The sequence below is a fragment of the Rosa rugosa genome, chromosome 5 (assembly GCF_958449725.1).
Source record: "Rosa rugosa chromosome 5, drRosRugo1.1, whole genome shotgun sequence".
Taxonomy (NCBI): Eukaryota; Viridiplantae; Streptophyta; class Magnoliopsida; order Rosales; family Rosaceae; genus Rosa; species Rosa rugosa.
Genome location: NC_084824.1, coordinates 26,324,759 through 26,396,847, shown reverse-complemented (window position 1 = coordinate 26,396,847; position 72,089 = coordinate 26,324,759). Strand labels below are relative to the sequence as shown.

General features: G+C 39.9%; 2 protein-coding genes, 2 long non-coding RNA genes and 1 pseudogene across 6 annotated transcripts; 2 read left to right on the top strand and 3 right to left on the bottom strand.

Moving 5' to 3' along the window:
• LOC133711450 (phloretin 4'-O-glucosyltransferase-like) overlaps window positions 1-14,100 on the bottom strand; it is a 16,038-nt pseudogene extending 1,938 nt beyond the window's left edge.
• Window positions 2,137-3,297, top strand: LOC133712304 (uncharacterized). The gene is made up of 3 exons (XR_009847285.1): window positions 2,137-2,195; window positions 2,265-2,315; window positions 3,058-3,297. It is a non-coding gene; the product is annotated as an uncharacterized LOC133712304 (long non-coding RNA).
• A 24,382-nt stretch (window positions 14,101-38,482) lies between the features above and the next one.
• LOC133711449 (protein PUTATIVE RECOMBINATION INITIATION DEFECT 1-like) lies at window positions 38,483-42,598 on the bottom strand. Its single transcript, XM_062137573.1, has 8 exons — window positions 42,562-42,598; window positions 42,095-42,162; window positions 41,865-41,974; window positions 41,597-41,764; window positions 40,798-41,512; window positions 40,441-40,718; window positions 39,675-40,344; window positions 38,483-38,946 (listed from the first exon to the last, which is right to left on the bottom strand). The coding sequence occupies exons 1-8, from the start codon at window positions 42,596-42,598 to the stop codon at window positions 38,713-38,715; spliced, it is 2,280 nt and encodes a 759-aa protein (XP_061993557.1). The 3' UTR covers window positions 38,483-38,712.
• LOC133708484 (phloretin 4'-O-glucosyltransferase-like) lies at window positions 42,477-45,175 on the bottom strand. The gene has a single exon (XM_062133952.1). The coding sequence runs from the start codon at window positions 44,411-44,413 to the stop codon at window positions 42,992-42,994; it is 1,422 nt and encodes a 473-aa protein (XP_061989936.1). The 5' UTR covers window positions 44,414-45,175; the 3' UTR covers window positions 42,477-42,991.
• Window positions 45,176-62,093: 16,918 nt separating this feature from the next.
• Window positions 62,094-65,793, top strand: LOC133712521 (uncharacterized). Of its 3 annotated transcripts, none has more exons than XR_009847450.1 (7): window positions 62,094-62,397; window positions 62,486-62,577; window positions 62,664-62,737; window positions 64,115-64,257; window positions 64,685-64,844; window positions 65,108-65,173; window positions 65,452-65,793. It is a non-coding gene; the product is annotated as an uncharacterized LOC133712521 (long non-coding RNA). The 3 variants fall into 3 exon arrangements; XR_009847449.1 differs by adding an exon at window positions 64,354-64,429 and having other exon boundaries at window positions 62,486-62,737; XR_009847448.1 differs by having other exon boundaries at window positions 62,486-62,737.
• Window positions 65,794-72,089: the final 6,296 nt, after the last annotated feature.

The following is a 72,089-nucleotide window of genomic DNA, read 5'->3' as shown; positions in this document are numbered from 1 at the left end:
TAACTATTGCAAGGAAGTTGGCCATTTCAAGAATCAATGTCCTAAGCTGCGAAGGTTTAATTACAACAACTCTGGTTGGAGAGGAGGCAATAATACTGGAGGACGTGGAGGACGTGGTGGTGGTCAAAGAGGCAAAGCGGCAGTCCAATTGGTGCCAGAACCTGACTTCTACGGCATTGCAGGGCAAGATCCCTCACAGGGTAATGTTTCCTTGACTAAGGAAACTCGAGGTAAAATTGGTGTTGTTTTACATGTTTCTGACTTTACTGGTAGTGATACATGGATAATTGATTCTGGTGCGTCTGACCATATGACCTATGATAAGTCCTTCTTTATGTCTATGTCATCCCCTTCTATATCCCATGTTTCTAATGTGAATGGTGCGTCTTTTCCAGTCTTAGGTATTGGGTCTGTTCAAGTTACACCATCCATTGTATTGCATGATGTGCTTTATGTACCCTCATTGTCTCATCATCTTTTGTCTGTATCCCAGTTGGGGTCACAAAATAAATGCTCTATCCCAGTTGTTTCTGGGAGTTAGTGAGTCTAGCCTGCATTGTGAAACTTGTGCTTTGGCTAAGAGTCATAGGTCTAGTTATCCTTCTAGTTTTCATTATAGTACTATGCCTTTTGAGTTAATTCATTCAGATGTATGGGGTCCTTCTAAACATTCTACCCTTTCTGGAATGCGATATTTTGTGTTATTCATTGATGACTTTACTCGATTATCTTGGGTGGTTTTACTTAAGTCCAAAGATTTTGTTTTCTCTGCTTTTACAGCATTCCATAAGCTTGTTCGTACTCAATATGATGCTCATGTTAAGGTATTTCGTTCCGATAATGGGGGTGAGTTTGTCAATCATTCTTTTCATGAATATTTCCAACACCATGACATAATACATCAAACTTCATGCCCACAGACACCTGAGCAAAATGGGGTGTCTGAACGGAAAAATCGTCATCTTCTAGACATGGCTCGGTCTCTTCTACTTAGTGCTAACATGCCTAAGTATCTTTGGGGAGAGGCCATATTGTGTGCTTCTCATCTAATCAATCGTCTTCTGTCTGTCCCTCTTCAAGGTCGTGTCCCACTTGAGGTCCTATCTAACTATGTTTCTATTCCATCTTCTAATACTCTTCCTGCTCGTGTCTTTGGTTGTATTGCTTATGTTCATCTATATAAGAATTAGAGGTCAAAGTTGGATGCTAGAGCCTTTAAGTGTGTGTTTGTGGGGTATGGTTCTCATCAGAAAGGTTACAAATGTTATCATCCTCAATCCCAGAAGTTTTATGTCACTATGGATGTTACATTCAGTGAAGATGCATGTTATTTTTTGCTTCCTGTGACTCCTCGTTAGGGGGAGATGTAGACCCCCGTACTTTTTCTTATTTATTTTAATTTGTCGTATAACGTATGAAACTACGTATTCGTAAGGTACACAAGTATTTGCGCTTAGGTTAAGATTTTGAGGCCATTTTAAAGGATTAAGAATTTAGAGAAAATCCAATTTGGGTCTAGGAAACTATTTTTAAAGTATCGAGGCTTAGGACAAGCCCGGAAAATTTTCCCGAAAGGATTCGGTGAAGTGTCGGAGAAATAAGGATGTTTGAAGTGTATTTTCGGAGTACGCTTAAGGAAAATTAAAAGGAAAAAGAAAATAGGAGCAGCCTAAGCCCATTGGCCCAAAAGGAGGGGCAGATTCGACTTTTCGCATTCATTAAAGGGGAGAGGTATTTAAGGAACACACTCTCTCAAAACCCTAGCCTCTTCCTCATTTTCTCACTTCTCCCTCTCTCTCTTCAGTTCTCCCTCTCTCTCATCCGACTCTCTCCCTCTCCCTAGCGTCGCCGGCCGCCGCCCCACGCCGCCGCCGCCGGTGCTCCAATCTCAACCAAAATTTCCAGATTTTCTTCTTAATTTCCCCTCTTTCCATTTTTCCAACCAAAATCATGAAATTTAGCCATTTAACCCTCCAAAAACCCTAGAACCCGAAGCTAAAATTGGGGCTTTTGTGATTTCTTCTTTCCAAGTTCAAATCAAGGTATTATCCATCCTAAACTAGCCTCTATTCCTTTGATCTATACATCTTTCTTACCAAATTCGAGTTTTTGATTTCCATTTTGATTTTTGATTGCATGAACCCGATTTCTCCTTAAACCATGAAGCTAGGCTATGGGTTTGGCAAGGATTTGTGGTAAGGATCTATCCATGCAACCTTGTTTTCGAGTTTTGGTTGTGATATTGATGTTGGACGGATTTGTAGGTGAAGAAGGCCAAGGAGGAGGAATAGACCGTGAGTTTTGAAGAAGAAAGGGTAAGGAATGGGTTTTGGACAAACCCTAGAATTTTTGGAATTTATTTGGTTGATTGTGATTTTGTTGAGCCATTGTTGTTGTTGGAAAAATTGTGAAAATTAGATCTTTGAGAAGAATTTAATTAGTAGGATTTTATTAGTCTAGTTTTCAAAGTGTTGGAATTTTGGTGTTGAAGATTTAGTGATTGTTGTTGTGTTATTTTGGCCAAAAGAAAAAGAAAAGGAAGAAGAAAAGAAATGTGTTTGATTTGGAAGAAAAGAGTAAAAGTTGGATTAAATGAGTTTTACCTTGGTAAGGTGGTAAAAAGTGAAGAAGGTGAAAGTAAAGGTAAATTCGGTAAAAAGGTAAAAGTGAAAAGGTGAAAAAGGAGGAGTAAAAGGGTAAAAGTGAAAATAAAACTTTATTTATAATTATTTACTTATTTATTTTTAATAAATAAGAAATAATGGTAAATAAAGGAATACTTGGTCAAAAGTCAACTCCGAGAGTTGATCAAGGTTGACCGACCTCATAAAACGTGGGGATCGACTCGACTTTGGTCACTCGGATTGGCGAAAGTTTAGTGGAGCGATAAGGACGTTTTTCCTTTTTTAAAAAAAGGAGTTAGTTTCCCAAATTGGTAAAGGTTGAAAGAAATAATTAATGGCCTCATTGAAATAAAAAGGATTAGTATGCGCGATTACTTAAAGTTGATCATGATGTTTACCTGGATAATTACTTACAAACTAAGTAATGGTTTAGGAAGCACGATCGTTAAGGAAGCTTAAGCGGAAAGCATCAGAGTGTGGAATACGCCGGCATTTTCCAGGTAGGGTGAGCTGTCCCTTCCTTGTTAGAGGCTTTTCGATATATGTGGAATGCTCTAGTATAATATTATGTTGCCTGCAAGTATATTTTTGGTTGTTCATTAGTCGATGCCTCGTGATACTTGTGTTTTCATAACTGATAATTTTTGATTGCGAAAACCGAGGCTAGACTTGCATGTTGAGATACTGTACCCCTTGTATGTTTGTGTTTGTGACCTGAAAGTGAATGGGACCTAGACGCGTAAATTCCTAGGGATCCCACGGTGTCGATAACCGTGAACCTCCGGAGGGGGTTGTGCTCCTATGTTTGTCGAGAAAAGGTGAATACAGACAGTGAACCAGTCATAGGAGACTCAGAGCCAGGAAATGGACACTTTCACTACTTGTAGTCATAAGGTCTACAGAGTAGTTGGCTGGTTCTCGAAGGATGACGAACCAGGTCGGTCACCGATTTATTTTACTTTAGCCGGCAGGTAAGTATCTCGGAGCTCCAAGTTGTGTGAAGCATGCTGCATATGATTTCCTGAAACGAAACAACTATGATTGTTTTTGTTTGCATTTGTTTCACTTGATTTTACAAATGCGCGCGATCTATATTCTAGTAGCTATGTTTTACCTATTAGTTTTCAAACCTAACTAAGGTTGGGTCGGCCCCTATTGGGCTAGCGAGGACGAAATGCTCACCCCTACATTTAAGGTTACAACGAGGTCGTTCCGGACGATTTGGATTAGAAGTGGGTCGTTGGCCGAGTCCGTGTGTTGCTGTTCCTGTTGCTTGAAGTTCTTCCCATTTGGTACTGTTTGGCTCCAATTTTGCTGCCGCTGGTCAACAGTCTCTTTTCTGCGCGGGCGTGCTAGCACCGTTCGGGTGCGGTCGTCGGGGGTGTCCCTTGACCTGACTTCTATCAAGCGATTGTAGACGAGGAGAGCACCAACCTCGTCGTGGGATTCTTTCTGCCTCGTGGTGAGGACTTTGTTGAAGTTTCTTCTTGTTAACACAATCGATACTCAATGTTGTAGATCGAGCAGAGCGACATCACCGGGAATTGTTGAGATCTTGCTAAAGCGTGACTTTAGCTTGGCTGGGTTGCTAGGGCGTTACCCTTGCTTGGCTGGTTCTGTAACCGTTGTGGTCGCGGCACTACCGTCGGCTCCCGAGGAGACTAGGACCGAAGCACGTTGACAGAGGGTTTGGTGGCACTGAAAGTCGGCTTCTGAGAAGACTAGGACTAGGAGTGAGATCACCGCTAAGAGAAAGAGAAAGAGAGGGAGAGGAGTTGCTCTTAGAGAGGTTTGCTCTAGAGAGAACTTAGATCATCTTAGAGATGTTGTTGTTGAATGTGAATGTGTCTGTGTATGTTGTTGCTAGGGCGTTACCCTTGCGTGGCTGGTTCTGTAACCGTTGTGGTCGAGGCACTACCGTCGGCTCCCGAGGAGACTAGGACCGAAGCACGTTGACAGAGGGTTTGGTGGCACTGAAAGTCGGCTTCTGAGAAGACTAGGACTAGGAGTGAGATCACCGCTAAGAGAAAGAGAAGGAGAGGGAGAGGAGTTGCTCTTAGAGAGGTTTGCTCTAGAGAGAACTTAGATCATCTTAGAGATGTTGTTGTTGTGTTGTGAATGTGTCTTTTAGAATGAGAGGAGAAGGTGTTTATATAGGGAAGAAAAAGAAGAGTGAAATGATGAGTGGAAGAAAAATAATGAAAGTGGAATATGAAAGTGATTTGTAAAATATGGAAAAGATAGAGAAATGATGAAATGAAAGCAAGGCATGAAGGTGCAACAACATGGAAGTGATGATGATCTATTAAAGAGATTGTCTTGAAAAATATATCCAAGGAAAAGAAGAAAAGCATCTAGCTTTCTTCATGTGGGTAGGAAACATGAACATGTGAATATTGAGCTGTTTTTAGGTCAGTTTCTGCCCCTTTATTCCTTCAATTATTTCTCCAACAAGACTTCATTATATTCCTTCGACTTCTTCATATGAAATGTTCCACTATGACTGTAGATCATCCTGACAAATTTTCATATTTTTATTCCATGTGGTTGGGCCGAAAATGCTGCTGGACCTCTTACAGGTCCAGTTTTCCAGTTTTGCTTCTGTAGAAAATTGGGCTGATTGTTTGAAGGCCTTCCACTCAAAAAAAACTCTTGCACTCTTCATAAGAAATTATCCTTGGGCTGTCTAGAATGGATCTGGAAAGTTTAAGCACATTTCGATTTCATTTGGTTAGTCTACCACCCCTCCTTCCTTGTCTAGCTCGGTTTTTTCCTAGCCGAAGTAGGAAAATGTGCTAAAGTTGACTTTTCATGTTTCCATGCTTCCATGCTTCCATAGTAGGCTTTATTTAGCCTCTAAATATATATTTTGAACTTGTCGACAATATATAGCTTGAGCCACTGACATTGGCTCAATTTCTCCAAGACACGCCTTGTCAGGCCAAAATGCTTATTTTGGGTCCAAACAGGTACTCTATCGATTTACTAGCTTTTCTTTCAATGTTGAACTCTGTGAGGTCCGCCTACCTGGGAGCGCGCCTCACCCCGTTGTCTTATTGTTGTTGTTGAACTTCCCTTTCATTTCGGTTATGATGTAAGCCCTAAGGGATCATAATGCACTTGCTCACTTTATTTTGTTGCATTTCCAGATTTGTTAATTTGAATGTTGGGTTGTTGATTTAAAGTCTTTTCTTAAAAAAATTTCTTGGTCTCCTATTTTCTAAAATTTCCATTTTCAACAGACCTTGTAGTATTAAGTTGGTAGGTCTACGGTATGTCTACGACGTATCGAGCTCCTATTGGCTTAATATTACGGCGCTGTGGTATACCCATTCGGGTCGCCATAGGAGAAGTCTTGTTATTATGAAGATTTGTTTAGTGGGCAAGATGGGAGACTGGCATCCGAGTTCTCAAGGCTGGAGTGTTTGGGAACGGAACTTGAAAAAGAGGACAGCAGCCCACCGAACGGAGAAGAGAATTTGGGTAGTCAGCCACTGACCAGTCTATCAGATCAGTTTGACCGGCCGGTAGGAGAGGAAGTTCCTAATCCTGTTTCCGATGAAATTCACGATGTCGCCAATGCCGTTTTGAACAGTTCTTCTGTCTCTCCCTCTCCTTCAGTGGTCTCACCTACTCAATCATCACCCAAGGTATGTTCTAATCCTTCTTTATCTAATATTCGTTCTGTGTTAGCTAGTGTTCCTTCTTCTGTGTCAGATATTGTTCCCACCAAAACTCTGCCTAGTCCTTCTGTGTCACCTAGTGTTCCTTCTTCTGTGTCAGATATTGTTCCCACCAAAACTCTGCCTAGTCGTTCCACCCGTGGTCAACCCCCGAAGCACTATGAACCTACTCTAAGTGCAAAAGCTAAATACCCCATTGCTAATTATGTGTCGACCCATAGGCTGTCTAAACCGTATGTAGCATTTGTGAATCAATTATCTTCTGTGTCTCTCCCTAGTAAAGTGCAGGATGCAATGAGGGATGAGAAGTGGATGCAAGCAATGACAGTCGAAATGGATGCTCTTGAGAAGAATTGTACGTGGGAGCTAGTATCATTACCACCCGGGAAGAAGACAGTTGGTTGTCGGTGGGTGTATACCGTGAAACACAATTCAGATGAATCGGTGGACAGATACAAGGCAAGACTAGTGGCTAAAGGCTATACTCAGAAGTATGGAGTGGATTATGATGAAACATTTGCACTAGTGTCCAAAATTAACACAATTCGGGTACTTCTTTCGTTAGCTGCTAATCTTGATTGGCCTTTACAACAGTTTGATGTTTAGAATGCATTCTTGGATGGTGATTTGCATGAAGAGGTTTATATGGATTTTCCTCCTGGATATGGTACTTCTATTGGAGAGAAAGTGGTGTGCAGATTGAAAAAATCTCTTTATGGTTTGAAGCAATCTCCCAGAGCTTGGTTTGGCAGGTTCACCAAGTTCATGAAGAAAATTGGGTACCGGCAGAGCAATTCAGATCACACCTTGTTCCTTAAACATCGGTGTGGTAAAGTGACTGCCTTGATTATTTATGTTGATGACATGGTTCTGACAGGTGATGATTTTGAGGAGATTCAAAGGTTACAAGGTCAGTTATCTTTAGAATTTGAGATGAAAGATTTGGGTAATTTGAAATATTTCTTGGGAATTGAAGTTGCTCGTGGGAAGGATTGTATTGTGTTGAGTTAGAGGAAGTATGTTCTCGACTTGCTGGCAGAAATAGATATGCTTGACTGTCAACCTGTTGATACTCCTATTGAGCAAAACCATCGGTTAGCAGAGTACTTGGATCAAGTACCTACGAATAAAGCAAGATACCAGAGGTTAGTTGGCCGATTGATTTATTTATCCCACACTAGACTAGATTTAGCCTATGCAGTTAGTGTGGTGAGTCAGTTTATGCATAATCCCAGTAAGACTCATATGGATGCTGTATTTCGTATTTTGCGGTATTTAAAGTCTGCTCCAGGGAAGGGATTACTCTTTTCAAAACACAGTCACTTGGATGTTTCCTGGTACACAGACGCGGATTGGGCAGGTAATATTACAGATCGCAGTTCTACTTCGGGATACTTCACATGTAATACCCCGAAAAATCCAAATTAAATTCCGTTGATTTTTTAGAAATGATTTCACGATAGTGGGAGCGAGTACGAGTCTCGGAGAAGTTGTGGAATTAGTTTGAACGATTAATTTTCGAAATCGAACGTTATTTAGGGGCTCGTGGAAATTGACTTTTTATACATACGGAATTTGGGAAAACTTCCTGCATGAAAGTTGTAGGGCTCGTCGATACGATCTCGTGCATGTGTGGAACGCAATATTCGGAGTTCGTATGAATAAGTTATGAATATTTGAAATTTGGGAATTTTCTATAAATATGAAAAATTTCTGATTTTTTCATTAAGGACGAAAAAATCTAATTTTTGCTAAACAATCCCCGAAACCCTCCGTTCTCTCTCCTCTCCCACGCGGCCGAACCGCTCGACCTGACCCGGCCGAACGGCCCTCCTCCGGCGTCCTCCAGCCCCGGACCCGGACACCACCGTGATCGCCGCTCCACGCCCAGACGCCCTCCGGTGTGGTCTTGGCCGGCCGCTGCCCCGAAAGCTGGATCGAAGACACCCAGACGAGCGAAACCGACCCGGCCGGAAAACGTCGACGCCGGCGTTGCACGGGCCGATCCTTCCCATTTTCGTGATCTCCTCTTCCCCCTGATCATCCCCATGTAAGTCTTTCATCACGATTTTGAGTGTAGACCGCTAGATCAAGGTTTGACTTTTTGAACGCCTCTGATTCAATCTAGGATCCGATCGTGCGGCCGAGATTAATCCAACTTCAACGCTTGATCTAGGACGATCTAGGCCGAACCAGGCTTAGCTCCAGGTATGAAAGTTGATCACCCTTTCATTTTGAAGAAGTTTGTAGTTGACGACTTTTGCATCAGAGGTGGTTGACCTTCGTTGACCGCCGCGTTGACCGCCGTCTGTCCTCCGCATGTGGCGGTGCGTCGGACCATATTTTGAGTTTATATTATCTGGGCGATGATCTATGCATCCATACGAGCGTTTTGATATATTACAAGGTTATGTTAGAAAAAGTTGGTAAATAGTGGATTTACGTTTTTACGTTACTATTTACGGTTTTTACGTTTTATCTTCGGTTTACGATCTACGAAGATCAGACCATCGGTTTTACTTCAAATTTTAATATGTTGATCGTATGACTGTCCCGGTGACTTTGTGAGGTCACGGGCGAAGATCCGACCGTTGGATCTTCGTATATTTGAGAAATAGTGATTCGGAAGGCGATTCGTGAGAATCCGACCGTCGGGTTTTCATATAATTTTGTGGAGATGTTAGTAAGGGCGATTCAGGAAGATCTGACCGTTGGATCTTCGTGATAATTTTGGAGGATGATCCTAAGGGCGATCCGTGAGGATCCGACCGTTGGATCATCATATAAATTTGATCTGACCGTTGGATCATCATTAAATTAGAATCCGACCGTTGGATTTCTGTATATGTGTGGTCTATGAATGATTTCTAAGTTAAGATCGTGTTTGACTAGGTGGTTGATGGATTGATTGGTGAACGATTTCGGATCGTTGTTTTTGAGCTGTTAAGAAGACGCAGCGGGAATTTAGAGGTGAGTAAACCTCACGTGGTTCATATTACGAACCGAATAAATTTAATTACCTTATTTTGTCGTAATTGCGTGAAAATATTTATGGAATAAATATTTGTTTTAAAATCATATGGACTTGATCAACTACGGTCCATGGGTAAGTAAAATGATTTTTACTATACAAATGAATTTCTCGGTTTTATTACATGTGAACTATAGTTGGTATTAGTGATTATCCCTGAGCGGATAATTACGTATATATATACTTACGTGATTATATGTGAATGGTGTGACATTGAAGAGTGTGGAATTGGGATGATTAAATTATTATGAATTGACATGTGACTTACCATAATTATATGTGATGAACATGATTGATGAGTTCTTGTTAATATTCATGATTTACATTGGAGGATGTATAGAGTTAGAGAATGTAGGGTTCTGAGGATGAGGTGTCTGAAGTTCGACGGTTAAGGATAACCGGAGTGTTTGTGTGCTGAGGACGGGGATGTCCAAGGTGCGACGGTTTATTATTAACCGAAGTTGTGTGCTGAGGACGGGGATGTCCAAAGCGTGACGGTTTATTATTAACCGAAGTATATGGTGCTGAGGACGGGGATGTCCAAAGCGCGACGGTTTATTATTAACCGAAGTATGTCGCATTACTTGCACCTAGGCCAAGGTGACTGGTAGCGATGTGGTTAGAGCTCTAACGTGCTGTTGGGATGGACCAAAATGGTGTTATGTGGGTTGGGTTTTTGCAGGACCAGTGTGGTGTATTGTGATTTGAGGATTGTGAAAATGTATTCCTTGTGGTTTTACATGAGTGGTTTGATGTCTCTTTGCAGACGTAATACTGTTGAATTTTACTTGAACTGAAATTTAATAAATCAACAGTTCTTTCTTTTTACTCATACGGGCTGTCAAAAGCTTACCGGGTTTTGTGTTGTTGCAATCCCGGTACACTATTCAAACGGTGTAGCGGATAACCCTGCAGGTCAGGAGAACCAGGACGGTGATCGGGCAGCTTAGAGTAGTGTTATGTGAATTACAGCATTATATTGTGAGGTTTGTTATGCTCATTTAGAGCTTTACAATTTTACTTTGTAAGAGTGAATTGTAATAATTAACTCGAGGTTTTCGAGTTTTGTGTTGAGTGGCGAGTGGTGTGTTAGTTTCTGAGAAAAAAATTCAGAACGTTATTTGTATTAATTGTTTATTCATGTTTCGGATTTGAATTGGTTATTCAAAATTCGGGGCGTGACATCACATTTGTGGGTGGTAACTTGGTTACTTAGAAGAGCAAGAAACAGAAGGTGGTGGCTCGTTCTAGTGCAGAAGCAGAGTATAGAGGAATGGCCCGAGGACTTTGTGAGGTGTTGTGGTTGAGAAATTTGTTGAGGGATTTGGGGTTCAAGCAGAAAAAGGCTATGCCGCTTTATTGTGATAATAAGGTGGCAATTGAAATTGCTCACAATCCTGTTCAGCATGATCGCATGAAGCATGTGGAGGTAGATCGACACTTTATTAAAGAGAAGCTGGATGGACAAATCATTATGTTTCCCTTCGTTCCTACTGAAGAACAGTTGGCGGATATCCTTACAAAGGCTCTCTCGAGTAAAGCCTTCTATGACTTACTTGACAAGTTGGGCATCTGTGATCTGTACGCACCAACTTGAGGGGGAGTGTTGGCGTGAGTCATGCCATGTAATTAGGATTGTGAATATTGTGAATTATTAGGATTCTTCTGTTGTAATTAGTTTCCTAATAGGTCTTGATGTATCTTGTATATATACTCCGTTCTTGGAGAAGGTAAATAACACATCAGAAAAATCCCAAATCTCTTGTTCCTTTGTTCTCTTTGACTACTGGTACCCTAGAAACCACAGTGTGTTACAAAACAACCTCCACTTGACTACACCACGGGACTATCATCACAAGCTCTTCTAGTTCCTCTCTACAACTCAGTTTGTCTTCTTCTTTCTCTTCCTTACCTTCTCCGTTCTTTTGGTTTTCACAAATCACCCACAGAAATGGACGACCAGAATTCAACAACCCTTTTGCAATTTCCTCCATTTGAATCTTGGACAACACGGAAATGCTCCCAAACGAAACGTAGATGACAGATTCTTTCGGCTTCGAGTTCAACCATTCTAGGTACGCTGAGGTCTTTGAATTCTCGAATAGATCACCAAATGATTTATCGGATGGATCCTTGCCGTCCAAGAAAGCAGATGGCATTAATGGCTCGATTCCGATCAAGTTGAACTTGTCAATTGCTTTTAATGCCTCCGGCTCAAGTGCATCGAATGTGTTCACCAGGATGGTTGGCTTACTTTCTTTTCGTAGCAGCTCGAACTATTCTTCGATCAATCGGAGAGCGAAATTGTAAGGATTCGAATCCACCATGAAGGAGGGAAGGTTGCGGCTCTTCAGCGCTAGTGGCAGTCCTAGTAATTTTACTGCATGGGACGGGTCACTATTACTAGACGTGGCACTATTTCTCATGAGATCTTTGTAGCCGTTAAGATAATAGTAGTATATGTCAAACACTATAGAGGGATGAATCCAAACGAGCGCGGCCGGGAGGTGAAGTTCACTCGCCACTTCCGCCACCCAAGGGAGTCCTACTTGATCGAGAGAGAGGCAGAATCCCGCCTCAATAGGCTGCCTAGCGCCCAGCCACCAGACCTCCTAGACGCCTAGGCGGCCGCCCAATCCCAACCCGCCTAATCCCGTCTATTTGTCATTACTCTAGTCGGAGACCCGCTGCCTAGCTCCTAGGCAGCCTGGGTGGTCGAGTTTTAGAACACTGTTTATATATTGAAATTGTAAAAAAGCTCATGAGCAATGAGAATATTATCAATAATCAGGGCTGGCCCTGTGAGTTAAGAGGCTCAAGGCAAAAAAAAATTCAAGGCCCCAAAACAAATGCTCAAAACATTACAAAAAAAAAAACAATATCCCAATTTCAAAATATCACTGAAATATGACTCGTTTTGCATTTTTAGATGCAAAGGTACTAATCAAACTTACATAATCAAGTTTTCCAACAATATCTTTTTCAATAGATATCATAGCCAAACCACACTCAATCTCTCTTGTGACATAGTAGACCGAATGTAAGATTTGATCAATTTTAACTTCGAAAAGCTTATTTCTAGAGAGGCAACTGTGACTAGTATAGTTAGCAGAATCCTATAAGCATCCAAGTGTGAGCCCAGTGAAATAGTTCGATAAACTTTTCCGGGGCTCACTCCAAGCATTTGGATAACAGCCATCAACTTCTTTTATATAATTCAACACATCAATAGCTCGTTTTGTATCATTGGGTAAATCTTGACTCAACATTCGTAAGTCATGGTATAGATCATCTTCATTAAGATCAGAAATCTCGCCATGCTTCAATAAATTTGTAAGGTTAGCACAAAAACTCTTCAAACTATCTCGATCTGCAGACCTTAAATGAACCATATCAGACAACACAAGATTTAGAGAATGACAAGCACAAGGTGTGTAAAATGCTCTTGGATTTATTTCAAGCTGTCTACTTTGCACACCTTTATTTTTTCCTTTCATGTTGGATCCATTGTCATACCCCTGGCCTCTTATATCATTGACATCAAGTCCAAGAGTCTTCAATGCAGTTAGAAGTTCATTAAGCAGTCCAAGACCGGATGTGTCAGCAACCTTCAAGAATTCTAAAAAATATTCTTCAACCACAATTGGAGTAGCCGAAACATTCTTAATACAAGAGACATTTGTTCCTCATTACTTGCATCTGGAGTACAGTCAAGTATAACTGAAAAATATTTGGCTTATTTGATTCTACTAATAATTGAGATTTTCACCACATATGCCAACAATTGAATCATTTCATTCTGAATTTTGTGACTCAAATAATGATATTGAATCTCATGTTTATTAATACGTCGAACATGTTCTTGCATAGTCGAATCAAATTCAGCAAGGAGTTCTATCATCTGTAAGAAAAGACCATTGTTCTCCTCATATAGCTTTTCACTATCTCCACGAAAAGCCAAATTATTTTTCCAAGTCTTTTCACAACTACAAGAATTCTTTCTAATACTTGCTTCCAGTGTTCTTTTTCTTGATTGATTTGTTCTTGCAGACTTGCATCAATAGTCAACTTCAATTTCAGTCTTTTTTGCCAACTCCATCCAACTTATCATTGAGGCAATGTGATACCTACTTCTTTCATGACTTTTCAGTCAGTCAGAAATATTGTGCCAATCATTTACACCTTCATCAGCTAATTTCCCCACATGATGCTTCTTTGCAAACAATTTACAACAAAAGCAAAAAACTTTGTCCAAAGAAACCGAATATACCAGCCACTTTCTATCTTGCTTCTCTCCATTTGGTAATTCTCTGAAGTAATGCTTTGAAGAAAAACATTTGTCACATTTATCTTTCGGAGAGATGACATTATTGTCTCTCTTCGGGTCTCTTTCAACCAAAAAATCTGTAATATTTTGGTCTGTTCTATTCCAATTCCCTGGATCATCCATGTCGAAAAGAATTTCCTCCCTTGAACTTGTAGTGTGAACATCTTCATTGATAATGTCATTAATTTCCTCATTCTCTAACTGATTTGGCTCTATAATGTGAACATCTTCATTGAGAATTTCATTATTTTCCTCATTCTCTGATTGATTTAGCTCTTCTGCCTCTTCAGTATCATTCACAGCTTGACATGCTTCTTCTTTGTTGCTACTAAAATATTTTTTAAGAGAACCAACTTGAGTTTTATGTAAAGCTTCTCTCCTCTCTTTCTCTTTTCTTTTCTGAGCCCCAGACTTAAATTTTCTAGTAGGAGCCATGATAACAACTTCAAAGTTCAAACCATCCAACAAATTCAATAATTGAATGATTTGATTGATTTCAATCCCTAAAGAATATCATATAGAAAGCCTCAGGGCCCAGGCATATACTCATATAGCATTTTTTTCAACAGAGAATGAATGAAACAAAGAAGAAAGAAACACAACAGTGAAGTAAAGCACCAAACTTTCTTCAAAACTGAAAAGAAATAGCTTAAAGAGTTAAAGATCATACCTTTTTGACTTTTTGGAAGATAAAATTAACTCTCATAGTCTCCTATTCTCCTTCTCCTTTTGCTTTTCGGCTTTTCTTCTTCAGCCACAGTTGAGAAACATTTTGGGTTGTTCAATCACAATTGGACTTTTTTTCTTCAGCCACAGTTGAGAAACAAATTGTGAGAGACTGAGCGTCAATGTTTGTGTCTTCATAGACGCTAACCCACTTAGATTTTTTTTTTTATCTACAGGCCAACTTAAAAAAAAAATTTGAGGCCCCTAAAAGCTTAGGCTCTAGGCCCAAGGCCGGCCCTGCATAGATGCTAACCCGCTCAGATTATTTTTTTATTATTATTATTTTTTTTATGAGTGCTTCTATTCATACCTCCAAATTTAGCATTTGGACCTCCCTCTTTTTTCAAGTAATGATTAATTGTGTTAGTACATATAAAATGACTAATTCAGACATGTACAAATAAATGGAATATTCTTCATCAAAATTCCCAGCTTATTTCTTAAGAACATATCTCAATACCTTTTTTTTTTTTTTTATTTAAGTCCAAGAATATTGTAATATGGTTTTGCATCTCTTTGCTCTGCTAGGGTTTTACCTAGCCATCAAACTGATCGTGCATGGGTTTGGGACTGCCGGCCTTGTGGGTCGCCTTGTCCGTCGTCGCCTCTTCTTAGCGTCATGGGTTGGCTTTGCCTTCCTCCTTTCTATCGTTTTTCTGTCCGGCCAAGGTGCTGTGGTTTACGGCGACAAGGATGGGTTGGACGACAGTGGTGACTTGGTGCGGACTGTACGTGCCAGTGGCTTCTCCCTCTCACTCGAGTCGGGGTGGTCTAATCCGTTCTTGATTGGGAGGAAGTCGTCTGATGCTGGTTGTGCTGCTTGGGTCGTAGGCGGCACGACGATTGTGCTTGGCAGTGATGGATCTGAGGCGGGTATGGATCTATTGCTCATGGTGTTGGGTTCTGATGGTGGCTATCTTGGCGGTGCTCCTCATGGCGGTGGCGGAGGCGGAGGCCTACGAGCCAGTTTTGACGACTTTGCAGGCTGCTCAAAGATTGGTGAAGGTGGTAGTGCTACCACGTCGGGATTACAGAATGGTGGATCCGCAGTTTTTGCGGACATCAGCAATGGTGCAGTTGATCCCACTTCGGGGAAGGGCGGTGGTGTTGCCGCAACTCTTGATCTAAGCAATGTTGGGACTGGTTCGGGTCTAGCTCCTTCTGGTGGATCTGGGCGTAGGGCTATAGTATTTGGTGTTCGGTTTTGGGCCTTGGGGTTTGGCTGTAAGCTTTGGTTTTCAGCTCTTGGTGGTATAAGAGCTTTGGCAATGGTGGAGTTTATGGCAGTGATTGAGGCTGCAATGGAGGAGGACACCTCATTGTGTCTAGTTACTGTGGACCCTGGGGATGCCCCCTCTGCGTAGGGAGGTCCTGGGTTCCGTTGAATAAGTTATTAAGGTTTTTTTATTTTCTTTTCTTGCCCTAACATTATCTAGGTTTTGGTTCTTGGTCCTATTACCATAGTGATTTCATTTGGTTGCTCTAGGGTAGCCTACATGGCTTGATATTGACTTGGCCCTTTCGGGGTAAGTCATGTTCTGTAATCACTTATATTTGATATATGAAAGGCTTGACGTCCTATTTCAAAAAAAAAAATACCTATTTTTTTTGTTATCATCGGTGTTGAAGAAACTCTACCAACAAAACCCCCATTATTTCATAAACTTTAGTAATGTATACAATGAAGTTTGCATGCATTTTAGTGCTCACTAAGCCTCATACTTCCAGTTCAAAATTTTTCTTTTTATATATCAAAGCACTTTATATGCAATAGAACAGAACTAAACAAGATAAATTATTTCAGAGATCTCAAAGATTAAGTCATAAAGATCGATCCCAACTTCTCGTAATAAAAAAACAAACAAAAATTGTCAAAGCATATCCTAATTTTATGGTCTTCCCTTTCTTTCTTTTTTTGATGAACTATGGTCTTCCCACATTGCTCTACATCTATCTGGGTAAAATTGATTATATCTTAGTCTTTTGATAATGGAATGGGTGGGGGAGGGAGGGGAGAGATGTTACACTGCAACTATGTCTTTGCTTAAACGTTATTTCAGAGATCTCAAAGATTAAGTCATAAAGATTTGATGAACTTTTTTTGAAGACCAATTGTAGTTGCTTGGTATTCAAACTTTGTCGAAAGCCCTAAGCGTGGTTAGATAATAAGTCCAAGAGCATTTTGGGAAAATCATAGGAGGTGTAGTTAGCATATTATATATTCAAAAAAGCAAATTGGAGGTCTAATAAGAAAAGATGTCCAAATGCTAATTTTGGAGGTTTGAATAGAAGCTCCCTTTTTTTATCTACAGGCCAACTTAAAAAAAAAAATTGAGGCCCCTAAAATCTAAGGCCCTAGGCCTAAGGCCGGCCCTGTCAATAATAGACCTTTCATAGCAAAAGCACTCATGTTTTTAGAAATGCATTTTTTCAAAAACATTTTTAATCTAAAAAAAAAAAAAAATCTTTGAGATAATTTCATAAAATAAATTGCAGAGACTAATAGGTCTGAGGTGATGAACATACTCATGATTTTAAATTTTTGGAATCAGGCCATTATTGGTGTGATTTATCAAGTTAAGAGAAGAACATTTATCAATAAAATCAATAACTAGAGAAATGATACTCCTTAGATCTCTAGCGCCTCTGGCGTAGTACCAATATATGGAGGGTCCCTGCTACCTCTACGTATTTGAATGTATAATGAGTAGGCCTATTTCTATGTATCACTGTGAGTACTACAACTATCTTCTTGTCTGTCTATGTCCTTAAATGACAGCGGAAGGGTTACACACGACCTATTCTAGTTTGTGATGAATATATTATTTCCGTTCAGGGGCTTGATTCAAAAAAAAAAAAAAACTTCCTTAATTTGATTATATCTCAGTTCTTCTGATAAAAGATAGCATTTAATCCATATGGCCCCTGGGCTTTAGGGACCCCAATAAATCTGTCAAGCTACTCAATTGAAACCGGCTTTAGAAGCAGGGTATTGTCCAAATCCGATATGACAAATTTAATAATATTTATAAAATCCATATCAGCAGCAGGATTTTTTTTTTTTTTTGAATAAACCCAAAAAGGGAGACTGTCATTCATCGAAAGCCAGAAAGGGCCATTACATATCCTCCCTCTACCAACATGGGGTAGATAAAGAGTTTGTGGTAGTAGCACAGTGATACATAGATTAGGTCCAATCATTTGACGATTCCATGCTCAGAAAAGGAGCCTATAGACTATTGACTACTACATAGTAAATAGGCAGAGTAAACGAGACTCGATGACGCTACTAAAAACCTAGAAGCATAGCTTCCTAAACCAAAAGGAAATTATTAGAAAGTAAAAACTAACTATTAGAAAAGCCCAACAAAACAGACCCCAGGAAAGTCACCATCTCAGCCCAATAAGCATGGTCTGACCCAAGCCCAGAAACCAAACTCCTCTGCACAACGATTGGACGCACAGCTGCCTCATCACTTCCGATCGATCAAGGCCCCACGACCATGCCGGCACGACCGTGCCACCACTCTTGCGCCGCAATTTGCACCGTCATGCTCATCGTCTTCACGACCTGCCAGATCCAAATCTCATCGCCAACGAGTCTTGGATACCAGCGCCGAAGCTCCACCACCGTACACCACAACCCCACGCATCAGAGATTAGGTGTCAAGAACTCCGCCCCAACCACCATGCCGAGAGATAGAGTAGCAACCTTCCCACGAAAACCTGCCGAGCCATAGCCTCAAGAGAAGCCCCGTCCGATTGCACTCACCATACCTCGACAAGGCCAGAGGCTTGCCTCGGACGGGAGCCGCCGGACGAGACGCAGAGATGGAAAACTGGAAAAAAAACCCTAGGTCTCCTCTTCCACGAGAGAGAGGCGGCGTAGCTTTTGCTTCTTTTTATCAACAACAGGATTTTGATGACCAAAAGCATGAAATCTTTTTTTAAAACTCTGCACAAAGACATCAGTTACATCACCAATATCAGATTGTCAGTAATACAAATATTAAGATCATTCTTAATTCTAGTAATTATATTCTTTTTTGTTCTAAGAGTAGCCTGAGTATGAAAAAACATAGTGTTCTTCTCCCCTAGCAGTTAGCTTTGGGTCTCTGAGCCCAGTACAATTCTTCATCCTTCTAAACACCCAAAAGCTCCTTAGAAAGACACCAAACTTCATCTTTTTGGAAATCAGAAAGGGGAAGTGTATAAGTTGACTATGGTAAAAGGCCAAATCTTTTTGAGTGCTAGAACATCTAGTTAGGAAGTTCCTAAAAACCTCTCTACTCCAATGAGAAATATTTTGTGAGAAAGCATTAGATAAACAAAGTTTTTGAAGGGTTAACATCAAGAGACTGGTTCCAAAAATTCTCAACTATTTTTGAAAAATTTGTATGAGTTAGCCAAATATTTGAAAACACTAGGACGCACAACCTTAGAGGGAAAAGTAGTCACAACAATAGGACTACAGTCAGAGCCTACCATTGAAAGATTCTCAAGAGTTGGTATGGGAAACAACCTTAACCAGTCGTTGGCAACAACACTGTCTAATCTTTAAAAAATGACTGTTTATTGGACCAAGTAAGAGGAAGGCCTTCTGCAGGAAGGCTAGGAACATTGATATGGTTCAGCTAGTTGACAAAATTATGCATATAAATAGAGAGATTATTTCCTCCAATTTTTTCCTCTGAGTTAATCACATTGTTAAAGTCTCCAATAAGTAGCCAATGTTCATTCTAGAAGGTCTTAAACGTTCAATATCATTCTAGAGACCAAGTTGTAGTCTCTTATTAGGGTAAGCATTAAACAAAAGTTGTAATCAAATTCTTGTCTGAAAAAGGATCAAATATTTTGCGGTGGAAATATTTGTCATGCTTATGGATCAGATCAACAGCAAAAGAATTCCAACACAGTAAAATACCACCACATTGACCAACAGAATTGATAAACTCTGTTTAAGGAAAATATGATTTGCAGAGAGATTGATGAGAGAATTGTGTGTTCTATTATTGATAATAGGAGCCCTTTATATAGGGATTTACAAAGTACATAATCTTGTCATACAAGGAAATAGAATCCGAATAATTAGGAAATCTAGAACCTTCTCTCCTATTACAACTCTAGAACTAAACCTTAGTTTGAAGAGGCACACATGATGTCGACTTCCTTCAACACTCCCCCTTGTGCCGCTCAAACTTGGTGATGACGCTTTGATCGTTGCCTCACTAAAAACCTTGCCAAGCAACAAAAACCCTATGGGACAAAAGTAACCCTGGTCGAAGGACAAAAAGAGCACAACACGTCCTTTACTCTTCGAGATCGAACATGTAGACATCATACCTCTCCCTGATGTCAATATCTCCCCCTGATTGCTACAATCATGGGAGTTCATATAACTTTCTCAATCCGATGCTCTTCACATGTGTCTCGAAGGTGGATTTAGGTAACGACTTAGTAAATAAGTCCGCTACATTATCCTCAGATCAGATTTGATTCACTTCAATCTTTAGAAGTGATTAATGTTGTTGCTGATTGTAAAAGAACTTAGGCGATATATGCTTGGTGTTGTTGCCCTTGATGAAACCTAATTTCATTTGCTCAATTCATAAATGCATGTAGGTTCATCTGTGGTAGACTTCAAACCACAAGCTCCTCGAATATGTCTAATTACAGACCTTAGCCATATGCATTCACGCACGGCTTTATGTAGAGCAATAATCTCTGCATGATTTGAGGAAGTAGCAACAAGGGTCTACTTTGTAGACCTCCAAGATATCGCGGTGCTTCCCATGGTAAAGACATAACCGATCTGGGAACAACATTTGTGAGGATCAGAGAGATACCCTACATCAGCAAAATCCATCAAAACATCATCATCGTTTTGATCTAAGGGAGGAAGATGGGTGGCCGGCGGTTTTTGCCGATCACAGCGTCTTGGACGGTGCCACTTGGGCTAATGAGATCCGTTCTCATTCTTTTCTCTCTGCAGGGATAAAACAAGCCAATATCTATCGTACATTTTAAGTAACGAAATATTGTCTTTATACCAGTCCAATGGCGTTGTGTTGGCGCAGGGTTACATCTAGCCAACAAGTTTATAACAAATGAGGTGTCCGGTCTTGTATTGTGTTAAGTACAATAATGCGCCTATTGCACTTAGGTAAGACACTTCTGCCAATTAACACGTCTTCGTCATCATCCCTGGGACGAAACGTATCCCTCTTAGGGTCAAGACTACGGACGACCATGGGAGTGCATCTATGACTTTATCAAAATGCAAAGCATTTATTGACACGGTATACAAGTTCTAAATCTAGACAAAACCGTGTTCTCCCAAGGTCCTTCATCTCAAACTCGGATTTCAGGTGTTCAGCGGTTTCCCTTAACTCTCAAGGGTTCCAATTATGTTTATCAACATAAACCGTGACAATTGAAAATCTAGAACTTGTCATGAAAACGCAGGGGCATAGTTCATCATATCCCTTCCCAATTAAGTAGTCACTTTAGTGAGTGTTCCACCCTCATTGCAAACGCGCTCCGTGGTCAAGAGCCACTTGATTTGGGTAAATGAAGTACACAAGACCCTTCATTATATTCCGTATCTAGATCCCCATAGATATACGTAGTGACCACATTCGTAAGCTGCATGTTCAGTTATTCGGAAACTACCAAACTGACAAGGTAGTGGAGTGCAATGACATCCATTACGAGAGAATATGTCTTCTAGTAGTCTATTCCAGGGCGTTTAATTTGTGAGAAGCCTTGCGCCATAAGGCGAGATTATCATCTCTTTTTCTCATCACGCTATCTAACGAAGACCTATTAATGTCAACAGGTTTTATGTTAGGAGGTGTTGGCATCTTAGACCCGAAATCCTTCCTCTTCATTAGTGAATCCAATTCAACCTGGATCGCATCTTTCCATTTAGGCCAATTTTCTCTACGTTGGCATTCTTCAACGGAGTAAGGTTCGATGTCATTGGTCTCAATAATTCCACGTCTTCGTGTACACTAGTGTAATTCGTAGAGATCTCTATATTCTCATGAATTGGTTCTAACATTGAGGCGTCCCCCAACGATGTCTCTTGGACATAACCACAATCTAGAATATTCTCATGAGACGGATTTTGAGTATCAATGATCAATAGATCAAGTTATGCCAAACTCGCTCTCTTCCTAGGGCGAGAATCCAGCAAACCTATGGGTCTCCTACTCTCTCTAGCGGAACCCAAAGCCTACGACGCCATTATGCCACCTTTGTGGCATCACCATACCACCATCCATGGTAGTGGTGTCGTACCCATCTCCTCTGGGTGGCACCATGTCCTCCTGTGGGGACATCAATCCTTGCAGACATGTTTGCAGCAGATATATGTGATCTCGTCACTTTTAGGGGATCAAGATGAGACATAGTGGGGACAGACCACGACAATTCCTGACGTTCCTATTGAACGTTGACGTTCTAATCTCCCCCTAACGACGGGAAGACTGTCTCATCAAAGTGACAATCCGCAAATCCAGCAAAAAAAGAGATCGCCTGTCAAGGCTTCTACATAGCGGACTTATAGTTGAAGACTCATGTCCAACACAAATATATATATGCATTCGTTGCAATGACTCATGTTGATGCGCTGTGGCGGCGCAATTGGCACATAAACCGCACACTCAAATATGCATAAGTACGAGATATTAGACTCAAACCCAGTCACTGGCTGTAACGAAAATAAAAGTTGAGTGGCTGCTATGAGTCGTAGACGAATTAGCATAGCTGCATGCGATATTGCATAACCCGCGCGGAAATATTGGTGCGCATTACCAATGTCCGGGTTACCATTGTAGTCGTTTAATGGTGGCTTTTCCGCGAGACCAATATGGTGTATACATGGGAATATGATACTTGATATCAATACCCAATGATATGCAACAGTCATCGAAAATTTTCCATGTAAACTCTCTATCATTTTCAAGTCGAATTGATTGAACGGGATGATCTGGGTAGTGAGCCTGTAGCCATATGATTTGGGCTAGGAGTTCATCTTAAGCAGCATTACGAGTGGGTGATAGCGCGACATGTGACCAGCGTGTCTGCATATCAACCAAAAACATAAAACATCTAAGCAGTCCGCAAGTTGGTTAAGTCAATCCATAGAATCCCCTTGGATTCTTTGTAAGAATGAAATTATTTCTTTAGTGTCCTTTGCATAGGATGGTCGTGATCCCTTTAAAAAACAGGCTTTACAGAACGAAAGATTGGCCTTATAATCAACCAATGAAGGTTTTGGTTGAGCCACAATGTCACAATTTACTTTGAGAAGTAGAGAGAGGAGCCAAGTCTCCATACATGGCGTCAAAGCCATGATTTTCCGCAGGGGGATCACGGCGCCGACGTTGGCCGGCCGGTGGTGCATGGCGGAGGCGCTCCAAGGCGAGGCGGCGGTGCAATGCTCTCTTTGAATCGACTTTTGATTGTTACTTCTCTTCTTTCTGAAGAAGAGATGTCCGTGTGAAGTCTTTAGTATCACGGATCATCATATCATGACCTGGGTGTCCCAAACGGTCGTGCCAAAGCCTATATGTGTCAGAATCCCATAAGTCATCTCTCATGACATGGTTGGATTCAATAACTCGAATAGTGGTTGCAGACAACCCACTAGAGCGACACATAAGTTTCTCTAATACTCGTTTATGTCCGTAGTCATTAGAGGTGATGCAAATGAACTCTTGTCCATTCTCACAATGTGTTTCCACATGAAAACCATTGGCTTTTATATCTTTCAAATAATAAAGTTTGAATTAAGGTATGTCCAGGACATTAAGTAAAAGAATCGACACTTTATTAATAGTCAATGATTACATCAAAGTTTCTTAACCAAAGTCTAATCCAAAATAAAAATCAAACTTAGACAAATCGTAGTCACTCAATCCGTTTGGTAACTCCAATCAAATATGACCAGGGAAGTAGAGAGAGATGTCGGTGGAGCGAGGCTCTCTTAAGTACCACTAATCTCAATCACTTTCCTAGACATCATACTTCATTGGATGCGCCACTTGAGAAAGAGTTAATACAAAATTGTCATTTATTGATTAAGGCATTACATAATTCTTGGAAAAATAAAAGACTATTTGAAATAAAAATCTGCGACATTTTGTCTTCATCGCCAGATTTAAAGTCTTTTTGAACTCGATGTCTTGATCACCATGATGCGGCTACCTTCTTAGGTACATTCCAAATTCATGAGGTCCATTGATCAGACGTTCCATATCAGAAATAGACACCATGAAGAGGATTCTCCCTTGATTGAGGCGCATTGGCGCAATGTGCATGGTCCCTAGGAATAGAGGCGTTGGAAAATTATGACCATGGCCAACGTTGGCTCTATGGTTTCCAACCCTTCGTCCCTCAAAGTCACGGCTCCTACGGTGGCGTGATTGTCGCCTTTGGCGACTACCTTCATGAGCATTTCGATCATATGGATCATGACATCTATGGCGACTTTCTCTGGCCATGGGACGATGCTCTGGATAGCTATCTCGAAGCCTATCAATTTCTCTTCTCACAAGCTCGTTGCCTTGCCTTTCAGCAATTTGCCATAACTTCAATAACTTGTTGAAAGCTTGTGATCCGTCTTGCATTTATATGAGTCCGAAATAAATCACAGGACCTCATAGCATAGACAGGGAAGGTATTGAGGATTTTCTCAATCAAATGTTCTTCTGTGATCGTCTTGCCACAGAAGAGCATTGACTTGGATACACATTTACGCAAGCGTACGTATCGTTGTCAAGATAGGGAAATATTATGCCCAAAGTTTATCGTACCACGGGGATTAGTGGCTAACTCACAATCCTTGGGTGGTCGGAACTAAAGTCACTAAGCAAATAAAGGAAATAAAACAAATAAAATAACACTAATCTAAGGCACCAAGCCTTAGCAATGCTCGGCTTTGATTTTCACCAAAGCCTAATCAAAACTAAGAGCCTAGTGGTGGATATGCACAAATGAGTGGAAGAGTTTAATGTTTGGGGGTTGATTCTAACTTAACAAATAAGAATGAAATGTAAAGCAATAAAAAATAAAAATGAAATGTAAACCAAATAAATGGGAATGTCGGGTGCTAGGGAGGTTCCTTCACCCAAATTCTTTGTGTCGGAAGCTAATATAATGTAGATGCAAATCTCCTACTTTGGCGGTAGGCGTATCCAAGGCGGTTCAAGGCTCAAGGACCGAAATTCCCTTTCATGGTATTCCTACTCCGGTTCAAGGGCCGTAGGAACTCACTTGACATGAATTAGAGCCGGTTCAAGGGTCACTAATTCACATCAAGAGGCCTAGAGTTCGAGGAATTAGACTACTAAGCGACCCGCCCGCGCAATCACGCAACGGGTGTAAATCACCATGCTTATAACCTCTCGAATACGAAATTGAAGGTTTCTAGCTTAGAAATTAGAGGGGGTCAAGCCTCTAACTCCGTCCTAGACATGCTCAAAATACACACCCTAGAGTTGACTAGGCTCCTAGACATGCATTTTAACCCAGCAAAAATAGATATAAGCATCCAACATATGAAAATTGCATCATTACATTAAAATAAGCATCTTTTACACAAAATTTGGGTTAGGGACACAACCCTAACCCCCAACAAGAAAATTACTCACAACCCATAATCATAGACATCAAGATTACAAAATTCAAAGAGAAAAGAGTATAGAAGTGTAGGAGAAAACAAAGGTAGCCACAATTAGCTAGGAAACTAATATGACTTCCCTTGAATTACAACTCCCACAAATACCTAAAGCTTGAATCTTGTAGCTCTTGATGAATCCTTGAAGCTTGTGTGAGAAATTCTACCAAAACCCAAAAGAAAACTAACTAGAATATGGTAAATGAGGAGGAGGAGAGGAGGAGGAGAAAGAGAGCAGCCCAAAGGGGCTGCCTCTGTTTTTTTTTTGTGTTGCGGCACTGTTGGGGAGAGGGGATATATATAGGTGTGTAGCTGTAGGGTATAAAAGGGAGGAATGGCTCTCATTTATTTTGTGGTCAAGAAGAGGAAACGAGATAAGGGTGGCATGTGAGTGAAGGATAAGGGGCACGTGATGGTTATTCTCCTTGGCTGAGAGACAATGCCAGGATGAAACAATGAAAGGAAATGATGCTAAGGAGGACACGTGGCGAAACCAAATTGGTCTGGGAGGTAGAATGATTAACTAATTCATAGTTTAATTGATTAATTAAACCATTAATTGATGGTTTGATTACCCCACGTGCTGCAGCTCAAAGGCTTAATGAACCAATTAGGCTTAATTGAGTAATTAAGCTTAATTAAGCAATTAACAAATCTCCAATTTCGTCTTTTTGCCGAAAACTCAAATATTCACCATTTTCGCGACATTTTATCTCGTTTCCGCAACTCTGCTTATTTTCTACAAAATAAATAAAAATGGATTAATTACATAATAATTAACTTGAGGATTAACTAATTTATCGTATTTTAGATACAATTACATGGATAGAAATGCGTGTAATCACACCCCCACACTTGAACTTTGCTTGTCCTCGAGCAAACTAAATGAAATATAATCCGAAAATCTACTAACTCACAAACATAAGTAAAATGTGGTATTAGCATTTCCAACCATAACCCTCGGAGAACTAATTATGTATATGACCATGAAGTAGACGTAAGCACAAAATAAAATTTTTGAATTTGTAAGGCAATTAAGATGCACATGTGATAGATGCTCAAGTATATGCATGTGATATCCACGTGTCAAATCAATCCACCATAATCAAATAGGCACATAGAAGACCCGATATAACCCACTAAACTCACATAGGTTCACTAAATATTACCGCTCAAGTGTTTAGGGGCTATATGTGTTTCACTCAAAAGCAATTTCACAACACACGCCGCCATATGCTTGCTCTTCGATCTCATCTCCGCTAGGTAATCCACAACATTCAAGATCAAGAGGTCTTTTATTTGGTTGTAATGGCGCTAAGGGTAAGTGGCTATAAGAAATGAAGGATAAGGAAATACAAAGTCCATAGAAATCGATGAAGCAACTCTCTCTTGTAGAGATTTAAGACTTTTGCTTTCAAATGCTAACTCACTCACTCTAAACCCAATATACAACCCACACTACACTATACTATAAGCAAAAATAATACTAGCTATTATTATTATTTTATTTTTTTTTTGAACTTTCTTTTTATTTTCACAATTTCTTCTTTCCTTTTTTTTTTGTTCCTACGTAATACCTTTTTTTTTTTTTTTTTGAGAACTTTCTTTTCTATACAACTCACTCACCCCCACACTTATTCTTTTGTAACCTCACACTTTTGACTTTTTTTTCTTTCTTTTGAAGCACTCAAACATAAAGTCATTCTCTCGAATCGCTTCACCAACTACCATGGAAGGGTAGGATAAAAGTGTTTAGGCTAGGTAGGGATTTGTGGTGCAAATGAACAAAAAGGCTAAGAATATAAATAGGCTCAAAGTGGCAATCTAGTGGTAAATATTTTTGGGCACATGCTTCTTTGGCCATGGTGGTATATATAGTCCTAATGCCTCCATCCTTTCTATCATGTCGCAAGCTACAAGTAGCCTCGAGAGGTCTCAAGCAAGTTCTAGATACGCAATGTCATGAAATTGTACACACATGAAAGAATAAGTGAATGAACGATGCATACACTATAGATATTAGGCTCAAAAGCTCACAAATAAGGCATGCAAGTTAATTGAATAATCTATATGCTTCTCTAACTATGATGAATGAACCTAACATAGGCTATGTGCACACATATAATCAAGCATAGATCACATATGCACTCAATTACAAAACAAATTCAAAATCCTAGATCATGCTCAATCTATCCACAATCATAACAAGTTAAGTCCATGGCTCGTCATTGGGGTTGGAAAAAGGCATTAACCACTCAAATATAATTACAAAAAGCTAATTTAATTTTTTTTTTTTTCATAGGCGTCCGAGCCCTCACCCCCACACTTAAAACCAACATTGTCCTCAATGTTGCAAAGTGAGCTCGAAAGCTAAAATCCGTGTTGAATTTAGGCATGAGAGTGAAGTTCGGGCGAATGCACAAAAATTAACTATGAAAATGAAAATCTAAATGCAGAGAAAAGATACGGAAAACCCCCTTTGTAGACCTCCATTGCTCACGACCTTCGGAGAAGACCAATATGAGACACCAACCTCAAGGCACAAGGCCTTGACTTCCTTAACGTATGCTCCAAGCTAGCTCTAGGTGCTCATGAAAAGATCGACTCCATTTAGAACATAAATGTCCTTGAGCAATGCGTCACACAATAGGCAAGGATTAAGGACAAGGGTCCTCCATTAAGCTCATAGCCTTGATCGCATCCAACACACCTCACAACTGCCCATATATTACTCTCCATTGAAGAATTGAAGTGCAAGAAGTTCAACCAACCCGAGTGAACAAAAAACTAGTGAGTGCAGAAAACTTCCAGCAATGACCTTTCTGTCTTCAAATACCCATATCTCATACTCAGAAAGAGACAAAGAAGTGAGACCACTTGGAATGGAAAGTAGACTCAGAGAGCTTTCTATCCATATAAAGGAAGCCACCTATCTCCAACTGAGATGAAAACTATAGCTGGTCAAAGTTGCTGATCTGTTATGAAATCTGCTGCTGACCCTCAGTCACCAAAACTGTAATATCTAAAGCTCCAGAGGTGAAAAGAGGGTGAGACCAACTGGAAATGAAAATAGACTCATGAAGATATCTTCGATTAAAATTTCACTGGAAAATCAATTCTGAGTCAAAAATAGTGGCCTCCAAACTCACTGATCTGTTCTGCAGTTTCTGCTGTGCCCTGTTTCTGGCCCCTGTCACTTGGAACACTATATCTGAAGCTTGGAAGGTTCAAATTAAAAACTGTTTTTCCAGCATGTAGAGGACATATGAAGATAAATCTCTGAAAAATTGTAGCTCCAAATTGCTTAATATGTAGAGGTTGTAGCTTCCCAAAGTCACTCTACAGTAGCTGTCTCTGTTCTGACCTCCTTGCATTGACCATTAAGTAACTTGAGTTCCAGTGACTGAAAGTGGCTCAAATTTTGGCACAAGATAGTAGACATATAGGAGAATAGTGCCAAAAAATTTTAGCTCAAAATAGCATGTATAATGGAAGCTATAGTCACCCAAAGTCAACCAAATATTCTGTACAGAAACTGCTCACTACCAAAATCATTCTCCTTCACATTTTCAACTCCGGACACCTCCCATCCTCCCAAAAAGATGGCTAAATAGCCTTATTGATGCAAAATAAACCAGGAAATTTCAAAACCACCTAGGGTTGCCTCCCTAGAAGCGCTTGTTTTTAAAGACCCCAAGCCGGTCTATAGAACATGATCTTTGTCAAGGTGGATACTTCTCAAGTACGACCACCCTATTGTTTGGGGCTAAGGGACTCCTTGACATATCATAGAGGCAAGACCAAGAGCTACATAAGAATACTCCAATTGGTGGCCAAAAGGGTAGCTTCTTAATCTTCCCCTTCTTCTCGATTTTTCTTCTAGGAATCAATATCCTTGCCTTCTCCTTCTCAAGTGGTGTAGAATTGATGCTCGTAGGAACAATAGGTGGTAGAAGCTCTTGAGAGTGATGGGAAAGGGTGAGTGCAAGTGCTTCATTTCCTTTCCAATCCATCACCTCATTGTAGAAACATTGACCACTTAATGGTGGATTGGGAGGTAAAAGTACCTTGATCCCAATCCTCTCATTAAGAACATAAGTGCTCAGTATTCTACTCTCCACCTTGGGAAGCTCATGATGGATCTCCTTGGATGTAGGAGGAGAGAAAGCCCTTGACTCTTCAATTTCTTCACCATCACAAAGTATTGAAGGACTCTCTTCCTCCATGAGAATATCGACCTCAATGAATAAGAGATTATGGTATATGGCTTGAAGCTCCGCATCCTCCTCAATGAATAAGGGATTATGGTGTATGACTTTAAACTCCACATCCTCCTCACTAGACAAGCTATCATCTTCTTCGGAATCATTTTCAAGTATATCCCCTCCATTAGGAAGCTTAGATTTCCAATATTGCACCCATTCCTCCGAAGTGTAGTCTCTCACCTCACTTGCATTGAAACTTTCATAACCAAGCTCACTTTCTTGTTCATGAACATCACCATCTCGATCTTGAATAGGCAACTCTTGCTCATGATGCTCATAATATACTTCTTCTCTTGAATTAGGCTCCATTTGGTCAAAGAAAGATTCATGCTCATGAAAAATTGGGAATGGTGGCTCTTGTGCAAAACTTGCTTCAAGTTGCTCATTGGAATGTGCAAGCATTTCTTGAGAAGCTTGCAATTGGGCTAGGGAAGCTTGAAATTGAGCTAGCAATTCTTCAAGAGAATGCCTCCTAGACTCATATGCTTGCTCATGAGGATATGCTTCCGGCACCATGGTCTCTTGTGAAATCCTAACTTGAGAGGCTTGTAAAAGATCTCGGGAGGCTTGCAATTGAGCTAGTAGTCCTTCAACGAATTCCTTCCTAGGCTCATAAGCTTCATCTTGTGGATATGCATCGGGTACAAATGTCTCTTGATACATGTACTCACACTCTTGCATAAAATTTGGGCATTCAAATCTCAAAGAGCACTCAAAACGTGAATGCCATAGAGAATTACACAAAGCACAAGTTTCATTGCAAGAGGACATAGAACCGACCGCATGAGAATTCCACACTTGATGACCTCCACCATAGAAACTTTCTTGCTCATATCCCCTCGAGTCATCCCATCCATAGCTCCATCGATCCATAGCTCAATGTGAGAAAAATATAAGCCTATGAGTTTCCACAAGTGAGATTAGTAACCAAAAATTACAAAGAAAATAAAAAAATAAGCACACAAAATATAATAAACTATTTAGATCAACATTTTTTTTTTTTTAATAACAAAGAAATAAAAATATGCTAAAGTGACCTAAAGAACCGATTTACCAAGGGATTAAGGCTATTAAACCCTAATCCCCGGCAACGGCGCCATTTGATTTGTGTGCTTAAATGCAACTTACGCGCAATAAGGGCACGGTCATCAACGAAGTGGGAAATATTTGAACCCGAAATTATCGTACCACGGGGATTGAAAAGCTAACTACAATCCTTGGTTATGCCGATCACTAAGTCACCAACAATTTAACAAACAAAACCTAAAAATAGCACCAAGCTATTTACATGCCGGGCGGAAAAACCAAGCCTAGAATTGGTCAAGAGAACCACAAGTGAATGCGGAAACTCACAACCGAGTGGTATTGACAATGAAAGTGGTTTGTGAAATTTGATTTTGATTGTGAAAAATAAAATTGACAATTGAAAATTAAAATTGCAACTAAAGATAATAGAAACTAACCAAGAAGTGGAAATTAGGTCACTAGGGTATCCTCCTAGCCAAATTTAATGCACAAATATGCTCCGACAATGGTCATTCAATTTATAATGGCATCAAGAACCATACCCAAGGCTTTTCAAGGCTCATGGGTCATTAGATTCCTTAAAGGGTATTCCTACTCCGGATCAAGGGTCGTAGAAACTCAATTGAGACAATCTAGAGCCTTGTTAGGGCCTCTAGTTGCACCAAAAGGCGAAGAGTCCTAGAATCAAGGTTCCCAAGCTAGCCAATACGGCAATCGAAATTGGTATTGTAACTAACCATGTTCTAAACAAGTGTCCTAGCCATAAATTAGAGAAATGATTAGGTCCCCTAATTTGTTCTAGACATGCTCATCTACACATTCAAGAGTTAATCAAGCTCCTAGCATGCATCTAAGCCAAATATTATAGAATAGAACATATGCCAAACACGAAATTGAAAACCATTAAATCAAAACATATTTATTACATTAAATCCATGCTAGGGCTCAAACCCTAGCTTCCTAAATAGACTACTCACAACTCATCCACAAATCAACAACAAAATACATCAATTAAAGAGGTAAAGGTGAAGAGGAGTGAGAAGTGACAAGAACAAGTCACAAATTACTATGGAGCAATTATGACAAGCCTTGATTTATGGCTTCCCACTATACCCAATCTCAAGTCTTGATGTAGATGAGATCCCTTGAAGCTCCTTGAAATCCCTTTGAGAAATTGATGAGGATTTGATGAGAATATGAAATCTTAGTGAGGTAGATCTTGGTGAGGTGAAGAAGAAATCTTAGTGAGGTGAACAAATCTTGGTGAGGTGAAGGGAATTGGTGAGGAAAAGGGAGTAAGTTTTGCTGGTGTGTGTTGCGGCACTGTTGGGGAGAGGGGATATATATAGGTGTGTAGATGTAGGGTATAAAAGGGAGGAATGGCTCTCATTTATTTTGTGGTCAAGAAGAGGAAACGAGATAAGGGTGGCATGTGAGTGAAGGATAAGGGGCACGTGATGGTTATTCTCCTTGGCTGAGAGACAATGCCAGGATGAAACAATGAAAGGAAATGATGCTAAGGAGGACACGTGGCGAAACCAAATTGGTCTGGGAGGTAGAATGATTAACTAATTCATAGTTTAATTGATTAATTAAACCATTAATTGATGGTTTGATTACACCACGTGCTGCAGCTCAAAGGCTTAATGAACCAATTAGGCTTAATTGAGTAATTAAGCTTAATTAAGCAATTAACAAATCTCCAATTTCGTCTTTTTGCCGAAAACTCAAATATTCACCATTTTCGCGACATTTTATCTCGTTTCCACAACTATGCTTATTTTCTACAAAATAAATAAAAATGGATTAATTACATAATAATTAACTTGAGGATTAACTAATTTATCGTATTTTAGATACAATTACATGCATAGAAATGCGTGTCATCAAACATCATTCCTGTGATGCGGAGAGCTTCCGAATAAAATTGTATGACTATATCAAAGTCAGAGAAGCGAAGATCATTCCATTCTGCTTCTAAATTCGAAGGTATGGAGTCACGAACGTTGCCATAACGTTCACGAAGCGCTTGCCATAGCTTTATAGCGCTATCCTCATTCATGAACTCAAACCTGAGGTCCCTATCCATGTGACGCATCATTAGGGCAAGTACCCTAGAATTGTCGATCTCAGTTTGAGGGTCTGGAGCAGTTCCTTTATGACAAAGCTCTTGGATTGTATGCAATAAGTCACGGGCAATAAGGTGGAGCTCAACATCCTGAGCCCACATTAGGTATCTTTTGCCTGCATAATCCAATGGAACAAAATCGAGTATGTTCGAGTTTGACATCTTGAAAAAGGTTGAAACAATAACGAATTAGTTTCGGAGCTAAACTTCCACGAAAACTAATAATAATAAGATTTTCGAGCTATGCTACCAAGAAATCGATTTCCAAGAATATTTGGATTAGACCGAAACATTGATGTTTAATATGGTCAAAGATTGATGCTTGCGGACGCTCTTAGTCCGAAGATTATGAACACTCTTAGTTCATTGATTACGAACGCTCTTAGTCCGTTTATTATGAACACTCTTAGTTCATTGATTACAAACGCTCTTAGTTCGTTTAGCGTGAATCCCCACAATTCCGCTTATTAAATAATCGAACCCATGTTCGTATATTGCAAATCTTGCAGCTAGGGCTGGGATCGGGCCGAGCCCGTGTAAAATTTGATGGGCCCGAGTTGTTATTTTTTTTTGCGGGTCGGGCCTAATTAATGATTTTTTATTTTTGGGACCAAGTTGGGCTCGGACTGATTTTTACGGGCCGGGTTTTCCGGGCTTTCGGGCTCAAAAACCTGATTAGGGGGGAAGAAAAAAAAAATAACAGATCACTGATAAAATCATTAAAATGAAACCAAATGAACAACAAAACAAGTTACAGACTTCCAGTTTTTCACATTCCAACAGTTGAAGTCCAACTGAACAAGATCCACATTCCAACAGAACAAATTCCAGATTCTAATAATCAAATCTTCCAAGTTCCAGATAAACAAGTTCATAATCAAACAGTCCCAACTCCCAAATAAATTTAAAATCTTCAGTGGCTTCACTTTTTACTTCTCTGCCATCTTTCTCTTGATATTCGGTGAAGTTGGAGGCTGGGTAATTTCTTCTTTTCCTTCTTTTTCAGAAGCTGGAAGTCTGGAACAATTTCTTTCTCCATTGTCAAATCATCACCAGTGGCCATATTCAGAGTATGAGATAATGAGACTATGCGGCAGCGTGATTGACTGAAGCTGAGGAAAAGAAAAAAGAATCAAAACAGAGGTGGTTTCGAACCGCCGATGGGTCAGAGACCAACATCCCAACAATGAACTGATGAAGTATAAACTATAAAGAGAAGGTTTTACTTACAGTGGGTCGGAGAGATCGAACCGGCGAAGACTCGAAGCAAAGTGGAGGTAGAACTTCGAACGACGACAAGGTGGGTCGGCGGCGGTTGAGCAAAAAGCCGAAAATGGTGGCCGACTAGCCGAGACTCCGAGAGAGAGAGTCGAAGTGTCGATTGTTGAAGAGACGAGAGAGAGAGACAGTCGAAGTGTCGGCGGTTCAGCGAAAATGGTGGCTGAGACTCCAAGAGAGAGAGAGACGAGAGGCTGCGTGCCTGTGGCTGCTGAGTTGCTAAAGAGTAAAGAGAGAGAACTGAGAGAGTGAGGCAGTGAGAGGCTAGGGACTTAGGGTTAGGTCTTTAGTTGCGTTCGTAATCTCCTGTGGCACACCTATTGTAAGCTTGTATATTATTACCAATAATATACAAACATGTAGGCCTGGGATCGGGTCGGTTCCTGTGAAAAAGTTGTGGAACCGTGAAAGAATAATAACTCTTATAATCGGTTCGGTTGTGTTGACAAATTTCTTGGAACCGTTTTGAAATCGAACCGACTCTAAACGGTTCGGTTCCTGCCTTTTTTCGGTTCCTTAAGAACCTGTTCTTGTGCCTGGAACCGTTTCTAAATAACACAAATGAGTGGCTGCAAAAAAACTTTCATAGTGCAAAGACATCAGAAATACAAATTTGTTCACTTTTAAGCTAAGTTACAGCCATTTCAAACATCAAACTTCAAACTTACAAATTGAAAAGTTACAATTAAGTGAATTAACCAACAGATCCAATTATCCAAACTTCCAATGTAGTGGAAGTACTGAACCAAAGCAGCCTTCATCATCACTTTCTAAACACAAAAATCAACAACTCCAGAACCAAAGCAGCAACCGATTTCAGGACCAAACCCAATTCAATTCTTGCACTGCCCACTACACAAAATTACACTTCCCATGATTCACCATATTGAAAACCCAATAAGAATCACCAAACTCACTCACCGACAAAACCCAAAACAGCAAAGTCTCTAGCTTTGCACATATATATAATAAAGCAGAAAGTCAAGAAAAAACTTTACCTCAAAGTCATGTATGCCTGGCTTTGTCGACCACCGCAAATTGCTGACACAAAAGGCCAGAGGTAAGTGAAGGGTTGTGTCTGTATGTGAATTTTGGAAGTGGATATGGCTAGAATTGAAGCAAGTGAAGACAAATGAAACCGAAATTGAGGATCAAACTTCAGATCTCCCAATTGAAAAAGGGAAATTGCAGATCGATGAGAGATGGAGAGTACAGCGAGCTTACCAGATTCTGGGTTCCAGACTTTGAGAGAAGCGAGACGCTCGTCTAGGTTTTGATCAATGCAATTGGGGTTTCATGTTTCGTGTTCATGAGGCGGGTTTGAGAGAATTCGAGAGTGTGAGAGAGGAGATAGTTTTTGAGGGTTTTGATCAAAGGGATAGGAGATGAGATGGGAATTTCTGATCGCATTTGGAACTAAGTTGGTGCCAGATCACATGGGAAGGGGTTTATTTTAGAGGAATAAGCTCGGCCCTATTATTCAATTATACTTTGACATCTGTAATTCGGTTCTAAGTAAGTTTTAAAAACAAGCACCGGAACCGAACCGAGAAGGCATTATAAGGAACCGAACCGATAAACATGTAAGCACATATGTCATAAAACCGAACCGAACCGGGTTTTTCGGTGCGGTTCCTCCTGTTTTACGGTTCCAGATCCCAGCCCTACAAACATGTGTCAAATGCACAAATCTTCGGGCCTTCGGGCTTTTTTTTTTTGGATTTCTTAGGCCCGGGCTCGGACCGTTTTATATTTATTTCGGGCCGGGCCTTGAAAAACAGGTAAAAAAATTTTAAAGCCCGGACCGTTCGGGCCGGTCCCGGGTCGGGTTTCGGGTTTCCGGGCTAAAATCACAGCCCTACCTGCAACAAATAAAGAAATTTAAAAGACAAGAAAGCAGGAACTTTAATCACAAAAACTTACTTGTTGAAATTCGGAGCAGATTCGCTTCTGAACAGTTCCTACTTCGAACGGTGTACAGGTCTCAAAACGACTCCAATAGGGCTAAAATTTGGAGGTCACATAAAAGGTACAGAGACGAACAACTTTGATGAAGAAAGGATTTTGTTCTGAGGTCCCGATCAAGATGTTTCGGGGCGTGTAAACAGGCTGATCTGCAGAGGAACGAGCGTGCTGCTGTGCTGCAGGGGCAGCAGGCGTGCGACGATGCTGCAGGGGCAGTAGGTGGCACACGGGTGCTCAAGGGCTGCAGGGGCAGCGCACGGCATGGCTAGCTAGGGCTAGGAGCTTGCGGCAGTTGGTATTGGCCGAAACAGGAAAAACTGGGCAAAAAGTCGTTTCTGCCGGTTTTTCTGCAGGAGGATCAGTTGGTGTGACGGCCGGTTCAGGGACTTCTAGACTGGTTCTTGGGGTTCCGCTTCCGGTTCCTGAATCCTAGGACAGAGGTGGTGCTGCTGACAAAATTTGGTGGCAATTGGGTGTCCGGAAGGTGGTGAATCGGTGGAGAGATCGCAGCGGATGGTTTGGGGCTTCCGGCGGCCGGTTCGGTAAGTTTCCGGCCGGTTTTGGTTGTGTTGCCGCCGGTTCCGGACTCCTTGGGTCGGGCGATACTAGTTGGGAGGCGGAGGAAACTAGGGTTTGAGGGTTTCGACTTGTTTTAGGGTTTTGGTTATTTGTTACAGGGTTAGGGCTCGTGCTGATAACGAGTTTAAGGAAAATATGATTTGCAGAGAGATTGATGAGAGAATTGTGTGTTCTATTATTGATAATAGGAGCCCTTTATATAGGGATTTACAAAGTACATAATCTTGTCATACAAGGAAATAGAATCCGAATAATTAGGAAATCTAGAACTTTCTCTCCTTTTACAACTCTAGAACTAAACCCTAGTTTGAAAAGGCACACATGATGTCGACTTCCTTCAACAAACTCAAATTTATTGAAATAAAAAAGATAGCATATTAGTAATTGTATTTGCCTTATTAGAATCAGGTCCTATCTAAAATACATAAAATATCTAGTCTCAAGGCAATAACAAGGTATTGCACTTGACTGTAAGCTTATAAGTGACTCTCCTTTTAAGTTATTGGGAAAATGCTCATTTACCCAATTTCAGCTTAAAAATTGCCCACTTACTCCACTAACAGTTTTTTAACCCCGTTTACCCAAAACACTCTAAGAGATTATTTCCCTAATACCCAATTAATTCTTTTTTATTTATTTTTGGGACTTTTTTGCCCTCTCCTTCTTTCTCACTTAGAGGGAGAAGTCATCCTCCACCTTGCCCGACTCCGATGTCCAGTGGCCGGCCGCCGACCGGTGACCGGAATCCGGCTACCGGACTGGTGTCGGGATTCCGGTGTCTGAATTTATTGCCCCCCAATTATACTCAGTAACCATATTATTGCTCCCCAGTAATCATATTATTGCCTCCTAAAAAATTTTCTGTTTATTAAATAGTAGTAGTGTGTGAATAGGGGTAAAATGGAGGGTTGTTGGTTGGTATACTGGGGGGCAATAGACAGATTATTGGCCCCCAATAATCTATTGACTCTACGTTATTATTTGTGGGAATTATGTTTTTGATAGCTGATACGTTTATTTGTGTTTATAGAGTGGAAATGTAGTGTACTATGTTGGTCTATTGGGGGGCAATAGACATATTATTGCCCCCCAGTAATGTGATTTTTAGGAGTCAGTAATGGCGGCTTCATGACATCAGCCCAACACCAAGCCATCCGGGTAACCCAGATTACTCTGGGCACCCAAAAAAAAAAAAAACAGCCTTAGTGCCTGTCGCTGTCGCTACCGAGAGATGGGAATGGGTGCCCAAATCAATCCTTGTTAAGGGTACTTGGTCATCTTTACAAACGCGCTCTGGAGGCACCATTGGTTTTACGTCTGGACGATCTGGGTTCAATCCTTGTTGTGGGCACGTTGAATTCATCTTCTTCTTTTGAAATCATTGACTGCCAGACGATATGGAGAATGAGTTTTGCTCGTTTGAGGAGTGTGAGCACGATTAAGGCAGTGGTGAGTCGTAAAAAGTAATCGAAGTCTTTAGATCAAGGAGAGAGAAAAACTGAGATCTTGTTTCTCTCTCTTCAGACATGAACCCAGAACGTCAAGCTTGTCGGTGCGTGGATCTGCTTCCGGGGCGTCGCCGGACGTGATAAAGGCCGGGTTTGAGTCGCCAGAGATTGGTGGACGCCGTGGTGGTGGAGGTGAGGCGCGGTGATGACCGGAAGTTGGTGGTGGAGGTGAGGCGCGGTGATGACCGGAAGTTGGTGGTGGAGGTGAGGCGCGGTGATGACAGGAAGTTGGTGTTGGAGAAGAGAGAGAGAGATGAGTGTAATTTAATAATTAAAATAAGGTCAAAATTGTCAATAGACGTTAGATTGGGTAAATGGGATTAAAAAAACTCTTAGTGGAGTAAGTGGGCAATTTTTAGGCTAAAATCGGGTAAGTGGTCACAGCCCCAAAGTTATTTAAGTAACTTATAAATGTATTTAAACTATTTTTTCTTTATTCAAGAAATAATATAAATTCAAAAGTAGTTAAAATAGAGAAAACTGATGCAGACGTATTTTAAAATATGTTGGGACAACTATCTAGTATAGACAATTATTGTTTTTTTTTTTTTCTCCATATATAAAGGCCATCCATATCCAAAAAACAAAGTCAACTAATAGGTGATAGAACACATACTAAAATTTAGGACCAAACTATGTCATGTTGGTTGCACAATTTTGAGGAGCTATTGGTCTATTTCATTGCCAAATATGCATATTTTGTTCAAATACACATTGATACTTATTATGGAGCAGACTCAGGGACCCCTTATATATATTTTCAGTTCTAAGCTTTTTGTGCATTAGATATTCACAAAGGATGCATACTTGCTAGTGCCTCACTCTGCACCACAACTGATCCCAATAAGTATAGATACAACCAAAGGAAGCTGAATTAATACAATGATCTTAGATTCCATCCTGTACCGTTAAAGTTCTAAAGAAAAGCTCTATTTCTTCTAACAATCTCTTATTCCCAAGATGTGATCCTCCAGAATCCTTATCTAAAGATGACTCTGATGACATCAAACGAATGAGATACTCACTAACTTGTCCCAAATCATCCAGGTTGCTGATCACCACTCTATGCTCTTGCGCACCATCATCCTTGGTGTTGTCAGTGTACTTTTGTTTTCTGCACACCTGCATAATCAAAATAACTTCATCATCTCTCTTTTCACCACACCACCTGGCTGTCATTCGACTCCCAAATCCTCAAATGACATTGAAATGAATGAACCTATCACCCACTTGTCATACTAAAACTAATTGGACAGAAGTATAATGACTCATTATTTTTGTGTGCAGTGTAAAAAGATAATAATAATAATAATAATAATAATAGTAAGGAGAATGAAATTCACACCGCCTAGTTTGCAATCCACACTCTTTTCCTTTTTTGGTTGAACTTCTTACAAAAAGACAAAATTTAAGTTAAAAAGGAAACAGTAATATAAAAAGCAAACCTTTAACCTTCATTTGGTTCTCTTCAAGTGCCCCCTTGTAAACTATATTGGCAATCTTAGTGGGTAAGGGAAAATCTAAGGTTGCATTTGGGTAGTGGATTTTTAAGTAGTTGAATTTTATCAGAGCTTTTCGTCATGGATTTATAAATTTGAAGTTTTCATTTGTATCCAGTCCAGAGATGTACATTTACTACTTAAAATACAGATGCATTTCAATTACTCGAGGAAGACTGTGATTTCAATTTCACTCCCTAAATCACTGAAGTAAACAATTTTCTTTCAGCAATTGATGTAGACACATTTCAAACGAAGCAGCCAAATCTTAATCCCTGATTTTAAATCCACATATTCAAAATTTCAAACAAAACGTAAGAGAACAGAAAGAGCATGGTTAGGAATGGTCACCTGGAGCAACTGAATTAAGCTAGTAATTTGTTCCATCTTTAAGAAATCTGAGTTCAATAGAGCTCGAAATAATAGGACAATTTCTGTGCTCAAATTATTAGCCGCAAGGTTTTGAATTATGCTAGATATGCAAGTATCATCAAATACGGATCTCATCCACTTAGGAATCTTCTGCAGTTTTAACAGAGCAACTGCAACATGAATTGCAGGCTTGTGAAGATTAATGAAAGATTTTGATGCCAGGCACGGGACAGCTAAAGACATTGCGAGCTCTTCCACAACCATCCTACTCCAAGTATTCTTTGCATCCATACTTGTCTCATGCATGTCCGGCAATTCCCACCCCATGATCATTGACAGGCACAGGCCACAATTCATAGCCACTCTGAGGTCACTGTAGAAAACTAAGCCTTCTAATACAGCCATTACAGAACTTAGGTACTTCGTGGCACATAGCAACTCCCCCCCTGTTCTATTCCTCTGCTCAGATATTCTGGTAAACAACTCCAACAGGCAGTATGAAGCAGCAAGCTTGACCACAGGAGATCCAAAATGCATTAGCCTGCACAGGTCATGGCAGTAGATGCCAATAAAGGAAAATGACTGCATCCTACCTGAGGGATCTAAGAAAACTTTCCAGTCCATAATCCCTGGTACAACAATGTGCAAACTGAAAGAAATAATAATATAGAAAATGAAAGTTACTTTTTAAAAGAACATTGTGCAAACTGAAAGAAATAATCAAAATTTAGTAGAAGAGACTGACCTTCTTAAAGTGAAGTAATTTAGAAGAAGCACAAATATCAAAATTTCTCCAGAGCTTGTTCCTTCATCATGGTCAACCAATGCTGGCCCCTTAAGACATGCTGCATGAACTGCACTGTTGATTGTAGAGACTAGAGAACTACTGAAAATGATGGTTTTTGAAGCTTCTGTGAGCACTGCATTAGCAGAATGGTGCAAAATCAAGCAAAGTATGCCAATCACCAAGAGACATTCATGATTCCACATGTCTGCAGCTTTTGTGGTGACACTGTTTATCAACTACAAAAGAAGGTAAATTATCTGATTAAATTCCTGTGGCAGCAAACAAACTAGAGTTAGAAAAAGTTAAGTTAGTCACCTTCACAATCACTGCAAGCCAACTTTCATCATCAGAAAGAGTATCATGTTGCACCGAGCATAGAATTTTAAAAATAAGAACCAACACAACTGCGGATATCTGTGGGGACTGTGTATAGGAGGACTCACAATAAAGAGTACGAGCTGCATTTCCAATACCAAGAAAGCATAACTGGTCTGAAATGGTTGGATATATGTCGACAATTGTTGCCATGAGATTGACTACAGAAATTATCTCTTGCTCTTGACCTTCTGTTTGAACAAGCTCTGTCAATAAGCACACCAAAATTGTGGCGCCATAACTATGTTCTTCTACTATTAACTCTGCAATTGCATTAACATTTAATATATGACTATTCTTTCCATGGGCAGTGATTTCAGAGCCATTTGATGTATTCCTTCTGCAAAATTTCAGAAGCTGATAAGATAATGAGTTTCTCAATTTCTCTTGTTGAAAGAACCATTTCAATGACATTGGATGAATTCTTGCAGAAGACAAATCCCATTCATTTTCAGTTACTATCTGAAACAGGATTCTTTCAGCTTCTGGACTATAGGGGATTTGGTAGCTAACCTCGGCAAGACCCCTATAAAGGCCGTAAAGAAACAACAGCATCATCACTGTGAACGAATCAGTGGCTCCACTTTGGAGATCACTGCTGTTGACCAAAATATATTGCTCCAGAGAGGCTAAAACCATCTTATCATCTGCAAGTCTGGGGAAGAAAATATTTAAGATGTGAAGAAAAAAACGTCACTATTGTTAAATGTACTGTCAAACAATTAAAAGAGCGAGTTACCTTTCATCATGTATAGAACTGATGTATAAGATCAGCAAAATGGCAGATTGACAAGAAGATAATTCCAAATTATGGGTGTTCCTTTGACCAAGTAGAAAAAGCAAATCAATGGGATCAGATGGCAGATATGTAGTAGCATCCCTAATGGGTTGCCCAGTGTAGTAGCATCACTGTGTCAAAGGAACAAAGTAGTGGTGAATTATAATTTGGTAACAGCATGGAAAAAAAAGAGGAAAATTTTCTCTTCCCATTGTTCTTCATTAGTTACCTTCGTAATTGAAGACCTGAAACAAGATTTGTAATGAGGCCATTTTTGTCTCTAATGTGAGCAAAAGGATTACTCTGCTGACAGTTTAAGAGAACTCCTAAGCAGTGAAGCTGCATTTGAAGAATAACCAAATTATAATGAAGAAATATTCTAAGGACATAAGAAGTAAGTTTCAAAAGAATTAGTCAAATAAATTTTGTTCCCAGAACCCTGTGGATGTATAGATGCACCATTCCGGTGCATAAATGTCCACTCTCTCTTTGTTCCTTCTCAGAAATCTTCTCAAAGACAATGAGAACTTGTGATATACATGGGTAAAATAAGAACCAAATCACAAGGATCAAGTTTCACATTTTGCCATGCCTCAAAAGTAAATAAACTAGACCATCCTCCATGTGACTATTGATAGATAATTCTCACCCTCAGAACTCAACTTGAGTTGTCAATGCAAATATCGATGGTCCAAACCCCTCTATAGTGTCATTTTCATTGAAATCCAGAGAGTATTTGCAGAAAAGGATCTACTAATTCATATTTAAGAGAAGTAGACAAAGCAATACCAACTCATCAAACATAGAACCAAAACAAGGAAATTTCAGGATGGTGCTCTAGTTTGAAAGTCCAGTCTAGGCCTCTATTATCCATGAGAAACACCAGAACCAAGTATGAATCATCCGATTCAAACACTGTTTATTACCGGAATCGAAAACTCTATCATCCTCCTCCTCCTCCATTTTTCTCATCAAGCAAACAAAATTTAAGGCATTAGCAGTTCATACATTACTAACAATCATACAGTTGACAAATTCTAAATGAAATTCAACCCAACAACTAAACACAATCACCTGCACTATAAACACAATCACCTGAAAATCAACCCGGCAACTAAATTTATAATGACATACTCTAATGACCAGATAAAAGTTTTTCGACTTTTTCATTGGCAGAAGCAGAAAGGAACTTCTTCAACTCCTTTTTCATTGGTTTAAACCACAATCGTTTCAAAACGACGTCGTTTCTCTTTTGTTGCCATGGGCGTCGCCTTTCACGCCTTGTTCGACTCCTCTTCGCCTACCCATCGAAACCCACTCAATTGCATTAGACAATCATTTTATTTCCCCATGCAATTAATCTACTTCTTCAATCTCCTTCAGAAACGCCTTGAGATTCTTGTCAGATGACCCCCCTTCACTCACAGCCTCTCTCGCCAAATTCTTCCACTTCTTAGCATTCCTTCTCAACTCTTGACTTCCCATGACCAAATCCAGACACCTCTTCAACTCCTCACCCACAACAACACCCTCCTCATTCGGTGCTACCCTCACCCCTGTCTTCCACGTGTCCTCTATCAATTTTGCATTAGTGCATTGATCTGTCCACTGAGGACATGCCACCACCGGTACCCCACAAACTAAGCTCTCCAAGCTTGAATTCCAGCCACAATGTGTCACAAAACAACCCAACGAAGGATTTGACAGAACCTCCACTTGACTACACCACGGGACTATCACCCCAAGCTCTTCTAGTTCCTCTCTACAACTCAGCTCCTCTTCTTCTTTTCCTTCCTTACCTTCTCCGTTCTTTTGGTTTTCCCTAATCACCCACAGAAACGGACGTCCAGAATCCAGCAACCCTTTTGCAATTTCCTCCATTTGAATCTTGGACAGCATGGAAACGGTCCCAAACGAGACGTAAACGACCGACTGTTCCGGCTTCGAATTCAGCCATTCCATGTAGGTGGAATCTTTTGATTTCTGGAAAAGATCGCATCCGAAAGATTTATCAGATGAATCCTTGTCGTCTAAGAAAGCAGACGGCATTAAAGGCCCGATTCCGATCAAGCTGTACTTGTCGATTGCTTTTAAGGCCTCGGGTTCTAGTGCATCGAACGTGTTCACCAGTATGATTGCCTTGCTTAGTTTCCCAAGCTTTTCCAACTGATCTTCGAACAATGGGAGAGCGAAACGGTATATGTACGGACTCGAAGCCAGCAAGAAGGAGGGAAGGTCGCGGCTCCTCAACGATAGTGGCAGTCCTGGTAATTCTACTGCAAAGGAGGGGTCATTGTTATCAGCACCGGTATTGTTCCTGATGATATCTTTGTAGCCGTTGAAGTAATAGTAGTATATGTCGAACACTGTGGCTGGCTGAATCCAAAGGAGAGCGCTGGGGAGGTGAAGCTCAGTGGCCACTTCCGCGACCCAAGGGAGAACTAAAGTGTACACTATGCAAGTGTAAGGGTGGCCCTCATTCGCACCAGATTTGACAAGATCCACAATCGCTTGCGAGCTGCGACTCTTTCGCTCACTAAAGACATGCTGTCTATCGTCTTCAGGCTTAACCCCGTCGTCGTACCCGTCAGAGAAAGGAGCAAAGGTCAAGCCACTAGGAGTAGTTGAGCGGTTGCCAATGCGGCGGTGAGCGGAGAGGCTGGTGACAAAGGTTACACGCGCCCCAGTGGTGCGGATGAGGCGCTTGGCTAATTGGAGGGAGGGATTGATGTGGCCTTGAGCTGGTAATGATATCATAATGAAGCGGTGTTGAACCATGGTGGACTGGTGGTGGTTGTTGGCAGGGAAGGGCGTCGTGGAGTCTGGACGTAAATTGACTAAATATAATTAGATCTTAACTATACAAATAATGGATTGGTGGGCTGAGTGAATATAGTGAGACTCGAAATGTTGGAACATGTAAGGTGAGAAGAGGATGTCAAGAGTTTAAGTAAGGGACTTGTAGGAAAACAATGACGTTTGTGGTGACGAACTGAACAGCTGGAAACTAAAGAAGAGAATGGCTAATTTCTGGTCTTATGAACTCTTTTGTCCTTAAATGGAAAAAACTCTTATGCGAGCAATGTGTTAAAAAGCGCTCCTCAGGCGCGTCCTGAGGCGTTAAAAGTGTAAATCAGCAACAAAAATGAGTGAGTTTTGATAGCTAGGCGTGAAGGCGCAGAAAACGCGCTCAAGATGATTTGAAGTAGCAGAAGGCGCAAAAATAAGGATCAAGGCGTACGCGCTGTGTTTTTTTTTTTTTTTCTTTCCCTTTTTGTTGAGTAAAACCTCATGTGCTAGTCCTACTCTCAAACCTGTTTCGCGACTCCAAAACTCACGGTCTTGTTTTGTTTTAAGAAAACAACTTCTGGGTTCGCAACTTTGGGTATACTGTGGTGATGGACTGATGGGAAGGAAACTAGCTCAGTTCTTGATCGAAGCTGATGTACAGGATGGGATCAGAATGAGAAGGGGTGAAAAGATGGAGCATAGGTCCCACCTTCACAAACTGAAGCGTGGTTTACTATCAAATCATGTTAAACTAACAACCTTATCTTCATCTTCTGATGATAAGGATTGTTCTTCAATTTAATTCACAGTATAAGAGTTTTAGTTTTCATGTTATCTTAGACAGCAATTTTAGTTTATCTTCTACTCGTACTCGTACTCGTATACAGTTATCTCATATTTGAAACTAATAGATATAGTTATATACACCATTCTGAATTAATAAAAAATTAAAAATCATCACAAACCTTTCATAAATGATAATCAATAATTATTTTCTATATTATTAATGTTCTATATATAAATATATGCATATATCTTTTATACCGTAAGGCTTACGCCTTATGCCTCAAGGCTTACGCCTTAGTGAGGCTCTTCCGAAAGCGCCTCGGGTACGCCTCAGCGTTTTAAAACATTGTGCGAGGCCGCCGTACGTCCTGCTAATGAGGTACTAGCTAGCAGGAGGTAACTCCAATATCTCTAGATATAAGGCTTGGTGTTTAATTAGTGGGACGTGCATGACATCATGAGTGTCTCACCTAAAATTTTCTCATTTCTTAAGACTGATCAACTAGCAATAGCACATGAGTGGACTAGGTTTCATATGGTTTGAAATAGAGGAGGAAATTTAATGACAACAACTAACTGAACTGACTAATAACAAAGCGCGCATACAAGTGTGTATGAATACTGTGCAGTTAGGGCGATGACATAACGAGGAATTATTCTGTGGTCCCGAAATACCCACGTGCACTGCCATGTGGTGCTCCCAATCAATAATTTCACTCAATTTGGTAGGGATCATGTAGGGAAGAAAAAAAAAATAAAAAAAAATTAAATTAAGAGACCAATAAAAAATAATTACACGTCATATGGCCCAATAATATCACCCCGGGCTACCATGCACGTGTACTATGGTCCGGGACCATGTTATAATTTCCCTGACATAACATGAGTGTCTCACCCAACATTTTTTCGTTTCTTAAGATCCATCAATTGGCAATAGCACACATGAGTGGAATAGGTTGCATATGATTTGAGATAGATGAAAAAATTCAATGACAACAACTGGCAATAGCACATGAGTGGACTAGCTTGCATATGGTTTGAGATAGATGAGAAAACTCAATGACAACGACTGAGTGAACTGATTAATAACGAAGAGTGCATACAAGTGAATGAATATAGTGCAGTTAGGGTGACTTTGGTTGTTTGATACTGAGCATCAGATTACAATGAATAGTCTCGCCACTGTAAATCAGCTCATATATGCAAAGGGTTTCAATAATTAATGAAATTCAAAATTTCAAAATATAAAAATACTTCAACAAAGAAAATATAAAAATAAAAATATGGCCGTCCTCACTGATTGGTCAGTTTGATGCTTGGACAAGCCCCCATTTTGTTTGTTTGTGTTTGTGTTTGTGTTTTCGTTTTTTTGCTGCCATTTAGCCTCCTTTTCCATTTTGTCAAAAATGAAAACGACAAGAACATGTATACAGAGCCATTAGTGGGTAAGAATGACTGCACTATGAGCTCTTGGCGAAGCTACGGAGAGCAGGCAGCCACAACAAAGTTATATCTAAAGCCCGAAATGTTCTCCTAGACTTCACACTGTGCCGAACCAATTTATGGTTTTTGTTAATAGGATAAGAGATCGAGGAGTAGGGTTATGATCTGTCTGTCTAGGTGAAGAGACTGAGAGTAGCTAGTCCATCGTCGAAGTGCTGGTTCAGGTCGTGAAACACAGTGATCGTTCGTGGCCATCTTGATTGCATTTACATATGGTAAGGCACGATACAGATGTAACACCGAAATGAACCAAAAGGCTTCGAGCTAACATTAAACAGCCAGTGTCATTTCTATATAGTTCTTACTGGTCCAAGTTTGGCCTAACGGGTCGGTCAATGGGTCAGCAGGTTTCTATATAGGAGTCAGTCGTCAGTAGCTCTTTCCGTCCATAGCTTTTAGGTTTGGCCAATAACTGTAAGTATTAGGATCAATAGCTTTTAGGTTTAGCAATTTTGAGGAAAGCTACATGTTGCACTAATAAGCTGAATAGATAAGATGCATTTACGATCTTTGCCTTATCTACAAATAATTATATATCTAGACAAACATCGTACTTGGACTTCTATATAGGAATTGTTATCTAAAGATGTGAAAATATATGTACGTTGATTGCACAATCAAAGAAGTGTTTAGGAAGAATTCTTAATGTGCAATGAATCTTGCAAAAAGTGCCTAGCAATCCATTGAAAACTTATGTGCAAAGTGACGACAACAGAAACCAAAGGTACACTATTCATATTGCAAAAACAAGTCATTTATTTCAAACTCCTCTCCAGTAAAAAGTAAAAAGAAAAAGTTTAAATTTATTTTATCATCGTCTCTAAGAAAATGTTGGTTTACATTTTCAGGCAACTCAAACTACTCTTTCATACACGTGACCAAAGGAAAGAAAATAATAGAGGGGGAAAAACAAAAATAAGGTACACTAAGCAATCATATAGCTTTTCCTTGTCAACGTACATGCATCGATCTTTCTAGGCTAGAAAACAACCATCTTCAATCTGATCCAAAAAGACCTTCAGATCCTTGTCAGAAGACCCTCCTTCACTCACAGCCTCTCTTGCCAGATCCTTCCAGATCTTAGCGTTCCTCCTCATCTCTTCACTTTCCATCACCAAATCCAAACACCTCACCCACAAGTACAACAATACCCTCCTCATTCGGTGCTACCCTCACTCCTGTCTTCCAAGTGTCCTCTATCAACTCGGCATTTGTGCCTTGGTCTGTCCACTGAGGAAACGCTACCACTGTTGGCGTGAGTCATGCCATGTAATTAGGATTGTGAATATTGTGAATTATTAGGATTATTCTGTTGTAATTAGTTTCCTAATAGGTCTTGATGTATCTTGTATATATACTCCGTTCTTGGAGAAGGTAAATAACACATCAGAAAAATCCCAAATCTCTTGTTCCTTTGTTCTCTTTGACTTGGTATCAGAGCCGAGATCCATTTGGACTCGGTTGTGCTATTTGGTTTCCGCTGCGAGAAAATTAGTTTGCTGCTGTTCTTTTGTCGCTTGTCCTTTTGGGTTTGTTTGTTGGTTCTTTTGGTTCGATTGGTTCGATTGCTAGTTCTTGTCTTTTTTGGGAATTAGTCGCTGTCCATCTGGTTCGTGGCCCCTTGTTTTGACTTGATTATTGCTGATATCCTGTTTGTTCTACTGATTAGTTCGCTAGACAACTTTTGATTTCTTGGACAAGAGAATATATAATAAAGCCAACAGCTTTCTTTCTTTGAATATTTGTTTCTTTGAATATTCATTGATCAGTGCCCTTTACCTTTGTTACAACTTTATTGAGTTTTTTGTATCAAAAAAAAAAAAAAAAACTTTATTGAGTTTTTTGAGGAAGGAAGAAGATGGTGGACTTGACTATTACTGATGGGAATAATGGAGGATCACAGAGTGGAGGGGCTAACTCTGTGGCCCGTGAGGTTGTGATTATTCAGAATGTGACAAATAATTCAAGTTTTGGTGTAAAGCTCGACGACACCAATTATCAGTTATGGCAGAGGCTTATGAAGATCCATATTCAGGGAATTGGAAAGTGGAGTTATGTTACCGGTAATGCAACAAGACCTGCTGCAGGACCAAAAGCCGATGAATGGGATACGGCAAATACTAATGTGATGGAATTCTTCTCAAGGCTATGACTCCGGAGGTAATGAGATTATTTGCTAACTATGATACTCCCAAAGCAATTTGGGATTCTGTTGCTGCTACATATTATGATGGGAGTGACTTTGCTCGTGTTCATGAATTAAATGTCAAAGCTTTCAAAATAACTCAGAGTGGACAGCCTGTTGCAACCTTTTATGCGAATTTGAAGACAATTTGACAGGAGCTTGATCAGAGAAACCCTAATCCTATGACTTTTGAAGCTGATATTAATTTCTATCGGACTGAGCAGGACAAGATGCGTGTCCATATTTTTCTTGCTGGCCTGGACCCTCACTTTGAAGGGGCAAAGAATGAGTTATTGCGTCTTGCAACTCCACCTACATTGGAACAAGCTTTTGCCTATATCCGAAGAGATGAAGGTAATAAGGCTGCCGCTCAGAACCTTCATACTGAAATTTCTGGTTTAGCAATCCATGCTACACCTCCACCTCACCTCAGATTGGGAATTCTACCCTAGTTCCATCTCAGAGTCAGTATCAACCACAGAATCAGGGATATCAGCAGAATCAGAATTATAACCAAATGGCTTGTAACTATTGCAAGGAAGTTGGCAATTTCAAGAATCAATGTCCTAAGCTGCGAAGGTTTAATTACAATAACTCTGGTTGGAGAGGAGGCAATAATACTGGAGGACGTGGTGGTGGTCAAAGAGGCAAAGCGGCAGTCCAATTGGTGCCAGAACCTGACTTCTACGTCATTGCAGGGCAAGATCCCTCACAGGGTAATGTTTCCTTGACTAAGGAAACTCGAGGTAAAATTGGTGTTGCTTTACATGTTTCTGACTTTACTGGTAGTGATACATGGATAATTGATTCTGGTGCGTCTGACCATATGACCTATGATAAGTCCTTCTTTATGTCTATGTCATCCCCTTCTATATCCCATGTTTCTAATGCGAATGGTGCGTCTTTTCCAGTCTTAGGTATTGGGTCTGTTCAACTTACACCATCCATTGTATTGCACGATGTGCTTTATGTACCCTCATTGTCTCATCATCTTTTGTCTGTATCCCAGTTGGGGTCACAAAATAAATGCTCTATAACCTTTTATCCAATGTATGTTATTTTTCAGAATCTGTGCACCAGGGTGATCATGGGAAAGGGAGACCTGAGGGGGAGACTGTTTCACTTGGATTGCATGTAAGCAGAGCCAACACAAGCACCAGAACAGCCTTTGGCCCTGACATTGAATTCTGACAGATTGAGTGAACTATGGTTGTGGCATAGGCGTTTGGGTCATCCATCTTTTGGAGTTATGAAGAAATCCATGCCTTCATTGTTTCTGGGAGTTAGTGAGTCTAGCCTGCATTATGAAACTTGTGCTTTGGCTAAGAGTCATAGGTCTAGTTATCCTTCGAGTTTTCATTATAGTACTATGCCTTTTGAGTTAATTCATTCAGATGTATGGGGTCCTTCTAAACATTCTACCCTTTCTGGAATGCGATATTTTGTGTTATTCATTAATGACTTTACTCGATTATCTTGGGTGGTTTTACTTAAGTCCAAAGATTCTGTTTTCTCTACTTTTACATCATTCCATAAGCTTGTTCGTACTCAATATGATGCTCGTGTTAAGGTCTTTCGTTCCGATAATGGGGGTGAGTTTGTCAATCATTCTTTTCATGAATATTTCCAACACCATGGCATAATACATCAAACTTCATGCCCACAGACACCTGAGCAAAATGGGTTGTCTGAACGGAAAAATCGTCATCTTCTGGACATGGCTCGGTCTCTTCTACTTAGTGCTAACATGCCTAAGTATCTTTGGGGAGAGGCCATATTATGTGCTTCTCATCTAATCAATCGTCTTCTGTTTGTCCCTCTTCAAGGTCGTGTCCCACTTGAGGTCCTATCTAACTATGTTTCTATTCCATCTTCTAATACTCTTCCTGCTCGTGTCTTTGGTTGTATTGCTTATGTTCATCTATATAAGAATCAGAGGTCAAAGTTGGATGCTAGAACCCTTAAGTGTGTGTTTGTGGGGTATGGTTCTCATCAAAAAGGTTACAAATGTTATCATCCTCAATCCCAGAAGTTTTATGTCACTATGGATGTTACATTCAGTGAAGATGCATGTTATTTTTTGCCTCCTGTGACTCCTCGTCAAGGGGAGAAGTCTTGTTATTATGAAGATTTGTTTAGTGGGCAAGATGGGAGACTGGCATCCGAGTTCTCAAGGCTGGAGTGTTTGGGAACGGAACTTGAAAAAGAGGACAGCAGCCCACCGAACGGAGAAGAGAATTTGGGTAGTCAGCCACTGACCAGTCTATCGGATCAGTTTGACCTGCCGGTAGGAGAGGAAGTTTCTGATCCTGTTTCCGATGAAATTCACGATGTCGCCAATGCCGTTTTGAACAGTTCTTCTGTCTCTCCCTCTCCTTCAGTGGTCTCACCTACTCAATCATCACCCAAGGTATGTTCTAATCCTTCTTTATCTAATATTCCTTCTGTGTTAGCTAGTGTTCCTTATTCTGTGTCAGATATTGTTCCCACCAAAAATCTGCCTAGTCCTTCTGTGTCAGCTAGTGTTCCTTCTTCTGTGTCAGATATTGTTCCCACCAAAACTCTGCCTAGTCGTTCCACCCGTGGTCAACCCCCCGAAGCACTATGAACCTACTCTAAGTGCAAAAGCTAAATACCCCGTTGCTAATTATGTGTCGACCCATAGGCTGTCTAAATCGTATGTAGCCTTTGTGAATCAATTATCTTCTGTGTCTCTCCCTAGTAAAGTGCAGGATGCAATGAGGGATGAGAAGTGGATGCAAGCAATGACAGTCGAAATGGATGCTATTGAGAAGAATTGTACGTGGGAGCTAGTATCATTACCACCCGGGAAGAAGACAGTTGGTTGTCGGTGGGTGTATACCGTGAAACACAATTCAGATGGATCGGTGGACAGATACAAGGCAAGACTAGTGGCTAAAGGCTATACTCAAAAGTATGGAGTGGATTATGATGAAACATCTGCACCAGTGGCCAAAATTAACACAATTCGGGTACTTCTTTCGTTAGCTGCTAATCTTGATTAGCCTTTACAACAGTTTGATGTTAAGAATGCATTCTTGGATGGTGATCTGCATGAAGAGGTTTATATGGATTTGCCTCCTGGATATGGTACTTCTACTGGAGAGCAGGTGGTGTGCAGATTGAAAAAATCTCTTTATGGTTTGAAGCAGTCTCCCAGAGCTTGGTTTGGCAGGTTCACCAAGTTCATAAAGAAAATTGGGTACTGGCAAAGCAATTCAGATCACACCTTGTTCCTTAAACATCGGTATGGTAAAGTGACTGCCTTGATTATTTATGTTGATGACATGGTTGTGACAGGTGATGATTTTGAGGAGATTCAAAGGTTACAAGGTCAGTTATCTTTAGAATTTGAGATGAAAGATTTGGGTAATTTGAAATATTTCTTGGGAATTGAAGTTGCTCGTGGGAAGGATTGTATTGTGTTGAGTCAGAGGAAGTATGTTCTCGACTTGCTGGCAGAAATAGGTATGCTTGACTGTCAACCTGTTGATACTCCTATTGAGCAAAACCATCGGTTAGCAGAGTACTTGGATTAAGTACCTACGAATAAAGCAAGATACCAGAGGTTAGTTGGCCGGTTGATTTATTTATCCCACACTAGACTAGATTTAGCCTATGCAGTTAGTGTGGTGAGTCAGTTTATGCATAATCCCAGTAAGACTCATATGGATGCTGTATTTCGTATTTTGCGGTATTTAAAGTCTGCTCCAGGGAAGGGATTACTCTTTTCAAAACACAGTCACTTGGATGTTTCCGGGTACACAGACACGGACTGGGCAGGTAATATTACAGATCGCAGGTCTACTTCGGGATACTTCACATTTGTGGGTGGTAACTTGGTTACTTGGAAGAGCAAGAAACAGAAGGTGGTGGCTCGTTCTAGTGCAGAAGCAGAGTATAGAGGAATGGCCCGAGGACTTTGTGAGGTGTTGTGGTTGAGAAATTTGTTGGGGATTTGGGGTTCAAGCAGAAAAAGGCTATGCCGCTTTATTGTGATAATAAGGTGGCAATTAAAATTGCTCACAATCCTGTTCAGCATGATCGTATGAAGCATGTGGAGGTAGATCGACACTTTATTAAAGAGAAGCTGGATGGACAGATCATTATGTTTCCCTTCGTTCCTACTGAAGAACAGTTGGCGGATATTCTTACAAAGGCTCTCTCGAGTAAAGCCTTCTATGACTCACTTGACAAGTTGGGCATCTGTGATCTGTATGCACCAACTTGAGGGGGAGTGTTGGCGTGAGTCATGCCATGTAATTAGGATTGTGAATATTGTGAATTATTAGGATTATTCTGTTGTAATTAGTTTCCTAATAGGTCTTGATATATCTTGTATATATACTCCGTTCTTGGAGAAGGTAAATAACACGTCAGAAAAATCCCAAATCTCTTGTTCCTTTGTTCTCTTTGACTACTGGTACCCCAGAAACCACAGTGTGTTACAAAACAACCTCCACTTGACTACACCACGGGACTATCATCACAAGCTCTTCTAGTTCCTCTCTACAACTCAGTTTGTCTTCTTCTTTCTCTTCCTTACCTTCTCCGTTCTTTTGGTTTTCTCTAATCACCCACAGAAACGGACTACCAGAATTCAACAACACTTTTGCAATTTCCTCCATTTGAATCTTGGACAACACAGAAATGCTCCCAAACGAAACGTAGATGACAGATTCTTTCGGCTTCGAGTTCAACCATTCTAGGTACGCTGAGGTCTTTGAATTCTCGAATAGATCACCGAATGATTTATCGGATGGATCCTTGCCGTCCAAGAAAGCAGATGGCATTAATGGCTCGATTCCGATCAAGTTGAACTTGTCAATTGCTTTTAACGCCTCCGGCTCAAGTGCATCGAACGTGTTCACCAAGATGGTTGGCTTGCTTTCTTTTCGTAGCAGCTCAAACTGTTCTTCGATCAATGGGAGAGCGAAATTGTACGGATTCGAATCCACCATGAAGGAGGGCAGGTTGCGGCTCTTCAGCGCTAGTGGCAGTCCTGGTAATTCTACTACATGGGAAGGGTCACTATTACTAGCCGTGGCACTATTTCTCATGAGATCTTTGTAGCCGTTAAGATAATAGTAGTATATGTCAAACACTATGGCGGGATGAATCCAAACGAGCGCGGCCGGGAGGTGAAGTTCACTCGCCACTTCCGCCACCCAAGGGAGTCCTACTTGATCGAGAGAGAGGCAGAATCCCGCCTCAATAGGCTGCCTAGCGCCCAGCCACCAGACCTCCCAGACGCCTAGGCGGCCGCCCAATCCCAACCCGCCTAATCCCGTCGATTTGTCATTACTCTAGTCGGAGAGCCGCTGCCTAGCGCCTAGGCAGCCTGGGTGGTCGAGTTTTAGAACACTGTTTATATATTGAAATTGTAAAAAAGCTCATGAGCAATGAGAATATTATCAATAATCAGGGCTGGCCCTGTGAGTTAAGAGGCTCAAGGCAAAAAAAATTCAAGGCCCCAAAACAAATGCTCAAAACATTACAAAAAAAAAAACAATATCCCAATTTCAAAATATCACTGAAATATGACTTGTCTTGCATTTTCAGATGCAAAGGTACTAATCAAACTTACATAATCAAGTTTTCCAACAATATCTTTTTCAATAGATATCATAGCCAAACCACACTCAATCTCTCTTGTGACATAGTAGACCGAATGTAAGATTTGATCAATTTTAACTTCGAAAAGCTTATTTCTACAGAGGCAACTGTGACTGGTATAGTTAGCAGAATCCTATAAGCAATCCAAGTGTGAGCCCAGTGAAATAGTTCGATAAACTTTTCCGGGGCTCACACCAAGCATTTGGATAACAACCATCAACTTCTTTTATATAATTCAACACATCAATAGCTCTTTTTGTATCATTGGGTAAATCTTGACTCAACATTCGTAAGTCATGGTATAGATCATCTTCATTAAGATCAGAAATCTCGCCATGCTTCAATAAATTTGTAAGGTTAGCACAAAAACTCTTCAAACTATCTCGATCTGCAGACCTTAAATGAATCATATCAGACAGCACAAGATTTAGAGAATGACAAGCACAAGGTGTGTAAAATGCTCTTGAATTTATTTCAAGTTGTCTACTTTGCACACCTTTTTTTTTTCCTTTCATGTTGGATCCATTGTCATACCCCTGGCCTCTTATATCATTGACATCAAGTCCAAGAGTCTTCAATGCAGTTAGAAGTTCATTAAGCAGTCCAAGACCGGATGTGTCAGCAACCTTCAAGAATTCTAAAAAATATTCTTCAACCACAATTGGAGTAGCCGGAACATTCTTAATACAAGAGACATTTGTTCCTCATTACTTGCATCTGGAGTACAGTCAAGTATAACTGAAAAATATTTGGCTTCTTTGATTCTACTAATAATTGAGATTTTCACCTCATATGCCAACAATTGAATCATTTCATTTTGAATTTTGTGACTCAAATAATGATATTGAATCTCATGTTTATTAATACGTCGAACATGTTCTTGCATAGTCGAATCAAATTCAGCAAGGAGTTCTGTCATCTGTAAGAAAAGACCATTGTTCTCCTCATATAGCTTTTCACTATCTCCACGAAAAGCCAAATTATTTTTCCAAGTCTTTTCACAACTACAAGAATTCTTTCTAATACTTGCTTCCAGTGTTCTTTTTCTTGATTGATTTGTTCTTGCAGACTTGCATCAATAGTCAACTTCAATTTCAGTCTTTTTTGCCAACTCCATCCAACTTATCATTGAGGCAATGTGATACCTACTTCTTTCATGACTTTTAAGTTAGTCAGAAATATTGTGCCAATCATTCACACCTTCATCAGCTAATTTCCCCACAAGATGCTTCTTTGCAAACAATTTACAACAAAAGCAAAAAACTTTGTCCAAAGAAACCGAATATACCAGCCACTTTCTATCTTGCTTCTCTCCATTTGGTAATTCTCTGAAGTAATGCTTTTGTCACATTTATCTTTCGGAGAGATGACATTATTGTCTCTTTTCGGGTCTCTTTCAACCAAAAAATCTGTAATATTTTGGTCTGTCCTATTCCAATTCCCTGGATCATCCATGTCGAAAAGAATCTCCTCCCTTGAACTTGTAGTGTGAACATCTTCATTGATAATGTCATTAATTTCCTCATTCTCTGACTGATTTGGCTCTGTAATGTGAACATCTTCATTGAGAATTTCATTATTTTCCTCATTCTCTGATTGATTTAGCTCTTCTGCCTCTTCAGTATCATTCACAGCTTGACATGCTTCTTCTTTGTTGCTACTAAAATATTTTTTAAGAGAACCAACTTGAGTTTTATGTAAAGCTTCTCTCCTCTCTTTCTCTTTTCTTTTCTGAGCCCCAGACTTAAATTTTCTAGTAGGAGCCATGATAACAACTTCAAAGTTCAAACCAGCCAACAATCCAACAAATTCAACAATTGAATGATTTGATTGATCTCAATCCTTAAAGAATATCATATAGAAAGCCTCAGGGCCCAGGCATATACTCATATAGCATTTTTTTCAACAGAGAATGAATGAAACAAAGAAGAAAGAAACACAACAGTGAAGTAAAGCACCAAACTTTCTTCAAAACTGAAAAGAAATAGCTTAAAGAGTTAAAGATCATACCTTTTTGACTTTTTGGAAGATAAAATTAACTCTCATAGTCTCCTATTCTCCTTCTCCTTTTGCTTTTCGGCTTTTCTTCTTCAGCCACAGTTGGGATACATTTTGGGATGTTCAATCACAATTGGACTTTTTTTCTTCAGCCATAGTTGAGAAACAGATCGTGAGAGATTGAGCGTCAATGTTTGTGTCTTCATAGACGCTAACCCACTCAGATTTTTTTTTTTTTTTTATCTACAGGCCAACTTAAAAAAAAAATTTGAGGCCCCTAAAATCTTAGGCTCTAGGCCCAAGGCCGGCCCTACATAGACGCTAACCCGCTCAGATTATTTTTTTATTATTATTATTTTTTTTTATGAGTGCTTCTATTCATACCTCCAAATTTAGCATTTGGACCTCCCTCTTTTTTCAAGTAATGATTAATTGTGTTAGTACATATAAAATGACTAATTCAGACATGTACAAATAAATGGAATATTCTTCATCAAAATTCCCAGCTTATTTCTTAAGAACATATCTCAATACCTTTTTTTTTTTTTTTAAGTCCAAGAATATTGTAATATGGTTTTGCGTCTCTTTGCTCTGCTAGGGTTTTACCTAGCCATCAAACTGATCGTGCATGGGTTTGGGACTGCCGGCCTTGTGGGTCGCCTTATCCGTCGTCGCCTCTTCTTGGCGTCATGGGTTGGCTTTGCCTTCCTCCTTTCTATCGTTTTTCTGTCTGGCCAAGGTGCTGTGGTTTACGACGACAAGGCTGGGTTGGACGACAGTGGTGACTTGGTGTGGACTGTACGTGCCAGTGGCTTCTCCCTCTCACTCGAGTATGGGTGGTCTAATCCGTTCTTGATTGGGAGGAAGTCGTCTGATGCTGGTTGTGCTGCTTGGGTCGTAGGTGGCACGACGATTGTGCTTGGCGGTGATGGATCTGAGGCGGGTATGGATATATTGCTGATGGTGTTGGGTTCTGATGGTGGCTATCTTGGCGGTGCTCCTCATGGCGGTGGTGGAGGCCTACGAGCCGGTTTTGACGACTTTGCAGGCTGCTCAGAGATTGGTGAAGGTGGTAGTGCTACCACGTCGGGATTACAGAATGGTGGATCCGCAGTTTTTGCGGACGTCGGCAATGGTGCAGTTGATCCCACTTCGGGGAAGGGCGGTGGTGTTGCCGCAGCTCTTGATCTAAGCAATGCTGGGACTGGTTCGGGTCTAGCTCCTTCTGGTGGATCTGGGCTTAAGGCTATAGTATTTGGTGTTCGGTTTTGGGCCTTGGGGTTTGGCTGTAAGCTTTGGTTTTCAGCTCTTGGTGGTATAACAGCTTTCCAATGGTGGAGTTGATGGCGATGATTGAGGCTGCCATGGAGGAGGACACCTCATTGTGTCTAGTTACTGTGGACCCTGGGGATGCCCCCTCTGCGTAGGGAGGTCCTGGGTTCCGTTGAATAAGTTATTAGGGTTTTTTCTTTTCTTTTCTTGCCCTAACATTATCTAGGTTTTGGTTCTTGGTCCTATTACCATAGTGATTTCATTTGGTTGCTCTAGGGTAGCCTACATGGCTTGATATTGACGTGGCCCTTTCGGGGTAAGTCATGTTGTGTATTCACTTATATTTGATATATGAAAGGCTTGACGTCCTATTTCAAAAACAAACAAAAATACCTATTTTTTTTGTTATCATCAGTGTTGAAGAAACTCTACCAACAAAACCCCCATTATTTCATAAACTTTAGTAATGTATACAATGAAGTTTGCATGCATTTTAGTGCTCACTAAGCCTCATACTTCCAGTTCAAAATTTTTCTTTTTATATATCAAAGCACTTTATATGCAATAGAACTTAACTAAACAAGACAAATTATTTCAGAGATCTCAAAGATTAAGTCATTAAGATCGATCCCAACTTCTAGTAATAAAAAAACAAACAAAAATTGTCAACGCATATCCTAATTTTATGGTCTTCCCATTTTTTTTTTTGATGAACTATGGTCTTCCCACATTGCTCTACATCTATCTGGGTAAAATTGATTGTATCTTAGTCTTTTGATAATGGAATGGGTGGGGGAGTAAGGGCAGAGATGTTACACTGCAACTATGTCTTTGCTTAAGATAATAGATTTGATGAACTTTATTTGAAGACCAATTGTAGTTGCTTGGTATTCAAACTTTATCGAAAGCCCTAAGCGTGGTTAGATAATAAGTCCAAGAGCATTTTGGGAAAATCATAGGAGGTGTAGTTAGCATATTATATATTCAAAAAAGCAAATTGGAGGACTAATAAGAAAAGATGTCCAAATGCTAATTTTGGAGGTTTGAATAGAAGCTCCTGTTTGGACCCAAAATGAACATTTTGGCCTGACAAGGCATGTGTTGGAGAAATTGAGCCAATGTCAGTGGCTCCAGCTATATATTGTCGACAAGCTCGAAATATATATTTAGAGGCTAAATAAAGCCTACTATGGAAGTATGACAAGTCAACTTTAGCATATTTTCCTACTTCGGCTAGGAAAAACCGAGCTAGACAAGGAAGGAGGGGTGGCAGACTAACCAAATGAAATCTAAATGTGCTAAAACTTTCCAGATCCATTCTAGACAGCCCAAGGATCATTTCTTATGAAGAGTGCAAGAGCTTTTTTCGAGTGGAAGGCCTTCAAACAATCAGCCCAATTTTCTAGAGAAGCAAAACTGGAAAACTGGACCTGTAAGAGGTCCAGCAGCATTTTCGGCCCAACCACATGGAATAAAAATCTGAAAATGTGTCAGGATGATCTACACTCATAGTGGAACATTTCATATGAAGAAGTCGAAGGCATATAATGAAGTCTTATTGGAGAAATAATTGAAGGAATAAAGGGGCAGAAACTGACCTAAAACCAGCTCAATATTCACATGTTCATGTTTCCTACCCACATGAAGAAAGCTAGATGCTTTTCTCTTTTTCCTTGGATATATTTTTCTTCTACAATCTCTTTAATAGATCATCACCACTTCCATGTTGCTGCACCTTCATGCTTTGCTTTCATTTCATCTTTTCTCTATCTTTTCCATATTTTACAAGTGAACTTAGATCTACTTTCATTATTTTTCTTCCACTCATCATTTCACTCTTCTTTTTCTTCCCTATATAAACACCTTCTCCTCTCATTCTAACACACGCATTCACATTCAACAACAACATCTCTAAGATGATCTAAGTTCTCTCTAGAGCAAACCTCTCTAAGAGCAACTCCTCTCCTTCTCTTTCTCTTACCGGTGATCACACTCCTAGTCCTGGTCTTCTCAGAAGCCGACTTTCAGTGCCACTAAACCCTCTGTCAACGTACTTCGGTCCTAGTCTCCTCGAGAGCCGATTGTAGTACCACGACCAAACACCCAACACACAAACACATTCACAACACAACATCAAAACATCTCTAAGATGATCTAAGTTCTCTCTAGAGCAACCTCTCTAAGAGCAACTCCTCTCCTTCTCTTTCTCTTACCGGTGATCACACTCCTAGTCCTAGTCTTCTCAGAAGCCGACTTTCAGTGCCACCAAACCCTCTGTCAACGTGCTTCGGTCCTAGTCTCCTCGGGAGCCGACGGTAGTGCCGCGACCACAACGGTTACAGAACCAGCCAAGCAAGGGTAACGCCCTAGCAACCCAGCCAAGCTAAAGACGCTTTAGCAAGTTCTCCTCACTTCCCAGTGGTTCTCGCTCTGCTCGATCTACAACATCGAGTATCGATTGTGATTTTCAAGAAGCTCAACAAAAGTCCTCGCCACGAGGCACAAAGAATCCCGCTACGAGGTTGGTGCTCTCCTCGTCTACAATCGCTTGATAGAAGTCAGGTCAAGAGACATCCCCGACGACCGCACCCGACGGTGCTGGCACGCCCGCGCAAGAAAAGAGACTGTTGACCAGCTGCAGCAAAATTGGAGCCAAACAGCTCCCTTTTTTTTATCTACAGGTCAACTTAATAAAAAAAGGACTAAATTCAGTTTAGTCCCTTAAATTTTAGGGTGAAAATCAGTTTGGTCCCTGACTTTTTTTTTCAATCACGATGGTCCTTGATATTCCAAATTGCATCAATCGAGTCCAAAATTTGAAATTGGCTCGAAAGATGACGTCACTTGCTGAGTTGGAGCAGACATAGGGGCCCATTTTTCAGCCATTGACCCCATAAGAAGGGTAAATTCCTAAAATAACCTTTGAAGCTAAATTCATAAATAAAAAAAATAAATAAATAGAAAAGATCTCTCTCTCCCCTCTCAAACTTTCTCTCTGCGAACTCTTTCTTTCATACAGAAACCCAGAAGCATCAGAGCTTCTGACCCAAAAGCAACCTGGCGACCTGATTTCTCTCTCCTCCAGCATCTCCGACAGGAAAACTGGTCATGTTCAGACCACCTCGCTATCGCCGTCATATTTCTAGCGCTGGTTTGATCGATCGTTCACCGGCTGTGAAGGAAGAATCGACGCCAAGAAGTTTTTACATCTCGGGCGGTCTTCAGCCTTTTTTGACTACTCCGACCACTTCCCAGTGGCGCACCAGTTGCGTTTGGATCGTCTCATCATCCCCTACCTCCTTGTAGTCACTATTGATCCATTTGTGGAGCAAATAGAGAGAATCGAAGCTCGAAAGGTTTAAATTTTCTGGCGGAGTATCTGCAATTTCCGGCGATCTTCGGGGTTGTGTAAGGTATGAAAATCGATCTCCTCACCAAGCTCTACATGATGGTATCACTGGTTTTTAAATTCGACCGAGTTTTGACGGATTGTGTTTTTGGGTGTTTACGGGTACCATCGGAACCGCCGTCCTCGACAGCTTTTCTAGGCTTCTTGGTTAATTGCGAAGTCGAAGAGCTTCTGGGTGTAGAGAGAAGATTTGGGGGATATCCATTTCAGTTTGGGCTTTTTGCTGGTGAAGCTCCAGTCCAGATTGAAGGGTGACACTGTTGTGGTCGTTTTGCACAGGAGAAGGTGCTAGGAGAGAGCACTACACCAATTTTTCAATCAGACAACACATATCAGACGACAGCAAACATTTTAACTGTCGTCTGAAATAATCAGACAACAGCAAAAAAAATTATGTCGTCTGAATTTTTAAATCAGACGACAGTTGTTACATTATTGTTGTGCAATTGTAAATCAGACAATGGTTGTTTTTCCGATGTTGTCTAAATCAATCAATTCAGACAACAGTTATTACATTGATGTTGTTCAAGGTTGATTAACACAATGGTTGAAAAAAGATGTCGTCTGATTGTTTTTAATCACACAACAGTTATTACTTCTCTGTTGTGCAATTGCTATTAATACAATGGTTGAAAAAGATGTTGTCTGATTGTTTTGATTCATACGACAGTTTTTTAGTTGACTATTGTGCGATTCTCTCTCAGACAAAGTACTAAAAGTGACGTTGTCTGAGTTTTAGTTCAAATGTGCTGGCGCGCCTTACTGAACACTAGTCAAATTTTTAATTTTCACTATTTCCCTCCATTAGTTCGACAAAATTTGACTTCAATGTGGACTAGTATTTAAAGAAACTAACCCTAGCTAGAAACCCAACACACACACGCACTCTCTCTCTCTCTCTCGGCCGCACGCCCAATTCTCTGTTCTCTCTCCCTTCCATTTCTCCCTGCCATCGCTGGAGACCGCCAGTTTTGGCCACTAATTCACGACACCGCCACCACCAATCGAACCAGCACCTCAATATGATCAAAACCCAAGCCCAGCACCGCCATGTACCGACTCTTGCCTCTACACGCGACCCTCCAAGCCGCGCTGTTGCTGCTGCTGCTGCTGCTACTGCTCCCTTTCCTTCGTCAATTTCCGGCCGCCATCTCGCAATAGCTCCACCACCACTTTGATTCAGTAAGCTTTGAACTCTCCTTTTTGTCAAAATCGAAGCTTCAGTTCTAAAGATTATGAATTTTGATTTGCATTTTTTTTGAATTTGGAGGTCCTGTGGGTCTTGAATGGAAAAGTTTGAGTACTGAAGCAGAGGAAGAGTGGTTATGACTTATGAATACGTGATGGTTCAGAGGCAGAAAGGTAAGAAGTCTAGTTTCGAATTTTGGATTCAGATCAGTTGATTTGGATTAAATGGATATCTAACCTTGAGATTTCTGGACTTGGAGGATACAACGGAAAATTATTAGAAGCCGTTTGAGTATATCTCTATCTTCAAACAGAGATGATTTCTTGGGTCTTGGTAAGAGATGATTTCTTGGGAGTGTTTCATATTATGTGTTAATGAATTTTCATTTTAGATTGAATCTAATTTCTGGGTGTTTTTTTCCTTCTCCATATGTATGAGTGATTGCGAATAAAAAGAAACAAGAGGTGAAATCTTGAATCTGATTTTTGTTTTTCTCATCTCTGATTGATTGTAGTTTTTAGAAACCTAAACTTGACAAGTTTTGGGGTCTTGCTTCTGGGTTTCATTTCTAAGATTTGTATTTGTTTGATATTTTCTTGGGGGGTTGATTAATTAGACCTTTCCTGGGTTTTGACTATCCAGGTTCTAACTCGATCTTCTCCTTTCTTTCTTTCTTTTTTTCTCTAAATTTTTCCTTTATCAATTATATGGAAGAGTTTAAGAATCTGATGGTGATATCTTTTAAAGGATCAGCAAGAAAACTAAATGGGGATTAAAAATGAAAATTCTTGTGTTCGGATCATTTGGTTTATATTACGTGGTTGATGCCATTTGGGAAACATTGGTATATGGGAAGATCATTATCTGTTTTTTTTTTTCTTTATCATTAGTATTATTTTTCTATTGTTTTTCATCTGTGGTCTACATAACCATATTGCCACCGATGATGTTTAAATCCTGCCACCGGGGATTTGGACTGGAGACAAAGAAAAGAGGTTTGGTTGTTAAGAATAATAAGCAGCTATTTCTTTCTTGATTTCCAAGTTCAGAGGTTTGAAGCTAACTTTGAGCCAATTTTTCCGTACCACCAATATCTTTGTAATTAACTATTACCATTGCCTATTGGATTAATGTTTGGAATTGATCAAAGGTCTTTTGCTGTTATTGGCTGAGTTGATTGAATAAGTTGCCAAAAAAAAAGATTGGTAGAATAAGATTAGTGTTTCTGTCTTATTTTAATGAGGTGAACTAACATATTCTCCACCAAAAAGAAGGCCACAAAACCATTTTGGTAAAACCTGTAGGTGGGTACCTAACAAAATATATTAAAAGCTGAGATGATATTTTAGAAGATTGTTCTGCATACAGCTTGACATTAGTTACTGAATTTTCTTAACCAAGATTGATAATTTATTGTGTGTTCCTGTAACACTTAATTTCTCTTCTGGCTACTGTACTTATTTGACTTCTTCGCACACAATTTCTTTTTTGAATTTGATCTTTTTGTATGATAATGTACGTAACACCCTCAGAATTGTTTTTTTTTTAATTGAATCAACTTTGTTATCAAAATCAGATCACATTTGATGCCTTTGTTGTTTTAGGGTAACCCAATTCAATAAAGGAAGGAAATTGTTAATGGTTTGAATAAAGTAAAATTTAGAGTAACCCTTAACTTCATTGTTTAATTGCTGCATGTATGAAATATAGGTGAAGGAGAAGGAGAAAATAGTAAACGGCAGTGCCCCACAGGCACAGGCACAGGCAGAATGGGAGCAGCTGTAGAGGCACAGCTTGGACTCCTCCTCTAGCAGTACCCTTCCACCTTAGGCATTGCACTCCTTGAATTTCGGGTACGTGCTACGACGTTTGGTTTTGCCTTGATCAGTTCTTCTGTCAAGTATATTGATATAGTTATGAACTCATCCATTTTTTATCTTTTAATACAGTTTATGATATTTTTATCTGATTCAAAGTTGGATACTGATCTAATTCAGTTACATCTTAAAGGTCAACTTAAAGTGGGTAAGTTTAAGCTTGCTGGTTTGTGCTGGTTTTGGGTGAAATAGAAAAAAAAAAAAGTCCTGCTCCTCTTTCTGTAATTATTAATCATGATGAACTTGGTAGCTTCAAATTTTTTTTTTTTTTGTCTGCTTTGCTAAGGTGGAAGCTGTCGTTTTTGTCAATGCTTTGTTAGTTCTTTCACTACAGATTTGTTTTATTGCTTTAACAAATCAAAGAAATTGAAAGTGATTGTGTACTGGGATTATTGTAATGTAGTATGTGATGACACGGGATGAAAGGAAGGGGATGCATGGCAGCAAAGCTCACAACATTGATAGGCCATTCCCGTGATGCCTGGGAAGAATGGTCAACCTCTTTGATATGAGTGATGGGGTTTCTAGAAACAAGCTGCTCACGAATAAATCCCACCTTGATGGTAATTTCTTTGGGAATTCAGTAATAATTTAGATATATTATATGTCAAAAGTCTAGGAGAACAAATTGAGTTGTTCTCTGACTTGAAGCTTATTGTTTGTTTTGTTCTAATTCTAAGGCAGTCGCAATTTCGCAGGAATTGGATACGAAAACCATTTTCAAAAGATGAAAGAAATGCATAAAATGAAATTAACTTCGAACACTTTATTGTTAATCTTTACATCATTCCATGTCTAAATTGGAACATCTCTTTATGTGCTTTAGGATGCTGTTACTCAACAGTGCTGAAGGATTCACACAATTGTGTGGAATTGACCTGTGTGCTTTGAGGTAATTTTTGAAAGATAATGGTGACTTATCACTTAGTATTAAACTGGTATTTTCTGCTCTATAGTGTATCAACTCACATAAGATATTTGCACAGTTCTTTTCGATAAGCAAACATGACTATCTTACCATGTGGGCACACTATACATTTGAAATGTGTGAAAAAGATGGTAAAATATATATGGATATATGGATGAAATTTCAGTGTGAGATATGAATTGTTAGCAAGTCATATAAAGAAGCTTCCATTTTAATTCATCTAATTGTATATTGCTGTGCAGGTATTCTTACCCAGTTTGCTCAAAATCCAGGCTCGAATGTTACTGTCTGGTGTGCTTATTAGGTGGATGGCATGAACAAAGTGCCTTGCTGATTGCACAAAGCAAGTGAATGCGAGAAGGAAGCAAGTTGAGAGGCTTATATATGTACTTCTCATCATAGTTTATATGAGATTAAATTTTTTATGTTTGTAAACAAGTCTGACCCTGCAGATGAGTTAATGTATTTTCTATATCAAAGTTACATTACATATAAAGAGTCTTTTCTATATCGAAGTTATATTACATATCCAACATGGAAGTAAGCCAACAATTATTGAATTATAATTGATACTTTATTATGAATTATAATTTATATATTTAGCTATATAATAATGCATCAATGTTTGTTATCGCTGTCTTATAATGCATGAATAATATACCCGTAGCATCGCGCGGGCGTCGTTGCTAGTAAGGACTAAAAGAACGAGAAAGTCATTGTCCAGCAAAACAACAAACAACAGTTTTTTGGAGAAATCTATAGTATCAATAATGGATGGACAATGGAATTTGCAAGTACATATTGTCTGACCAAGCCTTCAGACAACAGCAAGCATATAAGCCCCTGTTGTCTGACCAAGCCTTCAGACAACAGCAAGCATATAAGTCCCTGTTGTCTGATCAAGCCTTCAGACAACAGCAAGCATATAAGCCCCTGTTGTTTGGAACACCTTTAGACAATAGTAAGTATATAAGCCGCTGTTGTTCTTCTTGGTGTTCAGACAACAGACAGGATGTAACTGCTGTTGTACTAAATATTATCAGACGACAGTTTTGTGGTATTGTCTGATTCATGTATCAGACGGCATTGAGATAGACAACAGCAAAGTATATAATCAGACGACAGTGAAAAACTGTCGTCTGATTGAAAATTTGGTGTAGTGGAGGGGGGAGAGAGAGAGGGAGAGAAGGTTTGGAGTGGGGCGGCGGAGGCGGTGCTCTACATTGGGGTGGTCGGTTGGAATTGGAGGTTGTTGAGACAGAAGGATGGGAGTGTGATCGGAAGAAGAAAGGTGGGTTTGGAATTGGGGATGGAAGGGGAAATGTCCATTTTACCCTTCTCAGCGGGTCAAAGGCTGAAAAATGGGCCCTTATGTTGGCTCCAACTCAGCAAGTGACGTCATCTTTTGAGCCAATTTCAAATTTTGGACTCGATTGATGCAATTTGGAAAATCAAGGACCATCATGATTAAAAAAAAATATCAGGGACCAAACTGATTTTAGCCCTAAATTTCAAGGGACTAAACTGAATTTAGTCCAAAAAAAAATTTGAGGCCCCTAAAATCTGAGGCCCTAGGCCTAAGGTCGGCCCTGTCAATAATAGACCTTTCGTGGCAAAAGCACCCAGGTTTTTAGAAATGCATTTTTTCAAAAACATTTTTAATCTAAAAAAAAAAAAAACCTTTGAGATAATTTCATAAAATAAATTGCAGAGACTAATAGGTCTGAGGTGATGAACATACTCATGATTTTAAAATATTGGAATCAGGCCAATATTGGTGTGATTTATCAAGTTAAGAGAAGAACATTTATCAATAAAATCAATAACTAGAGAAATGATACTCCTTAGATCTCTAGCGCCTCCGGCGTAGTACCAATGGAGGGTCCCTGCTACCTCTACGTATTTGAATGTATAATGAGTAGGTCTATTTCTATGTATCACTGTGGGTACTACAACTATCTTCTTGTCTGTCTATGTCCTTAAATGACAGCGGAAGGGTTACACATAGGGCTGCCACTTGGTTTGGTAATTACCAAACCGACCGAATACCAACCGATGTTTTAAGTTTGGTAAACCGATTTTTTAGTAACCGAGACCGATAAAACCGAAATCGAAAATTACCGAAAAAGTTGATTTGATTTTGGTAAATACCGAATCTACCGATTATCTAAATATTAGCTTTTTTTTTTTTTTTTGATACGAAAAGACTATATATTAAAGATGGAAGCCTCTCTGGCATCCCAAGTTTACAACATCGAACATTAAGGCTCTTGAAGCCTCCATAGGGACTCTATGTGTCCACACATTTCCACTAGTACAATTGTGGCCTAAATTAGCTATAGCATCTGCTACAAAGTTTGCTTCCCGGAAGATATGTCGAAATGAGATTGAGTTGAAACTTGTAGCAATGGCTTGGATATCTTGAATAATTTTGAGTAAGCGCCAGGGTGGGTGTATAACTTTATTGACGGCATCAATGACAATTTTGGAGTCGCCCTCAACTTTATATACTATGGTTTTCAATACACATACATGTATATTAAGAAATAAACATAAAAATTTTCATAATAGTATGAACATTACTACATATACTACATTAATAGTTCATGTATTTTAAGTAACCTAGTCAAAGATGGTTAAATAACCTAGTTTTATTAAAAATGACTCAAACTTGATGTCATATATACAAAAGAAAGCTATAATTATGAGATGAGTACAAAGTTTACGACTATAAAATTGAAGAACCTAGTTTTGTTCGTTCTAATTTTAATTACAAAGAATTAGTTGTTCTAAAGTTGGTAATACCGAAAACCGAAATACCGAATTTGGTAGTTATGATTAAAAACCGAAAATTTTGGTTGGTAATTGGTAGCTCAATTTTAAAACCGAAAGTTTTGATTTTGAAGTTGGTAATACCTATAACCGATTCGAACCGACCGAGTGACAGCCCTAGTTACACACGACCTATTCTAGTTTGTGATAAATATACTATTTCCGTTCAGGGGCTTGATTAAAAAAAAAAAAAAAAAAAAAAAACTTCCTTAATTTGATTATATCTCAGTTCTTCTGATAAAAGATAGCATTTAATCCATATGGCCCCTGGGCTTTAGGGACCTCAATAAATCTGTCAAGCTACTCAGTTGAAACCGGCTTTAGAAGCTTGGATCCGATATGACAAATTTAATAATATTTATAAAATCCATATCAGCAGCAGGATTTTGATGACCAAAAGCATGAAATCTTTTTTTAAAACTCTGCACAAAGACATCAGTTACATCACCAATATCAGATTGTCAGTAATACAAATATTAAGATCATTCTTAATTCTAGTAATTATATTCTTTTTTGTTCTAAGAGTAGCCTGAGTATGAAAAAACATAGTGTTCTTCTCCCCTAGCAGTTAGCTTTGGGTCTCTGAGCCCAGTACAATTCTTCATCCTTCTAAACACCCAAAAGCTCCTTAGAAAGACACCAAACTTCATCTTTTTGGAAATCAGAAAGGGGAAGTGTATAAGTTGATTATGGTAAAAGGCCAAATCTTTTTGAGTGCTAGAACATCTAGTTAGGAAGTTCCTAAAAACCTCTCTACTCCAATGAGAAATATTTTGTGAGAAAGCATTAGATATAGGAACAAAGTTTTTGAAGGGTTAACATCAAGAGACTGGTTCCAAAAATTCTCAACTATTTTTGAAAAAATTGTATGAGTTTGCCAAATATTTGAAAACACTAGGACGCACAACCTTAGAGGGAAAAGTAGTCACAACAATAGGACTACAGTCAGAGCCTACCATTGAAAGATTCTCAAGAGTTGGTATGGGAAACAACCTTAACCAGTCGTTGGCAACAACACTGTCTAATCTTTCAAAAATGACTGTTTATTGGACCAAGTAAGAGGAAGGCCTTCTGCAGGAAGGCTAGGAACATTGATATTGTTCAGCTAGTTGACAAAATTATGCATATAAATAGAGAGATTATTTCCTCCAATTTTTTCCTCTGAGTTAATCACATTGTTAAAGTCTCCAATAAGTAGCCAATGTTCATTCTAGAAGGTCTTAAACGTTCAATATCATTCCAGAGACCAAGTTGTAGTCTCTTATTAGGGTAAGCATTAAACAAAAGTTGTAATCAAATTCTTGTCTGAAAAAGGATCAAATATTCTGCGGTGGAAATATTTGTCATGCTTATGGATCAGATCAACAGCAAAAGAATTCCAACACAGTAAAATACCACCACATTGACCAACAGAATTGATAAACTCTGTTTAAGGAAAATATGATTTGCAGAGAGATTGATGAGAGAATTGTGTGTTCTATTATTGATAATAGGAGCCCTTTATATAGGGATTTACAAAGTACATAATCTTGTCATACAAGGAAATAGAATCCGAATAATTAGGAAATCTAGAACCTTCTCTCCTATTACAACTCTAGAACTAAACCTTAGTTTGAAGAGGCACACATGATGTCGACTTCCTTCAACACTCCCCCTTGTGCCGCTCAAACTTGGTGATGACGCTTTGATCGTTGCCTCACTAAAAACCTTGCCAGGTAACAAAAACCCTGTGGGACAAAAGTAACCCTGGTCGAAGGACAAAAAGAGCACAACACGTCCTTCACTCTTCGAGATCAAAGATGTAGACATCATACCTCTCCCTGATGTCAATATCTCCCCCTGATTGCTACAATCATGGGAGTTCAGATAACTTTCTCAATTCGATGCTCTTCACATGTGTCTCGAAGGTGGATTTAGGTAACGACTTAGTAAATAAGTCCGCTACATTATCCTCAGATCGGATTTGATTTTCTTCAATCTTTAGAAGTGATTAATGTTGTTGCTGATTGTAAAAGAACTTAAGCGATATATGCTTGGTGTTGTTGCTCTTGATGAAACCTAATTTCATTTGCTCAATTCATAAATGCATGTAGGTTCATCTGTGGTAGACTTCAAACCACAAGCCTCGAATGTGTCTAATTACAGACCTTAGCCATATGCATTCACGCACGGCTTTATGTAGAGCAATAATCTCTGCATGATTTGAGGAAGTAGCAACAAGGGTCTACTTTGTAAACCTCCAAGATATCGCTGTGCTTCCCATGGTAAAGACATAACCGGTCTGGGAACGACATTTGTGAGGGTCAGAGAGATACCCTACATCAGCAAAATCCATCAAAACATCATCATCGTTTTGATGTAAGGGAGGAGGATGGGTGGCCGGCGGTTTTTGCCGATCACAACGTCTTGGACGGTGCCACTTGGGCTAATGAGATCCGTTCTCATTCTTTTCTCTCTGCAGGGATAGAACAAGCCCATATCTATCGTACATTTTAAGTAACGAAATATTGTCTTTATACCAGTCCAATGGCGTTGCGTTGGCGCAGGGCTACATCTAGCCAACAAGTTTATAACAAATGAGGTGTCCGGTCTTGTATTGTGTTAAGTACAATAATGCACCTATTGCACTTAGGTAAGACACTTCTGCCAATTAACACGTCTTCGTCATCATCCCTGGGACGAAATGTATCCCTCTTAGGGTCAAGACTACTGACGACCATGGGAGTGCATCTTTGACTTTATCAAAATGCAAAGCATTTATTGACACGGTATACAAGTTCTAAATCTAGACAAAACCGTGTTCTCCCAAGGTCCTTCATCTCAAACTCGGATTTCATGAATTGGTTCTAACATTGAGGCGTCCCCCAACGATGTCTCTTGGACATAACCACTATCCAGAATATTCTCATGAGATGGATTTTTAGTATCAATGATCAATAGATCAAGTTATGCCAAACTCGCTCTCTTCCTAGGGCGAGAATCCATCGAACCTATGGGTCTCCTACGCTCTCTAGCGGAACCCATGGCCTATGACGCCATTATGCCACCTTTGTGGCATCACCAAACCACCATCCATGGTAGTGGTGCCGTACCCATCTCCTCTGGATGGCACCATGTCCTCCTGTGGGGACATCAATCCTTGCAGACATGTTTGCAGCAGGTATATGTGATCTCGTCACTTTTAGGGGATCAAGATGAGACATAGTGGGGACAGACCACGACAATTCCTGTCGTTCCTATTGAACGTTAACGTTCTAATCTCCCCCTAACGACGGGAAGACTGTCTCATCAAAGTGACAAACCGCAAATCCAACGAAAAAAGAGATCGCCTGTCAAGAGTTCTACATAGCGGACTTATAGTTGGAGACTCATGTCCAACACAAATATATATATATATATATATATATATATATATATATATATATATATATATATATATATATATATATATATATATATGTATGCATTCGTTGCAATGACTCATGTTGATGCGCTGTGGCGACGCAATTGGCACATAAACCGCACACTCAAATATGCATAAGTACGAGATATTAGACTCGAACCCAGTCACTAGCTGTAACGCAAATAAAAGTTGAGTGGCTGCTATGAGTCGTAGACGAATTAGCATAGCTGCATGCGATATTGCATAACCTAAGCGGAAATATTGGTGCGCATTACCAATATCCGGGCTACCATCGTAGTCGTTTAATGGTGGCTTTTCCGCGATACCAATTGGGTGTATACATGGGAATATGATACTTGATATCAATACCCAATGATATGCAATGGTCATCGAAAATTTTCGATGTAAACTCTCTAGCATTTTCAAGTCGAATTGACTGAACGGGATGATTCGGGTAGTGAGCCCGTAGCCATATGATTTGGGCTAGGAGTTCATCTTAAGCAGCATTACGAGTGGATGATAGCGCGACATGTGACCAGCGTGTCCGCATATCAACCAACAACATAAAACATCTAAGCAGTCCGCAAGTTGGTTGAATCGATCCATAGAATCCCCTTGGATTCTTTGTAAGAATGAAATTATTTC

Excerpts from the sequence above, each read along its gene's own strand:
- LOC133711449 (XM_062137573.1), bottom strand. The coding sequence starts at position 42,598 with ATGGAGGAGGAGGAGGATGATAGAGTTTTCGATTCCG. Across the intron at positions 41,765-41,864 it reads TCAGGTCTTCAATTACGAAG|ATGCTACTACACTGGGCAAC; the intron begins GTAACTAATGAA and ends TTTGACACAGTG. Across the intron at positions 41,513-41,596 it reads AGTTCTATACATGATGAAAG|ACTTGCAGATGATAAGATGG; the intron begins GTAACTCGCTCT and ends TTTCTTCCCCAG.
- LOC133708484 (XM_062133952.1), bottom strand. The coding sequence starts at position 44,413 with ATGGTTCAACACCGCTTCATTATGATATCATTACCAGCTCAAGGCCAC.